This window comes from Lepidochelys kempii, chromosome 25 (genome assembly GCF_965140265.1).
Source record: "Lepidochelys kempii isolate rLepKem1 chromosome 25, rLepKem1.hap2, whole genome shotgun sequence".
NCBI lineage: Eukaryota > Metazoa > Chordata > Testudines > Cheloniidae > Lepidochelys > Lepidochelys kempii.
Window position 1 is genome coordinate 11,230,795 of NC_133280.1, and position 65,435 is coordinate 11,296,229.

The 65,435-nt window shown below is 52.7% G+C and overlaps 1 protein-coding gene across 2 annotated transcripts; it reads right to left on the bottom strand.

Moving 5' to 3' along the window:
- Positions 1-47,894: 47,894 nt before the first annotated feature.
- Positions 47,895-51,290, bottom strand: C2CD4C (C2 calcium dependent domain containing 4C). 2 transcript variants are annotated; one of them, XM_073324112.1, is made up of 2 exons: positions 51,008-51,290; positions 47,895-49,226 (listed from the first exon to the last, which is right to left on the bottom strand). In XM_073324112.1, exon 2 carries the CDS (start codon positions 49,209-49,211, stop codon positions 47,913-47,915), a length of 1,299 nt encoding a protein of 432 aa, XP_073180213.1. In that variant the 5' UTR covers positions 49,212-49,226; positions 51,008-51,290; the 3' UTR covers positions 47,895-47,912. The 2 variants fall into 2 exon arrangements, with proteins under 2 accessions (XP_073180213.1, XP_073180212.1); XM_073324111.1 differs by having other exon boundaries at positions 47,895-49,289.
- Positions 51,291-65,435: the final 14,145 nt, after the last annotated feature.

The following is a 65,435-nucleotide window of genomic DNA, read 5'->3' on the forward strand; positions in this document are numbered from 1 at the left end:
CAGAACGTGACCGACCTATGTGGTACATAGGCCTAGTTCTGGCTCTCTGCAAGGGGTGAATTCACAAGACCCAGATCACTACTGTGCACGTTGCACCACTGAAATTTAGGAGCATGGGGTAGCTCCTTTATTGACAGCTCCTCTTACCTTTCTACCGGCAATGGAGCAGGGTAATCCCAGGCCAGATTCTGCTCTGGATTACACCAGCATAAGTCAAGAGACACCTTCACTTGTTTCCAGGACATTAAATGACAAACTCTGGCCTCAGAGTTCGAGCTCTGGGTGGGAGATGTTTTTTCTGCGTGCGAATATTTGAGAGTGTCACAGGGTGCACCACTCCGCTAGCGTGGCACCTCCTGCTGGTCACTCTGGGGATTAGCTGTCAAGGCCGAGGCCCCGTCCGTGGCTTGCACGCCGAGACTCTGACGACATCCCATGAGGTGAGCTGTAGCTCACGAAAGCTCATGCTCAAATAAATGGGTTAGTCTCTCAGGTGCCACAAGTCCTCCTGTTCTTTTGGCGAATACAGATTAACACGGCTGCTACTCTGAAACCTGACTGGTCTGCAGCTCCTCTCACTCCGGGACCCACAGCGTCCACTTCATGACTCAGCCCTCGAGCCATGTCACTCAGCGTTCCCCCACTTCCGGATTAGCAAAATCCCTTCTCCCTAGCAGTCCTCCCTCACCGCCCCACGGTGACAATCCCCCAATGGCTGGTAGGTGAACCCAGGCCCACCCTCTACCCTGGGTTTCAGTCCAGGCAGGGACCCTCAGCTCAATCGTTCTGAGCTTTCCTCTCTTAGCCCTCACTGCTCCTTTCCGGGACTGGTCCTACCACACCTGGTTCCCATTCTCAGTGCCAGCTCCCAGAAACCTCCTCCCTTTTCCCAGGGAGTGACTGCTGCCGGTCTTTCTGCAGACTTCCCCAGCAGCATGGTCTGTAGCCGGCTACGGGGCTTTATAGGCCTCATCTGTTGCTGTACAGGTAAGCCTCTCTCTAATTAGGTGCCTCCAACCTAAAGCTTCTGTCTGCAGTCTAATTAGCTAATTGGGACCACCTGGGCCAATTCCACTCTTGCAGGCTCCTGTGGGGATCTCACTCCATCACAGAGAGTTTGACATTTCTCTCCCCCACCCCTGCTGCAGTGCATCAGGACGAAATGTCAAAATCTCAAATACATTTGTGAACCGAGAAACTGATCCACTGTGTGTGTGTGTGTTTGTTTCGGCGGAATCAAAAGGTTCTGTTTTGATTTCAATCTCTTTTTAGTATAATTAGCGTACATTTTGAGAAGTAATTTTGAACCAGGAAACTGGATTGTTTTGTTTTAAAACAAGGCACGTTTTAGTCATTTTAAAACATCTTTCCTTAATATTGGAGATGGAAAATTTGTCAAACCCACCACTAGTTCTCAACCAGTTTTGGTTTTGAGAAATTGTCTTGTTTTTTTTTAAATGACAAGTGATTCATAGAAAAATTCTGACAGCTGTACCTATTTTCTCTCTTTTCTTCTCCTTTGTCTTCTCTTTCCAACAGAGATGCACCCCCTTTCCCCTGCACACAATGATTTAAATTAACAAAGGCTGAAGTCTAGAAGTTTTTAATTAAATAAATGTGACAGAGAGGGATTCAGACCCATAATGACTACAGCTAATTTGCAGCAGTGCATCAACTAACTGTGAGGAGGTGAGCATAACACTCATCATAATTAGCCAGCGACTAAAATACATCCCCAAGACTAAATTCAACCCTTTCTCCATGGTTATTTTGTGCGTGGCTTTGTGCCACAGGCCCATCTGTCAGTGTAGGTGAGCATTTACACAATTGTGAGGGGTGCGCCCTAGCACATCGAGTGGGAGGTGCCCGTGTGTGGATCTGTTTGAATGCTAGCGGGGGGTGGCTACATGGGCGAGTCTGAATGTGTAAGTGTGAAGATGCCCATCGATGTGCGTGGAAAGGTGGCCAAGTGGCAGGGAGTTGAAGCAAGACCAGTTCAGGCTAGAAGCAAAGCAGACATTTGTAACACATCAGTGGTAATTCACCACTGGAATAATCCACCAAGCATGTCACAGCCTCCTGGAGGGCACCCCGCTTAGGTCTAAGGCCTGTAGCTGTCCCCTTTCTCAGGACAGAATCCTCCACTTCTCTCCTTCAGGACCAGGGATTTCACTGTGATCAGCCCAGCTGGTCTGAATTTTGTTCGGCATGGTGCAGTCCTGTTCTCTCAGCGGCCGTGACAGGATTAACCCCTGACCAGTCTGCCTGCAGGAATGGGTTCAGGGTCCTAAGTTGGGTGCATGGGTTTGCAGGTCAGGGTGCCTGTGTGCATAAGACAGGAAGTGAGAGAAGATCTTGTATGTGTCCTTGTTCCCTTTTAGAAGAGGGAGAGAGAAAGGGGCTGAGGGGGAGAGAGATTGTCTCAAGAAGAGGAGACAAGTAAAGAGGGGGGACCCACAGCAAAGCTGGGAAGAGTCAGGACTTGGAGGGAGCTGACGTGGATTTTAAGACCCAGGATTGAGATACATTGTGCTTTAAGCAGGCCTGTGACTGGAGATTACAGAGAGGAAGCTCTGTATGGATACTTCCCTCATAAGCTCCGATCACCTGCAGCTTTTAGTGAATATCCTGTCGCCATCCCATTTCAAACAGGGAACAGTGGCAGCTAGGGACAGTCAGGCCTGCAGCGACAGGGCTGTGCCCCACATGAAGAGGGGTTGTGCCGGGGCATGAAATACATTAACAGACAAGGTACTTTCAAAACTCGTTCTCCATTGCCCTGCTGGTGCTCTGTTCAGAGCAGTCAGGCAACAGGGGGCAAAGACATCTGAGCCCTCTCCACCATGGCTACCACCAGCAGTGACTTACTGCTAGTGTAGCTGTAATGGCCAACACCCAGGCATTGCAGTGGGGACTTACAGAGCTAGATGCATGAGCTGCAGCTCCCAAGGTAGGGCTGTAACAGGTGCACTGAGCACAGAGGGGGACCTGTAACCAGTGAGTTACATAGACAAGGCCCTTGAGAAATCTGAGCTCAACTCAACATGGTTGCTCTTTGGAGCTGAGGCACCCAAAGGAGAATCAGGCTCTGCCACTTGAAAGGGAGCGGAGTCTGGTCGGCCGTGGCCAAGTTGCACTTTGCTTCAGTTGAGTGGCAGAAGGTCAGGGAGCGAGTCACACACCCTGCACTCTCCCTTCCGCTGGGGAGGGTGGATTTTTGTTATTTTCCCTTTTTGGTTTTCCATCATGTGAAAGAGATCGTCCACCATCTCAGCGATACACAAAAGGCAAAGGAAAGCCGTCACTGCTACTGTTGGCACTTCACGCGTTCTCTGGCCAATCCCTCTGGGAAGCCGCCATCAGCAAAGCAGAAAAGTACCAGCATAAAAGCAAGATGAAGAAATCTCAGCCCACGTCTCCAGCACCAAGCAGGGTGGGGGGCCTGGCAGTGGCTCAGAGACAAGTGACTCTGATAAGCTCTTCTGATCAGCTCAAAGGCCCCCACTTCACAGGATTCAAATCCAACCTTTTCTCTCGGTATTCCTTAGATTCTGCATGTTGCCCTGTCTTCAGCAGCTGCCTGGGGACCTCAGGCAGCTCCTCGCCGCACGCAGGTGCCTCTAGCTTCCCCACTACCCGGCAAGTAGCATATGAGGTGGGAGGGCTTGGCAGGGGCTGGCTCCCAGTTCCCCGCAGCATTTCCCCAAAGCATTTCTTGAGGCCCTCGCTCTGGAAACAGCAGAGGAATCCTGCAGCGAGACCCTGGGGCCGATTCTACCCCCCACTGAAGCCCCTTCATGCTGTTCTGGCAACACAGGGATCATTAAAGGCAAATCCCACCTGTGGCGGGCCCTCTGCTTCCCCTCCCTGCCATAGGGGCAGGGCTGGGGAACGCGAGGGGGCCCGGCTATCGCACTGGGCTCTGGCTCTTCTCAAATGCAGAGTGACCTATAGGGAGTTGCCATGAGCAGCCCGTGCATCTGCTCTAAGTTACACCGCTGTCCATGCAGCTCAGAGCCACGGAGGCCCAAAGAGGCCTCAAAGTTACCGTATGCCCACTCTGCCTGGCCTCCAACTCCATGTGAGGTGAGGCCCAGAACCTGGCCACGGCCTCCGCCTCTTCTCTCGTCTTTTTCCTTTGCTTTCCTCCACTTCCTTCCTCTCTGACTTACTTTCTCTCCTTCCTCCCTCTTCCCCCTTGTTTTCTCTCTCCTGCCCTCCCAAACATTTACTCTCCATTGCCTCAGTCTCATCTCTTCCTGTTCAGCCCCGTCCCCCCTGCTTCAGAAATTCCCTCCTGCCCAGACCGCCTCACTCCACTGCCTCATCATCTCCATCCTTAGAGGTTTTTAAGGCCTGGCTTGACAAAGCCCTGGCTGGGATGATTTAGTTGGTGCTGGTCCTGCTTTGAGCAGGGGGTTGGACTAGATGACCTCCTGAGGTCCCTTCCAACCCTAATAGTCTATGATTCTATGATCATTCACAGGGGTCTTCTCTTTCTCTGAGGCTGCTCCCTTCTGCTCCAAGACCACCCCGCATCACACCAGAGACTGCACATCCCGGGGTCCTTTCTCCTTGGCCCGGCATGCAGGGATCCCCAGGCGGCCCTCAGGGAGCTGGGAGCTCCTTGCTCTCAGAGATGTTTCCCTGCCGGCCTAGCCTACTAGATGGCCCTTTCGCCCTGTCACCCCATAATGAATGGTGGATTCCAGTGGAAATCCAGGGGCTAATGCTGCTGGCAGCTGGGAGAGTACCAGCCTCCTTCACCTGGATTAAAGCCTGTGATGACCGTGAAATACCAGCGGATTTCAGTATAATTAGGCGGCCTTATAAAGTGCTTCTATCTGAGTCATTCGGGGCTGCGGAGAGAAGTGAAAGCTCAAGTTTCTTGGTGTTTCTTCCATACACCGTCGGGGGAGCCACTGAGTCAATGAGCAAGTACTTACAGCCAACACTGGGCTAGAAGGACCTGGGGGTTAAAGCCCTCTGCTAGGAGGCAGGCAAGCTGGGTTCAATTCCTAGCTCTGCCAGCTGCTTACTGGGTGACCTGGGGCAAGTTGCTTTATTGTCCCGGGCCTCAGTTTCCCTACCTGTAAAAGGGGAATAATAACCTACATCTTCAGACTGGTGTTCTTAGGAAGATTACGGTAATGGTTAGAGTGGCCTCCAAGTAAGAGGAGGCCCCCTTTGTGCCAGGCACTGTACATATATACACAACATGAAAGACTGCCCTAAAGAGCTTACAGTGTAAATAGACAAGATGGGGGAGAGGGCACAGAGGGATGAAGTGACTTGCCCAGGATCACACTGCCAGGCAGTGGCAGAGCCATGAATAGACTCTGGGTCTCCTGAGTCCCAGTCCAGGGCTCTATCTACTAGGATACACTGTCTCCAGCAGCTCAGTTCATCAGTGTCTGTGAGGCAGTCAGATGCTGCAGGTCCAAGAGTCTTCTAGACAACTGGAGATGGTAGAAATCATTACTCATGGACTCTTGGGAAATGGAGGGGGATTCTGACTCGGGGGGCCCGTGGCCACCACCGGGTAGGAGCTGCTGCGCCCATCCTGCGTCTGAGGGACATCCGCATTGACCTAGAAGGGATAGGAGCTTCCAGACACCACTCCCAACATGGGATCTGCTGCACAGGACAGGGCAGGGGGAGCAGAGAGAGAGAGAGAGAACTGCTGGAATGGGTCATGGGAACGGCACGAGGGGAGGTCCATGGCTATAGCCGTGTACAGGGTCTCCCGTTCTTCCATGGCAGCCTGGTCCTGTCCCCATGACAACCAACTGACTACAGAGGGGGGTATGTCACCTTGAATTAGGGCTCCCAAGCCTGCCTTCAGGGGCTCACTTAGGAGCCCAAATTAAAGATGGGGGGAAACCAGGGGTGTCAATCCACCCTAGCAGTCTGTCGTCTGAGCAGCGCTGACCCGCCCTCCTTTAGCTCCGTCCCCAGCTGAGGGAAAAGATGGAGAGAGTTTGATTCGGATGAATTTTAAACAGGAGGAGCCCAGTTCCCCACAGGCAACCCGCCCTGCCATGAGTGACAGCTGCCACTCCACCAGCCTCAGCTTCTCCGGGCTGGGAGGGATTCAGGCCCTGGACGGGCTGCAGATTTGCATAGCCCCGTCCCTCGTTCCTTTGGGTTGTTAATCGCTCACCAAGCCTGTCTCTGAAACTCAGGGGAGCTGCCTGCTGACGTGGTCCAGCCAGGGGATGCTGGAGTCTCACACCACCAGCAAAGCCATGCCCCACCCCCATGTTGCTTTGGACAGGGGCTTTGGGGTCCTATGTAAAGCTGTGGTGGCAGGGGGATGGGGCAGTTGGAGGAGGGGACTGGGCCAACAGCCTGCCACCCCCGCACCCCCAACTCTCTGCCTACTGGCCCCAGTCCCAGGTATCCCCTAGCCGAGCCCAGTACACAGGCCACGCTCCTCTTCATAAACCGGGGTAAACAAAGCACCAGATCTGCTGCTTTCCTGAAACGCCATAACCATGGAAATGCAGGCACTGGGTACACTGTCCCTGGGGGGGAGGGAGGGGATGCAAACCTGCCATTCCCAGCCCCCAGCTCTGGGCTGGCTCCCTGCACACACCATCAGAGGGGGTTGGGGAAGGGGCCAGGGAGTGGTGAAGGGGCCTGGGGAAAGAGACCCTCCCGGAGCAAGACATGCGCAGAGCAAAGGGGTGCACGGGACGGGAGACGGTGACAGAGTGACACAGAGAATGAAACAGAGTCACAAGGCAGAGAAGAGCAGAAGCAGGAGGGAAAGAGAGACGAGTGGAGAGGGGCTGCCCACATGTACAGCCCACACCCTTGGCTCTCCCTTTAAGATGATTTGTACCGAAGTGGCCCCCCTTGGAGAACCCCATTATGCTCGGTGCAGAAGAGACACCGAAGAAAAAGACGGCCCCTGCCCCAATAAGCTGACAGTCCCAATTTCACTGACCTCTCCATGTCCTCCTCTGCCCTGGCATGTTTCGGGCCATGCCCGCTCTGCACTAGCAGCAGGGGGAGCACTAGTGAAAACGGGGCATTTCTCGCCAGCCGGGCAGCTAGACCTTCCCCAGCCAGGGTGAGATGGCAGGTTATGCTGCCCCATTTACACTACTGACCCCCGCTGGTGGGACTGCTGGGTGGGGTGTGATGGGAAGGTTTCCTGAAAACAGCCCCAGACTCTTGGCCTCGCCCCACCCTGTGTGTGGTTTTCAGCAGCCCATGGTACAAAGCAGCGTCACCCCATCCGTGTTCCAAAATTGACCGGGCCAGGGAGCCCGCTGGCCGAGCTCCTCGGCGTCTCGGTGACTCCCTGCGGGAGGGTGGGGAGATCGGCGAGTCTGCAGGTGTGAAGCGCTCACGGGGAGCGGGGCTTGAAGGGCTTGGGGAGCGGGGCCCTACCCCATTCACAGGCAATGAGGGAGCAGGAGGGGGGCATGGCAAGCCCCAAAGGCTGGAGTCCTGGGCTGTTGGGTGGCTCAGGGAGGGGCTACAGAACTGACACGATCCCTTTGGGGGCTCCCAGGGGCATAGAGAGAGTCCAGCTGCCCCGCCCTTCAGAGGCGGAGCATACACCAGATGCCCCGCCCTTCAGAGGCGGAGCATACACCAGATGCCCCGCCCCTGAGGAGACTCCACCTTCTACAAGTCTTTCCCTGCCCTGTGCCCCAGGGGGTACTTGACAATGGCTAGGGAGCTGGTAGGCGGAGACCACACTGAAGAGCATTGAGTCCTCATCTCCTTGTGCTCCCCTGTCCGTCTGCATCCCCCTGCTGTCTCCGGGCTTAGACTGTAACCATCTTTTTGGTCAGTGCCTGGGCAGCACCTAACACAGTGGGGACCTGGGCCAGGCCCTGGGCTCCCAGCTGCTTCCATAGTACAAATAATAATAACGAACCGTTCCACATAGCTGCATGAGGGGACAAGAGGGCAAAAGTTCCTTGTGTCCACCCCAGCTCTCCCCCCGCCCCACACACACTCTTGTGCATCCATGCAAAGGCCAGCCAGAAATGGTCAGGGCGCGAAGAAGGCAAGGAATGGCTCCCGGGTATTCGCAGTGCCCAGCAGGTGGCGAAGTTTGATGCCCTGAATTCGGAACAAAAAGTTGTTTGTTTGCTTATTCATTTTAAACACGGGCAGCGTGACGGTGGGCCCCCTCTGCAGCAATCCCCCATCCCGGCCACTTCCCACCTGGCTTTGCCCAGATGGGGAGTGGGGTGCATGCATGCGGCAGCTGGTTTGCACAGCCTGCCAGTGCCTCCCGAGGAGGATCTGCTGCCCTTTCCTAGCTTGAGGTGTGAGATTTAGCACTTCTCCACCTGCGCCCCCAATGCCTCTCCACCCCGGTCCCCTGTGCCCTCCCCACCCCCACCCTCCTGCAGAAAAGACAGAGGCGAAAAACAATATATAGCTAGGTGTGAAAATGTCTCATCCTCCTGCTGGTGGGGGAAAAAAATGACTCAGCCCTGTGCAGAAAGAGCAGGTTGGTTTGGGGATCCGAGGGCTGGGATTTTTAGGGAGTGGAGGGTGGCGGGCTGTAGGAGGAGACAGCTGTCCCTGCCAGGAGAAAGGGAAAGGATGGACAGCGCTTACCAGGGCCTGCCTGGTTCTCAATTCTGAACAGCCTCGACCTTGGGACAGGGGGTGGGGGTAATAGGTGCCTATATAAGAAAAATTCCCAAATATCGGGACTGTCCCTATAAAACTGGGACAGCAGGTCACCCTAGTGATACCCTCTCTGCGCTGGCGGGGGGCTGGTGCGGCAAAGCAGCTCCGGATTCGCACCGGGCAGAGTCTGGCCCAGACCGGGGACTGGGAGCGAGGGGAGGCTGCCAACCATCTGTTAGAAACAGTGCCCCAGCTAGACTCCCCACCCAGCAAGAGTGCGAAGGGAGGGGAAGGAGGTGTGAATGGAGCAGGCTCTCCTTAGGGCTGACGGGGCAAACGCCTGTTGCTCCCATCAGCCACCACCGCACTGAGGCTAAGACACGCCTGTTGGGGGGTGGAGTGTATATGTGTGCACGTGTACAGTACGTAGCCGGGTGCGTAAGTGTCCCCGGGGCTGTGCTGAGGACACACGCCACACCCAGCCCTCCTGCCACAGGAAAGGGGGTGACCTCGGAGCCGCTGCTTGCCCTGTGTTTATCTCCCATGCACTAGCCAAGGCACCTGCTTTGCTTCAAGGCTCTGTCAGCTCCCGGTACCGCAGAGCAGCAAGTGGCCGTGGGCCCCATATCAGACACCCTGGCTGGCGCTGCAGTCTCATTTGCTCTGCAGCGGATGGCTGCAGGCTCTGCATTTATTACGGAGCGGGGGGAGTACGAGAGTCTCGGTGGTATTTGAGGCTCATTTGACATCGCTGGCACACGCCGGCAATCTCAGGGACCCCCTCCTCTCTCCCTGGTGTGCCGCCAAACCGGCCCCCCTCTCCCCCCACTCGCCCAGGGATCGGCTCCATGCCTCTGTTTACTGGGGGTTTTGTTTAATTACGGCTCCTTTGTATATTCAGATAGCAGGAGCCAGGAATGCTAATGTACAGGTGTCCCCTTCATCTGGTTACCATGGCTGCCACGGAGAGGTGGGGGCTAAAAAATTATCATTTTTATTATATGCCTTCAAACTGTTCATGAGGCGGGGGAATAAAAAATGAAAGACAAGGGGGGATGCCATTCCCATGGCTGGGTGGATTTGCTGTCATCCTTTTTGTCTTAGTAGCAAATGTGGTTTCCAAGACGCTCGAAGCCCAAGGGATTGGTAGCAGGAGCTGCTAACCTACCAATGTGACGGGCATTCCAACAGCAGTAAGGGGCCAGCAGTAGGGATCAGGCTGTCATCAGACTGGGTGCTGTATAAACATCTAGTGAGAGACAGTCCTTGCCCTGAAGAGCTGAGAAGCTAAATAGACAACAGGAAGCATTATGCTGCCCACTTTGCAGCTCAGGGGAAACTGAGGCACAATTAGAGTGAATTGGTCACAGAGGGAGGCTTTGGCAGAGCCAGGATGGGTCTGAATTAAAGAACCAGCTCCCAATCTGGATATTGTAGCTCTAATGGAAGGGACTGTCTCTGTCACAGACTGAGCCAAAAGCCTGAATCCAAAGTTTATGGGACAATTGTCATTGCATCCCCTGATAGCAGGAGAGCGCTGAGCACAGCGCTGAGTATCCACAGGACACAGCCCCAGGAGTTTCATTAACCGCATCAGCACTGCATGGGCCCCATACCCCACAGCTCTAAGGAAACCCTCAAAGTCCTGTCCGATCCTGAACAGAATTCAGGGTAATTCTCAGCAGATGCCCCACTCTGCACATCCTGATCTGATGTCTAGACACAGGGAACATTCAGGATCAAATGAGTTTTATGGCAGGCTGAGAAAAAACAAACAGCAGCAAGAAAGAACAAAAGTTAAGTCAGCAGGACCCATTTAACCCTTTCCCAACTGGACCCACCCCAGCTAACAGGCTGAGTTGTTCTCTGGCAAACAGCGCCAGCTTGTTCCAACGCTCTGAAGCATTTGGGGGCACTTGTCACTGTTTAAAGGTGAGGGAGACAATTAACAAAAACCGTCTGGATTACATGGCTGTACAGCCCCGTGCACACAGACACCGCGGTCCTAGGGAAGGTGGTTCTTGATCTCAGCTCTGACCCAGTTCTGAACATGTGCCACTCAGTCCTAAATTCCTGGCTGTGGTTCTGGAGGGGCGGCAGCTGCTCTAGGGTTTACCAGTTTTGGTAGGATGCATTCCTGGAGGTTTCATCACATAACATAATCTTCAATTAAAGTTTAATCTTTAACTCCTGGAGACTCCAGGACGATCCTGCAGAGTTGGCAACCCTCCTCTTGGCACTGTCCCTGCCTGAGGGGAGCTGTCAGGCCTGATGGCGAGCTGCCATGAGAGGCTGGCTTCTTTCCACCCTGTTCCAAGCTCACTGCTGTTCTGCTTCTTAACTCACAAAGGCGGAAGCAGATTCCCAGTCATCACTTGCCTGTGAAGGCTGGTGGTTAATTACCCAGCCCTCAGCCCAGGCTGCTGGACAAATACTCCATTTCCTCTTACATCCTGCCCCTCCATGCTAGCCGGACCTGGCTGGCTTCCCTCCTCCAGCTGCCTACCACCAGTGGCTGCCCTCCCCGAGCCATGGGATCCCCAGAGCCCAACCAGCTGCTTTCCTAGTCCAGCCGGAATCTGGCTTAGGCTGACTGCTGTTCTGGCACATTGGGAACACACTGTCTTTTACTGCCAGCAGCCCATTTCAGGACCAGTAACATGGGGCGGTTCAGTGTCACTGTGTGTCCTCAGTTACTGAAAGCGCCTTAAATCCAACCTGTGGGACTCGCAGGAAGGGACAGAAACTTAGCATTACTGATCACATCCCGGGCATCCCTCAGCCCAACTCCCATCGCAGCACGGGCGGGGCCCAGTGTAAAATCTGGGGTGGTGTTTCTGGGCACCGCTTTGGTCTTTCTTAGAGCCAAAGCCCCCATCAGGAGTTAGGAGGGGCTGTCCCCAAGGCAGGACAGTTGTTCAATTAGCCAACGAGGTCATAGCTACACAGTCCAGGTCAGAATCCAGGGCAGATTCGGGATCTCCGAGGAGTTTAAGGGTGTTACTTTCTCTCACCCTCCCTGCGCGCTGGTGTAAATCTCTCCAACCCTCTGGGCCCAATTCACCTCCCACTCAGCCCAGGAGTAACCCTAGTAGAGTGACCCCATGTAAGTGACAGGCGAAGCAGACGCATCCTCCCTGCTACACAGAGAGATTCCTGTCCCTGCATATCTATGTTCTTCCCACTGAGCTAGTCACTTGCCACCAGTGTCCCAGCAGCCTTGCCGGTGCATACTGCCTGCCGAGCTGGGGCATGAGGAGTCCCGTCCCAGGCCCCAGTGTGAGGTTATTTGCTGGAATCCCATCCTGCCCCAGCTTTGCAAAGGACAGACCCCAGCACTTAGGGGATGTTTTGGATCCTAAATCAGAACTTTGCAGCTGGGCTCCATCCTGCGAGGTTTTCAACACAGAGCGATTCCCCCGTGTGTGTCCCAGAGACTGCCTAACCTAGCAGTGCATTGGCGAAAGCCCAGCCTCTGGCTACAGCTGCATTTTTAATTCCGAGGCACTTTGATCGCAAGCTCCAACTGGACGGTGCCTTTCTGCCTCCCTTTCCTGGTGTCTTGGGAGATGTCAGCGTCCCAGATGAAGCTTTCCCAGGAAATACAGGCCGGCGTGTTCCACACCTGCCCACCAAGCCTGGGCACCCAACTTCAGACACAAGAATGTTGCGTCTCCTATTGACTGCAGTGGCTATGGCGGGTGGTCTGCAAAGCACCTCTGAAGTTGGACGCACTGAAACTGAGGCCACTTCCAAAAAGCCTGGCCTAAGGCTTTGGCCTCCTGCCTGTTTGACACAGAGATCAGAGGCTCCAGCCATCAGGAGGAGGCGCTTCTCCATCCTTCCTCCCCCACTCTCTCCGTGTCGTCGCTGGGCATCCTATCCAAGCAGAGCTGAACCGGCTCCTGGCTGCAACAGATTGCTCTAGACAGAAGCACCCAAGAAATCTGGGCTATTGTTCAACAATCTGGGCCACTGGGAATGTAGCCGCAAAAGCGCTCGCTGATCAGCCCTTGGTGCCATATGCAGATTTCTCCTCCCTTGACTGTGTGTTCACCCACTTAATTTTTTCCCATTTTAGCTGTAATTGGTAAAGGTCACAATTTGCTCTCCGGGTGTCTGTGGGTTTCACAGCATCAGCCGCCTTGAGAAATTCTCCTTCTTTAATCTGCCTTGAATTAGCCTTGATTTCCTCTGATGAGGCCAACGTGGTGCGTAAATCGCTCTGATTTTGCTATTTAGCCCCATTCCCAGGCAGGCAAACGATTTAAAGCCTCACTGTTGATTTGGAGGGAGGCTTTTGTGCTACACAATTCAATGCCGGGGATTAAAAATAGCCCAGGAAATAGACCAGGATCCATGACAGAAACCTCTCTGCTTTGTATCACGTTCCGTCATGCTCTGTGGCGAAAGGAGCCTGCAGAAAGTATCTCGACCCTCTCTTGCTTGTGCCTACGATGCTATGCCCCAGGGCAAGCACGCACACACATACAGGGTATTCCTGGGCGAAATGGAAAACCCTGGTTCAGGGAAACCCTGATTCAGGGAAACTGAGGCAGGGATGCTGCAATACCACCTCAGGCCACAAGGGGGAAGCATATCCTGAGACATACATCCTGATTCATAGTCAAAGCCCGGGCATAAGTCAGCGCCTGCTGTTCCAGAAGGACAGGCCCCTGCGGCTTGGGCTATACAAGAATCGCTGAGGGTAAGGCTTGTTGTGAGGAGTCAGCGACGGTGTACTCTGGAGCGGAAGGATGGCTAAGGCACAGGGTCTTGTCATGGGAAGAGTCAGGCAACCTTAACAACAACAAGCTCTCATATAGCTCTTGAATTTCAGAGCACTTCAGTCTCTCTCCTTACGGCACCTCTTGGGCTAGTGCTCTAAGTTCATAGTATCAGAGAATGCTTCCAATTTGACAGTGCCCTGGAGGCATCGTTCTCTCAGGTCTATGGCATGGAGCAGGAAGTCTGAGCTGCCCCGCCCCCGCAAGTTGAAGCCGGTCGTTATGAATGGAGGGCAGAACTAGCTGTAGCCCGGCTGGCAAAGCCCATTGTTTCTGAGGAAGGCCACACACCTCAGAGGGGCTGCGCACAATCGAGGGTGTGTGTGACTGACAGGAGCTGCTCCCTCCCGGGCAAGAAAACAAAGTCCCGGCTGAGCCTCCCGAATGTGCCCCCGCCGTCCGCGTCACGCAGCCGGAAATGTGGCCGTCAGGAGAGCCGCTGACGTGAGCTCGCTCGAGCGCGGCCCGCGACGCTTTACGGAACGTCTCGGTCGGGCGGACGAAGAGCCAGCATCAGCGCGGCCGGGGGGTGAAGCGGCAGGCAGGAGCTGTGTGTAATGCTGAGTGCGCCAGGCAGTGGCAGGGGGGCTGGAACCTGGGGTGGAAAACTTCCCAGAAGCTCTAGAGTTTAAATGTTTCTGGATTCCCTGGCAGGAGTTGGGCCAGGGTCTGAGGTGTTGGCATAGCGGCGATTCCATGGCGGGGGCCATTCCAGATGTGCCAGGGTCTGAGCGGTTGGCATGGCGACTGGATTCCACGGCAGGAGCCATTCCAGATGTGCCAGGGTCTGAGCGGTTGGCATGGCGACTGGATTCCATGGCAGGGGCAGTCCCAGAATCCTGAGTCTTGGCCACGTGATGGGACCTCGTTAGAGAGGCTTTTGAAGAAGCTTCAGGATGTGAATGGAATTGCCAAAGAGCCTTGACCTTCCTCCAGAAAGAGCCTCACCACCGGCAGATCTATCCCAGAACGTGCACCAAATCTGAAACCTACATTGGGATCTGGAAAAGTTTGCTTCACTGACAGGAACATCTGCCAGTCCAAATCGACCTAGGGATTTATTATGCGCCCCTCACTGGCCTTGTGGGTAGGGCATAGGCCTGGGAGTAAAGAACTCTGGGTTTTGTCCCTAGCTGTGCCAATAATGCACTGGGACATTGGTCAAGTCACATCCCCGTTTAGTGCCTCAGTTTCCCCCTCTGTACACCAGGGATAATGATATTTCCCTCCTTGTACAGAGGGACACAGAGCTAAGGCTTAATTCATGAAATGTGTATTGAAGCGCCTAAGAGGCTGCCACGCCACGTGTATTATTTATCCAGCGCGCTTTGCCCAGCCCACCTGTCACTCAATCAAGAAGGGACTCAGCAGCCGGCCTTAGCAGATGTAACGGAGTCTTTCGAAATATATAGTAACAAGTGAATTCATGCGGCAAAAGTGAGAAAACATATGGTAGGTGTTGGAGTTTATTCCTATCTGTGAGTGCAATCACTGACAGACGGCTGGGGGTGGATAAGTGAGGATTTTTGGAGGCGTCTGTGTTACATGTCGAAGATTAGAGAGTCCCTCCGCACGCCGTTAGATACGGCAACCACACCGAGCACACAGCTAAAGCCCCTGAGTCTATGGAATACTGAATGGGATGATGGCCCTGGGGCTGGGATGGGAGAGAGGCTGTTTTGTAACCAAGCTGCATTGGTTTTTAAGAGAAAAAGAAGGGATTTGTTAGGCTTGTGCCTTGGGTGGAAAGTTAACATCTGAATTGCCCGTGTGAAATATTAGCCCTGTCTCTTCTTTATCCCTTTCCATCCATGGACCTCCAAGCACTCTTGCAGACATTCCTGTATTAAGCCACCAAGTGGAGTAGGGAAATAGCATGATCTGTGTTGTACAGATAGGGAAACTGAGGCATGGAGTAATAATATGACTTGCGCAAGTTCACAGAGGGCAGTGGTTGCACTGTCAGCAATAAAACTCAGGACTTGCTGACTCCCAGCTCCTTCCAGCAGACCCCATGTCCTTGCCAGGAATAGCTTCTTCATTGCTTGGCAGAGGAAAAACCAAAGCTGGAGTGGGGGTGGGGAGCCGGTTAGGGTCACGGTGCCTGGGGACGGGTAGATTATTATATGACGGCATGTTCAGGGTGGTTGGGTGCTGGGGTGTGGGTGGCCCAGTGATGTGTGTGGAACCAGTTGTGTAGGGTGTTCAGGGGGCAGGGTGCCCCTGGGGATGGGGCACTGGAGGTGAGGTGCTGAGAGGGATGCATTGCCTGTGAGAGAGGGGGATGCCAGGGGACCTGAATTCTCCCCAAAGGCGCCTCCTGCCCCAGGGGCTATTCCCTGTGCTTTGGTGACAGAATCCTGGCACAGGGCACTATGTAAGCTAGCAGGGGCTATTCCAGGAGCTCCAGGACTCCGGCTGGGCTCTCCCATGAGAGCATCTTGAACAAGACTCTGGATTTCCTGCATGCTTGACTAGCCTGCTGAAGAAAGAGTTAAAGGTGGTGTACAGGCCTCAGTGGCTGTTGTCTAAGGAGACACACGAGCGAGCCAAGGACTGCCCAAAAACAGAGGAGGGCAGTGTCTCTGCCCCGGGGCACTGCCCATTGGAAAAAGAGCTGCAGAGGCCCCTAACATCAACAAGGATGGATCTGGAGAGCGTGAAACCTGGGGGGTGATCTTTAAATGGTGCAGCCCCGCAGACGACACCCCCTTCGGTTGCCAACTACCTCTCCGTGAAATGAACATAGATGCCCAGCCAAAAATGGGGGAAAGGCCAAAAGGATCCAATTGTCCTGCAAAGCCCAGGAGTTCGCACAGGAAACTGCCCGTGCAACTAGGTGCAGGTGCGAGCACTAGGTTCCCAGAGGCACCTGTGTATCTTGTGCAAACACAGCGAACTACGTGCTGGTATTTTGCGTGTGCAGTTTAGATGCCTAGGTTGTCAGCTCCTTGGGGCAGGGCCCAGCCTTTTGTTCTGTGTTTTGCAGCGCCTAGCGCAGAAGGTCACTGGCCCAGGACTGGCGCTCCCAGGCGCTGTAGTGAATACAAATAAATAACAACAAGAATTCAGCTCAGGACAGGAGTAACAGGGTGAAATCCTCTCTGGCCTGTGTTATTCAGGAGGTTAGACTGTAGGTGATGTAATGGTTCCTCCTGTCTGAAAATCTATTACATCTAATTCTGGAAATTTGGTCCAGAGTGACCCAAATTTGAACAAATTGCTCTGCTGCAACAGCGAGCGAGAGACAGCATGAGACGGAAATGGAGCCGGAGGAGAATTACTCAGGCTCTAGCACAAAGGGAGCCAGGAAATCCAGAATTAAGGCTGACACTTCATCTTTAACTCCTACTGTGTGACAAACAAAGGCGCAAACAACTCCGTTTAAGGACGCCTCGCCAATATCAACTTCAGATTTCTTGGCTTTCCACCGGCTGTGTCTCCAGTCTTAGCGCTTGTTTAATCATTGTTTTTGTTCTGCTCTTAGTGTCCCTGCTTGCTTTGTTTATCTCTACGGAGAAGGGATCCTGGCAAGACATGCCAGCCTCTGTCCTCTGTTCATCCGCAGATCAGGGCCGCGGCAGGGCAAAACTTTCCTCAGCTTGTGCACCTCAACTCTCCCCTGGAAAAGCCTCCTGTGGCAATGGGTAGGCAGAGGGGTGGGCCCTGGATTAGTCACTTCTTGGATTCTGCATTTGCTAACGGGGGGAAGCGTTGGCGGAGACCTGAGTTTAATTCCTGCATCTGGGAATGGACTCTCTGGCCCAGTGACAATAAACTGGGCCAATACCAGCAGGTGTCTAGGGGAGTTTTCAAAAGCACCTAGGTGCTTCCTGCCTGCGCCCCAACCCTCTGCCCCAGCCCTGAGCCCCTTCCTGCACCCTGAACCCCTCATCCCTGGCCCCACTCCAGAGCCTGCACCCACAGCCGGAGCCCTCACATCCCAACCCTCTGCCCCAGCCGTGAGCCCCCTCCCACACTCCGAGCCCCTCGGCCCCACCTCTGCCACACATCACCTCCATATTGGTGCACATAACAAAATTCATTCCACTCATGGATGGGAAAAATTAGAGGGAACACTGCCTCCCTCCCCTTGAAATTAAGGGGCTTTAGAAAATCTCATTAGGCATTTATCTAAAGTTTTAGGCACCTAAATATGTTTAAAATTCTGGCCTGGGGATGAGAAGGGTATTAAGAAATAAATTAATGACTGAAAAGCCCAAGTATTCCAATGCTCGGCACGACAGCCGGTACAAAGGAGCCACTTAGCACCAGTTGTAATTGTGTAAGTGAGCTGAGGCACTGGATTGAGACCTGCCAGACTCATGTCATGCTAACTACAGAACATCCCTCAGTTGACAGTCTTGACCAACCTGAGCTGCACTTAAATATACAGCCATGTCAGCTTCCCTACACGCTGCCCCACCCACATGCTTGCAGGGGCTCTGGAACAATTTGGATAGTGGGGGTGCTGAGAGCCATTGAACCAAACTGTAAACCCTGTATCTGATGGTCTTTGCCCGCCTGTGGGGCGTAATGAGAGCTGCACAGAGAGGACCTGGTGCATTACTCCGGCTTTATGGCACCCATGCACAGAAACCACTCCCCACCCCCCTGCCCGGGTGCAATAAATATTTGCCAAGCAGCTCCTTGCCTGCTAATACACAGGTCTGTGTTCCTGTTATTGCTAATTGCAGCATTCTCACTTCACGCTGATATGCTTGATAAGAGGTGAGATTACAGAAATCTCATACCGCAGTTGGCTTGAGTTGGAAGCTGTGTGAGGGAAATTGGACTGAGCTGCAAATAGAAATTAATTATAATCCGGTGGCGAGTGGGGGAGGAGGCAGCTGGGTGATCTTTATGACGGCAGCCCCAGATTTCCTGCCGGTGTAACCAACTCCGCAGAATTCAGCTGAGCTAGGCTGGGGGGGTGGGGGGGGGCGGGGAAGGCTCCTCTGGGCAGAGGCATAACACAAAGCATGCACATCACTTCCAGGGTGGGCTGTAGGGGCAGGTGTCCAGAGCAGTCACTGTGGGCACCAAATCAAATTCTGTGGGGCACCAAATTGGGGGGGGGGGGAGTTGCTCACCCTTTAGAGAGGTGCCAGGAGTGGCAGAAGCACCCTAAAAGTGGGGTGGGCCACAAGCACCCAAACCATGGCCCTTTCCCCTGCCCCGTGCCTTCAGGCCGCCCATGACCCCCAAGGCCCTGCTCCCATGCTGCCTCTTCCCCCACCGCCAAGACCCTGCCCCTGCTCATTCCTCTCTGCCCCTTCCCCCCACAATCACTCACTCTTACAGTCCATAAAAGGCGGCGGGAGGTGGGGGACAGGATGGATCTTGGCCCCCCTGTTCCGGCCTCCTGGTGACAGAACACCTAGGACCAGCCCTGTGCATAGGTCACAGATTTGCTTCAGCTGTAAGGACTGGCTTTGTTTCATGCATATACAGCACCTTGCACAGCGGGGCCGGGGTCCACACCTGGGGCTACCGTGATACAAATAAATAATAACGCTAATCCGATCATCGCTTCTCCAGTGCCACGGACATGAGTAGCTATTATTTTTGCATATATTACGGTAGTGCTTTGAGACCCCATTGTGCTGGACGCTCTACACAAGGGAAGAGGCAGAGCTGCCCGAGCGTTTACAGTCTAACTAGACAGAAGGTGGAGGATTTTCCTCATTTGCAGATCGGGAACCAAAGCCCAGAGAAATGAAGCGATTTGCCCAAGGTCAAAAATGGAGTTTGTGAAGGAGCTGGGAAAAGTCCCAGGCTACTGCTATAACTAACTGCCAGCACATGCTTCCTCTTTGTGTCTAATGCTGGGTCCTTCCAGGAATCTGTCACCTTCCCAGTGTGGGATCGGTTGGGAACTGGAGTTGCTCACTGCTGTACATTGCTCCCTCCGTGCTTCCTTTAAAGTTCCCATCTGGATTAATTCAGCAGAAGGCTGACATGGATTGTAGAACAAATTCTTCTTGGTGCTTGGTCCAAAGACAGATTTCAGAGGAGATCAGCTGTGGCCACAAACGGCTCTTATTGACTAGAACCTGTCTGCGCCGACACTAAAGCATTTGCCAGGGGCTTCTGGTGTTGAACAAATGCCTCTGTCTGTTTCTTTCATTCCCCCCCCCCCCTCGCCCGCCCCGTACTTGAGTCTATGTGCTGTTTTGGGTGCTGTGCAGACATTTTAAAGGCAGTGTTTGAAACACAGGCAGGGAGGGAGCTCGGGGCTTCCCCACACGTCACCTCTAGCTTCTGCCCAGCAGGGAGGGGGGTCTCAGGGCTTCAGCCGTGCAGGCTGTACCTGCCAGGGCTCAGGGCTTCAGCCGGAGCAAAGCTGAAGCCTTGAACCCCATTAGGCACTTGCCATGGTGCTGAAGCCCTGACACCCCCATCCTCGCGGGGCTGAAGCCCTGAGCCCCAGCAGACATGCCCTGATTCTCAAACTTCTGAAGACTGTCACATGCGGCTCGGAGGGTCAGTAAGTTTGGCCATCCCACCCTATACCTATCGATCTATTTACCTCCAGACATACCCCTCTATCTATCCTAGACATTTAGGATGGAATTCATAGGGCAGCCTAAGTTCTATGCACCACTTAAGTCCCTCTTAAGCCCCGATTTCAGCGAGGCTGTGTTTTGGTTTCCTGCACATGTGTTATTTCACGCTAACTGCAGACTTGGAGCAGCGTGAAGCATTAGGAACGTGCAGTCTGACTCTGAGGCTCAGGGGATGTAAGGCCCCCAGCCTCTGCTTGCCCTGTGATCTGCTTCCCTCCCAGGCCTCTCCTGATGGACCAAACTCTCCTCTTGGGGTACGTCTGGACAGCAAAACTAGACTCACGGCAGAGAGTCTCAGAGCCCCGTCGACAGATCATGCTCATGCTTGTACCCACTCAGGCTGGAGCCTGGGCTCTGAAACCCAGCCAAGGAGGGGGATGGTCTCCAAGCCCAGGCTCCAGCCTGTGTCCGAACATCTACACGTCAGTTTTTAGCCCCGGAGCTCGAACCTGAGTCAGCTGACCTGGGCTCCAAGACTCGGCCAAGCGGGGTGTTTTGTTGCTGTGTGGACGTCCCCTTAGTTACACTGGCTTTCTGCGGGGTCGCAGGGGCCTACCCGCAGGCAGGATTTGGCCGCCCGACGCCTTTGCTGGATTCACTTAAGGAAAGCGGAAAAGCAAATAAGAGAAGATTCAAAATAAGCCCAGCGGAGCTGTCCTCTTAGCCACAGAATGAGCCTTGATCCTCCTCTCCAAGTGAGAACTCGAGAAAGAGCAGCTCCAGGGAGTCCCCACTGCTCCCCGCCTGTCAGACACCCCGTCCTCTGAGTCACCCAGAGGAAGGAGCGACCCAGAGGAGGAGATCCTATGATATCAAACCGGGGGTGGGGGTGTTGAGCAGATCAATGCCGGGACCCAGGCTGGATGCTGACCCGTTACTGGGGTCAGCCTTGGATCTTGGCTGGACCACGGATCCAGACCACAGCCCAAACGATGCCCAAGGGCCCCCATTGAACCAGGCAGCTGGACTAAGCGCTGCCTTGCTGGGTGTGCCAATGACCCCCCCCCCCCGGTGCCTCGCCACGGCAAAGGCGCCGCCAGCCTCCCGGTGACATGGCCCAAAATCACAGGGGAGAGGGCAGCCTCCTGGCATGGTGCCCGCTCGCCAGTTGGCATCTGCCCTATCCCCTGCTGTTGGCGGGAGACAGTCAGGCCTGCGGAGCGTATTGCAGGTCCCTCGGTCACTTGCCGGGCTAGTGCTCTCCCTTCGCTCCTAGCCTGCCTATTGAGAGCTCGTTTCTGGCAGACGAGCTGATGGTCAGAAAGCCCCCAGACGTGGCCAGTCCCCCAGGAAAGGGGCGTGGGGGGGAGAGGGAAGAGGAATTCACCTCTCCCCCCCACCCCCGGCACTGACAGGCATGCTGAGCCACCGTTCCACTTGATTAGCGCTTGCCAAGGCTGCCAGCCGCTGGCATTTGCAGCAGATAGTTTAGAGATGAAAGAAAATTGAAGTAGGAGTGAGGGAAAGTGGAGGATCTAATCAAGGCACCCGTGAGAAACACCAGGCCCTGACAGGCTAATATGTTCCCATAGCAACATGGGGCCTTTGCTGGGGGGGGCCGCCGTGGGGGGGAGACACTGGCTGGCGAGCTGAGGAAGGAATGAGCAGGCCCGGCAGGATCACTTGGACCAGAGCGGAGGAGGGGCGGGGTGCAGGCGAACTTGGAGCTGGGGTGGGGGGGCCGGGCTGTGCTAGGAGACAGCCAGAGACAAGGCAACAGCTGGTGGCTCTTGTTGCCACACGGGGGCAAAGCCCTGAGTGACATCCCTGGGTTGGGCCCCCGGGCCTCGTGCTGACCCCTCTGCACCAGCATGAATTGCGCCCGCCGAGAGCGAGGCCCTTGGGGTCTGGTCTGGGATCCCAGCTGCCCGGCATCCTGGGACCCAGAACCAGACCCAGAGGAGCCGGAACCCATGATGCTGCTCCCGAGACTCAGCATGGCAGTGGTTTGGTTTCCTTGGGGACACCTAAGCTGCCATCCGCCAGAGCCGATCCCAGGGAAATCTAGCACCTGCTGCTTTAGACACCAGGCTGGAAACAGACATGTGTGCTCCTCCGTCCCAGGGCTGCTAAGTCCATCTGGATCTCCTCCCTCCTGAGCGTAGCCAGGGCAATATCTAGCTGGAGCCCAGCTATCTTGGCGGGGCATTATTCCCAGTGGCTTTCACACTCAGCAGGAGCATCTCTCATCTAGTGCATTGCTCAGAAAAGATGCTGAACAGGCTGATGGGAAGGAGACCTGCCTGTCTTCCCAAGGCCTTCCGCTCGGTGTGTGGTCCTTTTAACAGGCCTGGTGACAACCCACAGGTAGGGAGCTAGGCTATGGACAACAGGACAGTCTAGATCAATGGGTCTCAGACTGTCATTCTGGGGACCAGTCCATGGGAACCTAGGACAACCACCAGATCAGACCATCTTGTCCAGTATCCTGCAGGAGACACGAAGGCATCTTTGTCCCACCCTCTTCTGGGCTCTGCCCCTCTGGCCCCTGCCCCAGAACTATGGGGCAAATGCAGCAACCAAAATGTCCACATTTGCTGCAAGCCCTGAAGCAACTAGCGCCTGAGTGGGCGAGCATGGATTGTAGCACATCGCCTCCATCACAACGCTGGAGCCTTCATACCTCCTGCCGCCTGCCTGTGATCACACCACCCTGGCTGCCGTTTAGACAACCCAAGGCTTTTGTAAAACCTACTCCAGGCTCTTGTATGTAAATCCTCTTCCGCTTCACTAATATCACCCCCTGGCCACCCCACATTGGGTAGGGCCAGGGCGAGTGGGGTTTTTGATCCAATGAACCCACACCCAGAGGGGCTGTTAATTCATTAATAATGGACTGCTTGCAGGGGGGCTGGAACAATTTATATAGTGGGGGTGCTGAGAGCCATTGACCCAAACTGTAAACCCTGCATATGATGGAAACCACTTCAAGCCAGGGGGCTCCCAGCACCCCTAGTTCCAGCAGCTGTGGCTGCTTGTCTTCTCACTATGAAGATGGAAATGGACAGAGGAGCTACCCCTGAATCCCTCCTCCACAGGCTGAATCCCACCCCAGAACCAGCAGTTCAGTGGGTTCCCGCTAGTTAAACGCAGCAATGTCAGGATGCAAAGGCCCCACAGACAGCAACCTGCAGTGAGGAAACACACTCGCCTGATGGGACTACAAGGAATTGTGGGATTCAATTAACTTCTGTTTTCCTCCCAGTAACACAGTGGGAGTCTCTTCTTGTTCTCTGTTATAACAGACACTCTGCCACGGAAGACAAATGATTGCAATAAAAAGCGGGAAGTGTTGGGTACTGGACAGCCTGTGTGCGGACACGTTCACAAATCCGAGCACATACCGAATTGCACACGCAAACACATGCTCATGTATGCACCCTGGCGCACACACAATCATACATGCAGACATACATGTACACAACTGCATATGGATGCACATGGAAACAGGCCTGCACGCATTTATCTATATGCACACAATCATACACACATGCACATGCATACACACAATTGCACACATAAGCATGTGCCCACACACACTTGTGTGCATGCATGCACAGAATCATACACGCACAGACCCTGACATACAAACGAATGAGCGCGCACACACACAGTGTAACAGGCTGCCAGTGTTGCTCTAGAATTCCCCACCCTGTTAGCAGGTCCTGAGCCTGCTAGGAAAGGGTTCAGTGGGCTCTGCTGACTCACTGAGGCAGGTGACTTGTTACTCCATCTGGAGCTAAAGGGCATGGAAGGGGCAGTTCAGGGAGGGAGGATCTAGGGTGTGGGCTGAGCAATGATGAAGGAGGAACCCTGTGAGCACTCCAGCCTGGGGAAAATATCTTAGTGTTGTTTTGTTTGTAAATAAAGCCAGTCCCCTGGACGGGAGTGAATTCGGACTCTATGTATGGTGCTACACACCATACAACTCCATGCGCACGCACACCCTTGCACACAAAATAACCACCCCCTCATATGCACACACACCTTCAGACACACAGATACAACCTCACACACAACACCATATGTTGCACAAAAACCACACATCCCCTTATATGCACACACAAACACACCCTCCGCCTTTCTGAAAATCTGTAGGACAAAGAATTGTAACTGAAGGTTTTACAGCGACTGGGAAGCTGCCCAGGCCCTCATTACCACAAGGATTTTAGATGACGTCTGAGCATTTCATGTGATTGTCTTTTTCCTGTCCTGGTGAATCATGTATTGGTCCCTCAAGGAATGCAGGGCTGGCGTTCGTAGATTAGGAGACAGGTGATAAACACCTACAGGCACCCTCACATTCCCTTTGGTTTTGTGCTGTGTGTGTGTGGGGGTGACAAACTACCCACCCGCCCCCAACACAAAACCAGGTGAAGTGAAACACAGCTGGCAATGTCTCTTTTGTATGCATCTTCACACATGCTTTCATGCGTGCACATACCGATGAAGTGAGCTGTAGCTCACGAAAGCTTATGCTCAAATAAATTGGTTAGTCTCTAAGGTGCCACAAGTCCTCCTTTTCTTTTGCGGATACAGACTAACACGGCTGCTACTCTGAAGCCAGTGAACAGAAGAAAACCCACACTCTTCCAGGAAACCGTTTTCCAATCTTAGTAGAATATTAGTCATTCTAAAAACTATTCCCATGCCGAATTGGGGCAAAAAGCCAAAGTCTCAAAAAAAAATTTTGCAAACCAATGCATCAAAAAAATTTCATCTTGGGTTGTTTGAAACATTTCATTTTGAGCATTTTCACAATGGTTTGTTTCAACGTCAGTCATTTTTTAAATTTAAACAAGTTTGGTTTTGTTTTTTAACTACAATTAGCTCAAATTCCAACTGGGAAACCGGATCTTTTTGGTTTCAAAAATGTTGAAATGGGCCATTTTTACAATTTTGAAACTTTTTTTTTTCTCTCCAAAATATGCTCGAGTTGAGAAAGTCATCAAAACCAACCCTTTACCCTCAACAGTTTTGATTTAAAGGAACTGCTGGGAAAACAATTTGCCCAAAACTTCTTGACCACTTCTACTCACTGCATATAACACAAAGACCCAGATACAAAGGAGGTCTCTATACTTGGAGCTGGCAGTGCAATTCTGAGCTCGAGGAGACATACCCAGCCTAGCTCTGATGGAGCTAGCGTGCTAAAAGTAGACCTGTACCGACAGCGTGGTGAGCAGCGGGAAGGGCTAGCTATCCATTTGAAATGCTCGGCATGTACTCAGAGTGGCTAGACCCTCCTGCTGTACATGGACCTGTGCCCACAGCCTGATCAGAGCTAGCCCAGGTATGTCTTCTGGAGCTGGGATTCACACTCCCAGCTCAATGTGCAGATAAACCCAGAGAGAGTTGAAATTCCTGTGTCTTTAGCCCACAGATGCATGCACACAGATGAACAGAGAGAGAGAGAAATTACAGATGTGCACCTTTCCCAGGGTACGAGGGAAATACAGCCTGCAGTCTCAGGTTTTCCAAGCCAGTTTATTTCACAGCCCCTGCCTAAAGGGACCCCCTCCCCTGGGGTGAAAGAGGAATCTGATCTCCATGGAAACAGGCATCAGTTTATTTAAAAAAAAATCCCCAAACTTTGCTTTTCACATTGCGTGTGCCCCTTGACTCCTGTGTTCTACACTCACAGCTGCCTCATTAATTTTGGCTCAGCCTGTCCCAGCCTCCTCCCACCTGGCCAGCCTTTTACAAAGTGCTGACAATAGCCAGGATGGGGAGCGAGCACCAGAATCCAGAAACAGGGGCTGTGGGGGTAGCAAAGGGACAGGAACGCACTGATGCAGCAGGATGGATGGAGCCGAGAATTTGGAGGACTCAGGCAGGGGAACTTGGTCAAAGGGCAGTGGAGGAGTAGCAGGTCTAGCCAACTGCGGCAACATGAGATCCGCTACAGAATGCCTTCCAAGATGGCAAAGGGGGCAATTGCCCAGGGCCCCGGGTGATTTTAAATCGCCCAGGTAGGCCACATGGCTCCTAAGCACGCGTGGGGGGGGGGTGGTACCAGCGGTGGTGAAGGCAGCCAGGCAGACATATGGAAGCCCTGGCCGTGCCAGAAGAGTGCACCGAGCAGCACAGTTGTCAGCTCTCTGGGCACCAGCCAGTGCAGCCGGCAGCACCGCCCAAATGTCAGGCGGACCACGGCCGCATGGGCACAGTGCGTGCGTGCACCAGCCGCCGCACGTGGTCCAGCTCCGCACCCATGAGGCGACACCCACCGGGCCAGCAGCAGCGTGGGGCCCGGCTCCAGCGAGCCCAGTAAGAATCAAACCTCAGCCATCCCTTTCTAGGGGGCCCATTGACTGTTCTGCCCTGGGGCCTGTCAACGGGCCTGTGCTTGGATGAGAGACAGCCCAGGGACACCTGTAGATTGATCCAGTAGGTGTCATTAGCATAAGGATCTGGGGACTAGGACCTGGAGCAGCGGATGTTCCCGCATTGCTACCAGGAGGCCACACAAAGCCTTATCCAAGGAGCACTGTAGAGATTCGGTGCTGTGGGATGTACCACCCAAAGGGTCCAGAGCGACAGCACCTGGTGGCCATCTGATTGGCTCATGCTCACTATTTAACCCTGGAGGGTACCCCAGGAAGTTGTGACTCCAGACCCCACCTCGCGGTCTGATCTCCAGTCTCCAACCCCAGCCTGACCCTTGCCTGTCAATCCCAGGTCTAAGGATTACTCTGATCCGTGCTCACTGGCTGCTGCCCATGGCCATCTTTGACTTGTGGACATCAGCCCAGCTGTGACTGCTAGACCAGATTGCCTGCACCCCAGTCCCTTACAGCTGAGGCCAAAGAGACAGCGTTGTGAATGTTGTGTGCAGGAGGTGCCCCCTTTCTGATGAGATGCAAACCTGAAGTCCTGACCAGTTAAAGATCTGGGGATGTTTTCCCTTCGAGGAGGCGTGACCCCAGCATGCTGGCTTCCGTGTTTGTCTTCAGTAAATACTTGGCAACCCACCTCACTGGTTTCCTGCCCTGTTCTGAAGCTGACTGCAAACAGTCAGTGACATTCCTGAATAGGGTTTTTCCTTTGAAAGTGTTTGTGAGCAAATCATTCAGTCTCTAAGGTGCCACAAGTCCTCCTTTTCTTTTTGCAAATACAGACTAACACGGCTGCTACTCTGAATCTTGTTCTACAGTTGACCTCTGAAAATCAAGTATGTCATTTGCAGTGTAAGAGGGAGACAAGATGGGGGAGATGATATTTTTTACTGGACCAAATTCTGTCAGTGAAACAGACAGATCTTCAAGACCTGAAAGAGACCTTTGAGGAGCTCAAAAGCTTTTCTCTCTCATCAACAGAAGTTTATCCAATAAAATATTACCTCACCTACCTTATCTCTCTCACATCACAAATGTACTCTCCTATCCTGGGACCCGCACAGCTACACCACAGCAAACATCTGACAGTGTAACTAATTTAGCCAATCAAGGCCCTCATCAAAGATGCAGATTAATAACTTCACCCTTATGAGTAACTCAGTTAATTTTAAACAGAGAAACAAGTGTATGCAAAGTTACTGAATCCCATCTCTCTCACCCTATACACTTCTATCCATGGTCTCCCTACACACCCAGCTTTTTAGACCCTCACCTCAGCCATGAGCACTGTTCAAGCACAGACATGGGTGCCTGACTGGATCCCAACACAGGGAACATTTCCAGCTCGCTCTCTGCGGTGTGTAATTCAAAGCATTGCAAGGTGGCTAGCAAGCGAGACAAATGGCATCTCTCACAATGAATGCAAGATACGTTTTGGAATTGGCTATTCACAAATCTCCAGGCTACAGATGCACCTCTGACCAGAATTTGCTCTGGTCAAGGTAGCGCACGCAAGCGGTCATGGGAAGCCAACAGGATAGAGTGATGAGTGTTAAGAGTTCTATGTAGACAAGAAGAAGCCAACTGGAGCCATGAGCAGGCTCAACAAGAAGCATCACTGTTCCTACCCTGCATAATTTTGAGTACAACCCACAGGCACCTTCATTATTCACTATTTATATACTGTATATACACCCTTCTCTCTCAGAGACCAGTCTCATAACAGCCAGCACAATTGAATCCAGATTTGCTTCTGAAGCCGAACAGATAATTTCAGGCAGTGTTTCCCTCTTCCCTTGGCTCTAGGGGTTTCTGCCCAGTCTCCCTGTATTCCCCTGCCGGTTTCAGATGGAGAAGGGATTCTTCTGGTCTCCCTGCTCTAAACTCTTCCATGTTGCCACTCTGGGCTGTCAAACAGCTGCTGGATTCCAACCCAGTGCTTTGTGAAGCACCCATGCTTTGCATATAGATAGCATTGTACTGGTTTTAATTCTCGCCCGCACTACGGTGGGTTAAGAGAGTCAACAGCATCATCGCCAGAGCCCAAGAGGTTAGTGTCAAAACCAGGCACCTCAGATCACTGGCTGAGTGTTTGAATTGCCAACCTGAGATGCTGTTGGCCTGATTTTCAGAGACCCCCTTAAGGGGATCTGTAGGTACTTAGGGCTGCTAAAAATCAGGTCTCCCACTAAGCACCCAAAAAAATGACACGTCCAAAACGAGCAGCCGCTTTTGAAAAAACATCAGGGCTTGAGCGTCTTCCTGAAAGCCACAGAGGGAACCACTATCAGAGTCAGGGTGAGAACCCAGGAGGCCCTGCTCCCTGTCCTGTGCTCACACCACGGGAGCAGGGGCTTTCAACCTTTCCAGACGACTGCACCCAAATCAGACTCCTGAAAGGTCTTGCCTACCCCCAAGAGTCACCTCACTTAAGGCCTACTTGCTCACCAAATCAGACATAAAAATGTCACAGCACACTAGTACTGAGCAGTGGCTCACTTTTAACCATATAATTATAAAATAAATCCAGTGGAATATAAATATTGTACTTACATTTCAGTGCACAGAGCAGTATAAACAACTCATTGTCTGTATGAAATTTTAGTTTGTCCTGACTTCCCTGGTGCTTTTTATATAGCTTGTTGTAAAACTAGGCAAATAAATGAGTTCATGTACCCCCACAAGACTTCTGCATGTCCTGAGGGGTACACAAACCCCTGGTTGAGCACCACTGCATTAGAGCATGATTTCTTTCCAAGCACTCCTTTATCTAGCCCTGCCTCCCCTTGCCTCACCTGGGGGCTGGGAGTCTTAATTGCTGCCTGATTGTAAAGTAATCTGAGCTCCTCAGAGGGAGGGTGCTGCAGGATGGGATTCTCTGGCAGCTCTCAGGCCTGTGGTGCTGTAGGCAGCCATGCCCCCAAAGATCTGTTCTTTCCTTACCAATCTCTGGACTATTTCAATGCAGCATTTGGGCTGGCAAGAGACAGGGAGCTGCTGGATCCCCCCCATGACAGGAGCTGTAGCGGAGAAGGCCCTTGCACCAGCCGCAACAGGATTGTGTAGGAGGGGAGCAGCGAGGCACAAGCTCCAGGTGGAGGAAGTGCCTGGTGGGTTTTGGAGGCGAGGCGGTGAGTTTGGGGGTGCTCAGTGGAGCTGAGAGAGGAGGGAGTTGGTTTCTTGGGGCCGGTGACAGGCTGGGGTTGGGAAGCTGCAGAGAAGGGCAGAGGCAGCCCCGTTACTTTTTATCTTCCTGTGCGCATCACGTTCCTCCCGACAGTCCCTTCCCCACATACCCCCCGCCCCGTCCCTAAAACCCCCCACCAATGAGCCAACAGAACCAGTGAACCAGGTCTCCAATCTCCATGCCCCAGGGGGGGTTGCTAGGCAACAGGATGACGCTTCACTTGACCCAAGTAAAAGGCATCCTTTTATTTGGGCGGGGGGAGCGGGGGGGGCTAAGCTTGGCTGACAATTGATGGTGGAGGATGGGTGCTGCTACGGCATCGTTTCCTGGACTCCACTTCACAGAGCATCCACTGCTGGTCCGGGGATTTCTCTCCTCCTTTGCTTCTGGCCTGGAGGCCTGTGAAAGCAGCTGGCTATTCAGGCAGGGCTAGCCTGGCTACCCGGACTGGGAGCCACTTAGCTGCCTTCAGGAGACGGAGCTGCCACCTACAGTGTTGCCAGCTCTTGCTGTTTGTTTGCAAGTCTTTTGGTGCTTTTTGTAAAGCCCCAGCTCCTGGAGTCATGTTATTTCACAAAACATCTCAGCTTTCATTCTACATAGGCCAGTTAGGTTTCTTGCTGTCTGGTTGAGGAGATAAGCCTGAAAATGTGCCCCACATGACTCCTAAAGGCTGAGAAACCAGAAGACAAAGAACCCCCCTCATCATTTACAACAACAATAAAATTTCTTGATTTTCAAGCCAATCTTGTGATTTTTGCAGGGGCCGACTCATGGTCATTGAATGTTTGGGGTTGGTGACGTTCTGGTCACTGGTGGGAGAGGAATCCTGGGAAGAAGGGAACAAAAAGCTGTCCAGGGTTCAAGGGAGGAGAGAACCAATCACCTGAGAGGAGTGGGTGGGGGCAGAGGAGCAGGGAGGTGCGTGCAGGGGAGGGCAGCAGGGAGGAGATCGGAACCCCAGGGCATGGGGATGCACCAAGGAGCAGGGGAGGCTGTGACTAAGTGGCTCACAAGGGACAGATCGTTTCCATGAGCCGTTGGCTAAGAGACATAGGTGCTGGAACTCGGAGTGCGGGGGCTGCTGCAGCACCCCCTGGCTTGAAGTGGTTTCCATTATATACAGGGTTTACAGTTTGGTTCAATGGCTCTCAGCACCCCCCCATTATACAAGTTGTTCCAGCACCTGTGCTAAGAGACCTTCCGGCAGGTGGCTCTGTGGTGCCTGGCCTCTCTCATGCGGTGTGGCCGGAGCAGGTGGGGACCAGAGACCAGGCGGCAGGTGGGGGCCCAGAGCCTGAGCGGGCCAGGCCAGAAGGCGGGTCGGGGGGTCCAGAGCCCCAGGGGGCCAAGCCGGTGGGCAGCCAGCCTGTCAGGCAGTGCAGCAGTGGGTGGTCTTGGGTAAGTCACTTCCCTGCTCTGTGCCTCAGTTTCCCCACCTGTAAAACAAAGATCATTGTATTTCACACAAACTTATTTCCTGTTTCTATTACCGTAGAGCTTTGGGGCCCTAATCAGAGACCAGACCTCCATTGTGCAAGGGGCTGTACAAATGCAATCCGTCCCTGCCCTAAGGGGCTTACACTCTAAGTATAAGACAAAAGACAACAGGTGGATGCAGACAGACGGGGCAGTATAAGGAAACAGTGAGACTGATAGGCAGTGGTCTCTGCACACTAGCAGACTAACCATTGCTGTGCATTGTGCCTTTTCTCTTGAAGGAGCCAAGTGCTTAACAAATTATATGACTCTGCAATCCTGCCAGGCAGCCAGCTCTAGGGTGAAGGAAGCAGCCAGTGCTTAGCACAACGGAGAGGGGAAACTCCCAGCCAAGGATGCAAGCCAAATCCTTCCTCCTAAGAACAGCGCTGTGAGATTGTGAACGTCCACCTGGAGCAGAAAGGGCCTTGGTTTGCTGGATGTCATCCGAAAGACCGGCACAGAGTAAATCTGCGTGAGATAGGAGTGATCCCTCTCCGGAGACTGCATTTGATTTGCTGTCGAATGAATTATGACATTAGCACCCAGTGGTCCCGTTGTGCTGCGTGCTGCACAGACAGGTACTAAGGGGCAGTCCCTGCCTCCAAAGAGCTTACAAACTAAACAGACAAAGGGCATTGTCACGGGGAAGAGGGCCACCCCGGGGGAGGTGGGTCTCAGCCTCATTTGAGGCACAATGAACTTGCCTCCACAGGTGGAGAGAATGAGCGAGGTCATGTGACAGCAGGTGGGCCATGTGGCTGCATCTGGCCTCTGGGGCGAAGATAAGAGAGGACTGTGGCCAGCCAAGATGACAGGGGATCTCTAGGAGTTGCTACCTGGTAGAGAGCAGGGAGTGACCCAAAGTAACCCAGGTGGGGTGAGGAAAGCTGAACTCAAGGTGGGCTGAAGAATGCTTGAAACTTGAAGACAGACTGAGCCTCAGGAAACGGGGGCTGGGCCCAGCTTGGGACTGGGGTAGAATATCCAACTGGGTTTGTTTTGGACTTGGAGACCCTGGCAGGAGTGGACTCTTTTTTGGGGAGCGGGGGTGAGGAGGGTGGTAAATCTACACTGCAATCAGGAGATGCGAGGTGGCAGGGCTAAAATTGGAGTGAGGGGAAACCGAGGCAGCAGGCAGCTAGTGGAAAGCCAGACTGGGCAGGTGGTACTGTGACAGGCAGGAGGAAGGGGATGTTATTGTGAAGCAGAGAGAGAGGAAGAGCCAGATTTATATTGTCAAAAGCACCTAAGCAGGTTAGGTGCCTAACTCCTACTGAGGCCAAGGGGAGTTAGGTGCTGAACTCCCTTAGCACTCTTGTATCTCCCTCTCAGTGCCTAAATACCTCGGAGGATCCAGGCTCAAATTCCTCTGCTTCAGCCCTGTCCTCCCCTGAGGCTGAGTGGGAGAGGGGAGTGTTTGTTTAATACTCTCATGCTTTCCTTCTCCCGGGGATGACAAATTACTAGGTTGGTGGGAATTAGAAACTGACATTTAGATAACAGACAAAACTCCCTCTTTTCTTTAGCAGCTTCTGGGTAGAACTCAAAACCGGAGTTAGAAGAGAAAAAAGAAACCTGATGAACCAAAACAAAAATTACGGGCTAGATTCTCAGCTGGTGTGAATCAGCTCCGGTGCAGACATGTACATTAATAAAGGAGGAAACCGCATTGGATTGACAAGGGTGCTGGGCTCTCTATTCTCAATTAAATAATCAGGAGTCCGATACTGCTGCCTGCGGCTCCCACTGGCTTCTAGAGATGGGGATAGACCTGCTTGAATGGAACAATTTTCCATCAGAAAACACTGGTTTGTCAGCACCTTGTGGGCGTGTGTCAGTTTTAACACAATTTTGGGTGGAAGAATTCTGAAACGATTTGCGAAGGGAAGGGAGTGTTGTGTTCTGACTTGCTCATTAAATTTCATTCTGGCTTTTTTTTTTTTAATTTCATTTAGGCTTTTATATTACAATTGATTGTAACCGTATATATTTGGGATCTATGAGATTTCATATTGGGATGTGCTCAGCACTTCTTTGCATCAGGTCCATTTGCATCAGCAACACTGGGACATAGGACCCCAAGAATCAACCACGGCCCATCTACCCCAGGATCCTATCTCCACAGCTGGCCAGCACTAGTTGCTCCAAAGGAAGATGCCAGAAACCTGCCGTAGGCAACTGTGGGAAAACCTGCCCTTAGGGAAAGTTCCCTCCTGGCCCCATTAGTTAGAGGCTGGCACAAGGCCTGCAGCTGGAGGGTTTATCTCCCTTCCAAAGCTCTTGTTTAGTCTTTAATATTTACTATTATAACTCTGGATATTCTTGATATCTTCTGGCAATGAGTTCCACAGGCCATTCATGCATCAGGTTCCGCTTTCCAGTAGGGTGTTCAAGCATACAGGATCCAACGTGGCCTACAAGGAGAGCAAACCTTACCCGAGGCAGGGAAGAGACAGGAAATCCTTATTTACCACTTGTGATGGAGAGTCAAAACAGCTGCCACATTCCACCCCAGAAGTGGTTGCATGTAAATAGTGGGTGAAAGGATGCCTGTATAGACCTATGAAGTAGGTTCTAGAGCGCTTTGCAATCCTTCCAGATGAAAGGATAAATGTTGACTTCAGTGGGACTTAAGAGCCTAAATACCTTTTAGCATCTGGGCCCAGGAATGCAGCCCAATCCAGCCATTTGCGTGGGGTTGAGAGCCAGAAACTCCTAGGCTCTAATCTCAGCTCTTCCATTGACTCCTGCTGATTTAATCTGGATCACTCACTCACCTTCTCTGTGCCTCAGCTTTCTGATCTGTTAACTGGGGATAATGATAATGTATTGACCTCCCAGGGTGTTGAGAATGAGATAGCATCACCAGGGGGCTGGCCCCTTTAAGACTTGGGGCCACTCTACCTTAAGGAGAAAGCCCGTCTCAACCCATCTGTCAGGAAGAACCAGCTAGTTGGCCACTAATTGGCTAACGAGCACCTGGACATGATAACAGGCTACCTTTTATCATGAAGGAGGGGGCTGTCAAAAAGAGGAGCCTTCAGCCCAAGGAGGATGCTGACTTCACAGGACAGGGCAGGGCAGGGCAGGGCAGGGGTGAATTAATGGCACAGCCCCAGTCGAAGGGGGGTGTGGACTCGACTACAAGGCGGGTGGGCCTGTCTGAATTAACATGCAGGCTTCTAGGAGGAGGGTGGACCTGAGGGGCTACAGAGAGTTAATAGAATCATAGAATATCAGGGTTGAAAGGGACCCCAGAAGGTCATCTAGTCCAACCCCCTGCTCAAAGCAGGACCAATTCCCAGTTAAATCATCCCAGCCAGGGCTTTGTCAAGCCTGACCTTAAAAACCTCTAAGGAAGGAGATTCTACCACCTCCCTAGGTAACGCATTCCAGTGTTTCACCACCCTCTTAGTGAAAAAGTTTTTCCTAATATCCAATCTAAACCTCCCCCACTGTAATAAGCAAGCCCCCTCAAGGGGGAAGCTTGGTCTAAGTCCTCTGGTCTGGGAGTAAGTCATTGCAGGACCTGCAGGCACACCTGGTGTGCGCAGCGTCTAGCACCATGCAGCCCCTAACTGGCTGAGGCTTCCCGGGGTATGTCTACACTGCAGCTAGGGGCATGCTTGCCCGCCTGGGTAGACCGACGGGTGCTACTTCTGCTCAGGCGAGCAAGCTGAAAATAGCACTGAATGTTGCGGCATAGGCCAGCCACCCCTGCGTGGAACCGGGCGGGTTTGTACTCAGGCAGCTAGCCCATGCCAGGGCCCATGCCGCAACACCCACGCTGTTATTTTTGGCACCGCTACCCTGAGCGGAGCTAGCCTGTGTCTTCCTACCTGGGCTGGGAGGCAGGCAGCCACCCGCAATGCGGACACCCCTCTAGGTGCTGCTGCAAAACCCATAGGGCTTTGCAGATGCTGAGAATCCCCCTAAAAGAAGATGCCGTGAGGAAAGCGAGAGGCATGGGTCTGTTTTAGAAATAACTTTTATTGCACTAAAAATGTAAAGTTGTTTGTAAACAAACATTCCATTAATTCCCCCCCCCCCTCCAAAAATGCGTCATTTTCAATCCAAACACAGCAAGAGATCAAAGCAGGCACAGTAGAAACGAGCGAGAGTGGGCGGTTACGTGAAACAAGCGCGTGCCATCCTCTTTGCTTGCAACACGGCTCGAAACCCACACCAATCATGCTGGAACAGGTTTCGCTGTGGGATGGCAATCCGCCAGGCGATGGGGCTTGCACGAGCAGGTGACGGTGAGTTACTGGCAAAGAGGAATATCTGGGCTTCGGCCGCAGTGATCCCCAGCAGGCTTGTCCCACAATGCCCTGTGGTAGCCTACAGTGACTTGCGGCACTATGAGCTGGGGGATACGGGCTTAGGGATCCCTGGATCTCTCACAACTGGATGCAGTGGTGCTGAAAGAGGTCTGAAAACGGGGGAGCGGGGCGGAGAGGGAATCTATGTAAATTGAGAGCCGCCGCCTTTGTCAGTTCTTAAAGTGCCCCTGCTGGATTTAAAAAACAAAAGTTTGCTGCATCTGTGACCCCTTGGGATTCTCACTCACACTAAACACTGGACAAGGGGCACGGCGGCCCATAGGTGTGCAAAACTCCACCACTGTTCTGCAGCGTTCTGTGAAGTTAGGTTGAAGGGTGATGACTAAGGCCTAGTCTGCACTAGAAAATTAAATCGACCCAGGTGTGTGGCTCAGGGATGAGCATTTTTCAGGGGTGATGTAATTAAGCTGCTTTAAGGCCCTGTGTAGACAGCTGGAAGACTTCTTTCTTCAGTCTAGCTACTGCCTCTCGGGGAGCTGGATTAACTACAGAGACAGGAGAACCCCTCCTGTCAGCATAGGTAGTGTCTACACTGAAGCTAGAAACAACTAGAGTGGTTCAAAAATGCCACATTTCAAGGGGGGGGGGGGAAATTATTTTTTTTTTTAAGTTTCCTGCAAAAATGTTTGATCTGGGGATGGGGGAAGGAATACTGACAATGTTTAGGGTCTGGAAGCCATTGTTTGTTTAAAGGTTTAATTTTCAGATTTTGGAAATCAACTGCAAAGTTTTGACTTTTTTTTTTAAAATCCAAAATGGAAAGGCTAATCTGCTTCTATGGCTGCTGTTAACACTTTTTGTTTTGATCAATAAGGTGTTTTTCCTTTTGGGGGGGGGGAAAACGTTTAGGTGAAAATCTAACCCCCCACTTCTAGAAATAACTCCTAGAGACTTCACTAGACCCTTAAGAACTAAGAATTTCGACTGCATTTCTCAGGCCTCCAAGATGATTTGGACTGGGTGAGGGGGGGTGTTGGTCCCTTGTGCAACAATAAAGCCTGTAGAAAAGAGAACCCCAGACCCAGCTTTTTTGGAGGGTGAAAGCTTCAGAAACACCTACAAAAGGGAACAGAATTAGTGAATCAAACACAGGAGGCAGACTAGACATTGGCTGTCTGTAGCCATTCTTCTCGGGTGGTGAAATTCATCCCTGTGTAGAGGGGTCTAGCACAACCCCCTAGGTACCATTTTAGGTCTTTAAAATGGGCTTTAGTGGGACCTAAGTGGTGCATGGATCCCTTTGGAGAGGGTGAGCAAGTTTCTAATCCTTGCAGTGCTACAGAATTCCTGTATGACCTTGGACAAGTCACTTCATCTGTGCCTCAGTTTCCCATCTGTACAATGGGAATAGTAGCCCTGCCCTGCCCTACCTCCCAGGAGTGTTCTGCTCAGATATAGGGGGGTGGGCTGAAAAGTATCTTAGTTAGACCCTGCCCAGGGGTGAATTTCATCCAACATAAAACAATCTAGATGAAATGTATCAAGAGTTGGGACGTGCAGGTTTAATGCTAGAGCCAGAGATGGGCCTGAACAGCCAGCCACATCCCTAGTGAAGGAGACTCAGAGTGGGGCTATATTGAATCCCTTCAGTGCTGCATTAATATACCAAGCACGGGGAAAAAAGTGCCTCTAAGGCTTTCCAGCATGTCTTGTACCATGTGCTCTCGGCTATGCCAGTGGAGCTCCCCAAGGAAAAGCTGGGGCCTGGAGACGGTTTTTGGTGGTGGCAAATGGGAAGCGTTATCTGTGCATTCAAACCCCTGGGTGATTTAAAATGCTTTGAGGGGGCTGCCAGGGACCCAGCGTAAGTGCTGGAGCTACTGAGACCAGAAAGTCAAAAGCAGAGCTGACTGGAGACTGGTTTCCCATCACATGAAAATGTTCACAATTTAAAAAAAAAAAATTCCAGTTCCAAATTGGGACAAAGTCAAAATCTCAAACATGAACTGAAAATCTGGGGGGTGGGGGGAAATCAATCTGGGTTAATTGAAACATTTTTTTTTTAATTTACTAGCTTAAATTTCAAAACCAAAACTGGTTTCAAACCAGAAAAAACAGAATTTTTTCCCCTTCAACAAATGTAGAAAGGGGACATTTTGACAACTTCTAAACTTGGTCCCAAGTTGAGGAATTTTGTCTAAAAACGACCCTTTCCCAGGGATGTCAAACGTGTTTCACTGAAAAGCCACTGACAAAAGTGCCCAACCAGATGGGGTCAAAAAGGCCCAACTGAGAAGATCTACAGAGCAAGCATCTAAAACGCCATTATTGAGAGCAGGAGGAGCCTGGCAGTGCAGGGGTAGACAGTTTCTTTGGCACAGCAGGGGCATAAAGGGGCAGGAAGGGCCCCAAGTTTGGAAGCATTTCAGAAGCCACGACCAAGACAGCAGCAAGAGAGAGCCTCAGTGGCTGTAGTGTAGCAGATGCACCTGTGCCCAAATTGGAAGAGCCAGAAGCTCCCAGCAGGCCCCGACCAAAGCCTGAAATCCTCCTAGTTCCACTGCAAGGCGAAGACTGCCTGCAGGTCTTGCTGCAGCCCTTGCAAACAGCTTGGGACGCTGCACGAGGTGAATCAGTACATGATTCAAGTGTCACAACATGGAGCAAAGGGAGCAATTAAAAATAATGTCCCATGGCGAGCCGTTGCTTGGAGATCAGCCCCGCGACGGCCCCGCTGCCAGGCTCCTGCCAAGCCAGGCCTGGCTGCTTTGTCGGCAGACACCACTTGCTGCTTCCCCAAATAGAACAGCTCAGCCGTTGTCTTGATGTAAAGAGGAGGGATCCGGGGACACGGCCCCTCAGTGGGAATTAACAGCCCTCGGAGGGACAGAGGAAAACAGTGGGGGCGTTTTAAAGGTGAATCGTTTAGATGTAAAGCCTATGTTTTTTTTCCTCTGCCCACTTGTAACATTGGGGCCAAGTATTCACATGGTCCATATTGCAGGCAGGTTTTTCAACAAATCCATGCAAATGCAAAGGCCTTTGCATGTCTGTTCCCCTTCCCAGCCCTACATGATACCTGGGAGTTTCAGTTCCTTGGGGCTGGTATTTACTTTCTTCCCCCAGGTCCTCAGGCCAAGCTTGCAAATTTCAGTGCCCTAGCTCAAGTGTGGGGTTAGTTTCAATAGGTGCAATTAAAAGAACCAGCTGAAAGGTGCACCTTTGAATGACTTACTCTGCAGATCTTTTACTGTGACTTCCTAGAAGGACTTTCATGTACAGCTCAGTTCTGCAAGGTGCAGAGGACAAATGAGTTTTGGGGCACGCACTGCTCCCATTGACTTGAGCAGAAGCTGAAGCCCCTCTGTCCTGGAGGTGGGTGGGAGACAGTTTTCTTGTCCTGGGCAAATCAGATTTAAAAAAAAAAATCCCCTCCCAAATCAGGACAAAAAGTCAATCTAAAATTTTTGCAAACAATCGGGGGGGAAATAGATCAGGTCTAACAAACATTGTTTTGATTGTCCTTTTTTAAATGTTTTACTTTACCTTAAATTTTGAAACAAAAAAATTGCTTTGAACCAAAAAAAGAGTGGAAACTTTCATTTAGAAAACATTGAACTGACCCATTTCACCAATTTCAAAAAAGTTTCCCCAAAGAAAATCATTGGGAGAATTGTTGAAACGGTATCTTTCCTGTGAACAGTTTTGACAGAACAAAAATTCCCAGCCTGCCCCACTCCCTGCACCTGGCAAGATCAAACCCCTACTCTGGTAGGTTTCATGGTGAGTAAACATACCAGAGTGAACTATAAAACCCTCCTGAATGAGGTTGTGAATGGGGATGCAGAGCAGCAGTTTGTACAGTTTCACACACCTGGAAAACAGGCAACCCAGCTGTGATCAAAGGCAGAACGGACCTGAATCTTTGCTCCAAAAAACTCAGACGAAATTGTCTGGCAGTTTCCAAAGAGCTGGCTAACTTGCATGCTCTGGGCACTGCTGCCTTTCCAGCTCCTGAAACATGCCACAAAATGGTTTTCCTTGTTAGCTGTGGCTGAAGCATTCACATTTTGGACCCTGTCAAGCCTAGGAATGTTTTTTCTAAAAATTTCCATTTGCTAAGAGCAGCTCAGCGACCTGGGTGTCGGCAGCATTGGGAGGAGAGCTAGCTGGAGACTGACAACTCCATTTCATGAGGTTTTGACATTTGGTTTTGTTCAGCATTGGAACAAAACCCAAACCCCTTGGAATGTTCTCACCAAACGAAGTTGTCAAAGTGTCCGCTTTGAAACTGAGAAGGTCAGGTTTTTAATTTGGGGGTCTATCTCCTGCTTTTCTGAAAGTCACTGGCAAGTCCACCCTGCAGCTCAGAAAGCCATGTCAAAATTGCTACTGGTCTACAACACACCTTGGCTTTGAAACAGCAAATTTTGATGAAAAACCCTTGAATAGAAAATGTTCTGGCTAGCTGTAATGGGGAGCCCCAAAACACAGGACACCCTATTTTCAGCACCATGTTCACTAACAATCCTCTCATCTTTCCCAGCCCCCATTATATAGTACTTGAGCATCTCAACTTTTCATGTATTTATCCTCACCACCCCTACTATTCTGCTCCTGTAACTGAGGAACAAAGAGGTTAAATGACTTGGCCAAGGTCATGCAGAGAATCTGTGTCAAAGGAGGGACTTAAATTCACTTTGCCTTAGGCTAGTGATCTAACCACTGAGCAGAACATGATGCTGAGTACAATGGCAGAAGCACTGGAACCCCAGGTCACAATGTGCAAAGCAAGGAGGCAGACTCAGCCCTGGGGCGCCGGGATCTGCCTCTGCAGGGTAGGCTTATTCTCTCAACTCTCTCCGCCCACCCCCCTTCCATGCATACACAGTAGTAATTTTGGGCACCTCTGTTACAGATTTTTCCCCGTGTCCCCATACACCTCTGTGCAGCCCTGCTGTAGGCGCCAGAGAATGAAATGACAACATTCGAAGCTTGGGGCACTGTGTCAATCTCTCCCTTTCAGCTAAACTGCCCCAGGTTATTTCTCTACCCAGGAAGCAGGGGAACTGAGCCCATTTCCCTGCCTGAAACCTGTCCGGAATGAAAGGCACTGTCAAAACCCCAGGGTCACCTTTTCAGTTGCAAAATTGCCATTTGGCTGAATTCTGCTGGGAAAAGGGGCGCAGGCATGCAAACACAGAAAATTTCTGTGCTCCCCCAGCTCTGATGCCTCATGCATGGAACCAGAAAGTGCTGGAAACGGCACAAGGACGCGTTCTCCCACAGACCCAGTCCATAGCCTATTGAGCCACTAGGCGCCTTTCACCGATTTCAGGGGGCTCCGGTTCACGCCCCACCACCCCGCCCAAGGAAGCTGTGCTATGTTTGGAGAAGCATCCTCGCCTGATCCCCTTCGTGAGGGGCACGGATGGGAGGGATGTCCCGGGGTAGGGCTGGTGCTCAGTAGATGTATCTCGGCATTAACCTCCCTCGCTGGAACACCACAGCAGCGTGTGCTTCAGCATGGGGTGGCCCTGCGAGCAGTTACCTGGGGTCCCGGCAGGGTCCAGTCTGTGCTACTGCGGCCTCCCTGCTCCAGGACCCAAGTTAGGCAGGGTGAAGGTAACTTGTGGGTGTCCACACGAGCTGCAATCACACCCCCTGTCCCAGAGTGGGAAGTTACAGTCCAGGCCTATAGCCAAACCCAGACACCTGATGGGAAGGGGAGGGATCCCTCAGAGTAGGGCACTGGTCATTGTTCTTTGTGGCTATGGGCAGAAGGAGATATTGGTCTTCCAAGCTTCAGGTTTAATAAATCTCCAGCTGCTGGAGTAATTAAAAAAAACAACAAAAAAAACCCGGTGCAAACCCTTGGTGCATCGTGTTCAAATCTAAATGGGGTAGTGACCGGCTCAGAACAGTCAGAGGCCTTTATAAAAAGCCACTTCTTCACGGCCTAGACCCACCAGTCATTGCTAATCGCCTGCTCACTAAAAGCACCACGGGCAAAGGCGTGAGAACTAATTAATGCCCTCCCACAATCAGGGTGTTCTATCAACCCTGCTTGCTTCCTAATTAGCCTGGTGGGAAGAGGGATGAAACCTGCCCTCCTTAGTGACGAATTTTACTTGGGTTACCCCTAAAACTTCTTCGCACCATCTCTCCTGGGGCCTGATCCTGAGGTCAGGGGACATCTTTCCATGGACGTCAACATCCACTGGCTTGGACTCACCGGGATCGTATTCGGAGACGGCCTCAGACTCTGTTCTCCACCCCCCAGAGCTAACTACTGCTGGCTTCAGGGGGAATTAGATCAAGCCCATTCAGCTAGCGTAAATAGGAACACAAGTGACTATTGGCCACATGCTGGGGTCAGAGGGGAAGAAAATCCACTCACTATCTCTTCCAAGGCCAGCAGCACCAGTAGGTAGGCCTGGTCTTCCTGCAGAAGGAACAGAACAGGAAAAGACTCCCAGTGCAATTTCCCCTCCAGTCTCTTGGGGCCTGGTTCCTGCTCAGTGTCCACAAGTCCTGGGCAGAGCAGGCCCATTGAAAGAAAGGGTCATCTTGCTGACCCTTCCAGAGCCCAGTGGCGTTCCAGGTGTAGAGCCCCTCACAGATGGCACCACCTCTGAGAGATGCTAGCAGGCTTCACCCGGGATAAAGAGTCTCCATTAATGCCAATAATGGGAGGTTTCCATGGTGTAATTTCACCTGGACCAGATCATACATTCCCATGAACCAGGCTCCTGAGCAGGAAGGAGACTCAACTGTCCCCCACTGCCACCTTAGAAACTCACCTCCCTCCACCCCTGAAAAAACAAACTGAGGCAAGCTTCATCTCAGTGACTGAGATTCTACTCATCCTGCTGCCAGGTGGAGGAGAATGATTTGCACAGGGGTCTGATGGAATTTGACCCAAAACTCTCCCCATCCACCTGCAATGGATCCCCATGAGAAATTGCCCTGCACCCATGTGCTTCTTTCATTGGGGGCTGTCCCTAAACTATGTAACACATGGTGGGGCGAGTGGGTTCTTCAGTTTGCATGTTTGTTTCCGAGTTACAAGGGCCACGTCTTGAAAATCACCAACCGCGCTATGTAATTTATGGACAGCCCCTTGGGAGAATTCCTTCAGGAACTAAGAGTGGAGAGGGATCTTAATTTCCATCAGGGAGCTGCCCATGCTTCCTTCATGGGTATCATATAGAGAGTGTGGGCCCAACCCTGCAGATTTCCCACTGGCTCACTTACACTCTATGACTAATATTAGCATCCCCAGCCTTGCAGATCAGTCCCAGCATGGTTCTCGCACTACACATTGTCTAGATGGTCCCATTCCATCCCATCCCCATTGAGTCCTGCACAGGGACGCATTAGATGGTGGTCTATGAACAAAGGATGCTCCTAACTCACGAAACACCAGCTCCCCTCGGAAGATGCCACACATCTAAAAGCTGAACTGAAATGGCAAGCCAACACATAGGTACGCACAACCTCCAGACAATGAATTATAAGCAACCCGATCTCCTAGCACTCCCCTCCTTCAGCCCCACTAAGGAAGAGAGACCAAGAGCCAGCACTACCCAAAGCCCACAGGTCTCATTCCTTCGGAGGGGCAGATTACTTCTCTGCAGCAGCAGCTGGATGCCAAACTCCAATCATGGGTCCATTCTTCTGTGTTTCAACCCAGACCTGCTCAAGTGGCCCAACTCCTAACCAGGTCAGCACGTCAGTTTGAAAGTTAGTGGTCTAATGGGGCCAACAAAAGGCAGCTTTCTGGTAGCCTGCAGGTTTAATTGAACTTGAATATTCAGCAATTCACCAACTCCCTGTTGGACTCAAAAGCTCTTGATATGCAGCCTCCCTTCTAATTCCTATCAATATCCCCAAGAGTTTTGCAGACTGCTCCAAAGGGGAATGCACATGGCTGTGCTCGGGGTGGGGGTAGGGTGATTTCTGAATCCTATTACAAAGCAAAAAACAATGACTTGTTAAATGATTTGTGTTTGTTGCAAATTATTTGAAAAATGAATAAATATGCCAGGAAGTCTCCTAGCCACCCTCATTAAAAATTATTCTAAGTAAAGAGAACGCACATCAATAAAGTCAGTGCATTAGTCTGTAAATGAATTAATTAGCATTTGATTACTAGGCATTACTCTCACTTAAAGGTTGGAGTGGCTGAGCAGTGAGTTACGCTGGCCATGGCAAGCGCTGGCTGACCCTCTGGATCTGTTCACTCTGATCCCAGGGATTCTGCGATCTGCTGTTAAACCGGGCTGGGGATTAGTGGAGTCACGCACTGCTCTCAATAATGTGGCGGATTTAGTTTTATGGAGAGGTAATTTCTCCCCTCCCCCACCCCCAAACACACACACACTTTTGTGCCTTTAAGCCGCTAGCTGCAAACCAAGAACCTTCTCATGAGATGACCCACAACGGACCCCCCAGCAACCCTACTCTAGGTGCATCACAGTTCACCCTGTCCTCGCACACTGCAATGAACGGGAATCTTCCCACTGATGTGAATGGAGTTTGGATTGGGCCCTGCGCAGCAGTTATCAAAGAGGGGCTAGGATAGTCTCCCCCAGATAAGGGCACCGTCCTGCATTCACCAAATTAGATGGGCCAGTCCTTACAAAGGGCCTGATCCTGAAGTGCACTTACTCATGCAAGTTAAGTAATAATAATGCCTCTTAAATGATGCTTTCATCCATACCTCTCAAAGTGCTTCACGTTGTACTGACAGGGAAATGGAGACAAAGCAGGGAAGTGACTGGCCCCTGGCCACTCAGCAGATCCGTGGTAGAGCTGGGAACAGAGCACTAGACCTGGGTTCTCTTGAGTAGCTGTCCCACTGGGCCAAACCCTGAAGTTTGCACATAGGCAAAGCTCCCACGGACTTCATTGTAACCTCCGCCTAAGTAAGGGCTCCAGCAATCAGCACCAACGGAAGCTTTACCGAAGTAAAGCATCAGAATCCAGCCTTCCTCTATTCCCTCCACAAGCTTAGAAGCAGTTCACAGTCCCAGCTCAATGTCCCGCAGACAGACGGGGACATCTACTAAAAGAGGGAGACTTGCAACAAATCATCCAAAAGGAGAGGAGGCAGCCTGCATGGGGTGATTCTGCGCCACTGAAGTCAATGGGAATTTTCTCATTGATTTCTAGGAGCATCAAGCCCCTACCGTGCTTAGCTCTTTCTGAAATGGATCACAAGAGGCAGCAGCTGCGCAAATTAACCCCCCTAAAGGTCTCAAGGCTGGGGTTGGGTTTTAGTTTTCTGGCAAGGGCGTCTTTGTTTTATTCCTTGGTTTTGTTTAAAAAAAAAATCACAAGCTTGAAAGTCAGTAACAATCATATCAGTATAACGGGGGGCGGGCGGGGAGGGAAAAACATGCAAATATTGAACTATTCAAAACCATGCCTTGGGTAGATCCAAACTCATATTTACATACAGAAATAAAATACAGTGGGAACGATCAGCTTGGAATATAAATAGCTTACACTGAAATTTCTGCAGCTGCCATCTGCTGCGTAGTATCGGAAAGTAACATCGAACGCAGCCAAGGAAGGTTAATTTTAAAAAAAAAAAAAAAAAAAGAGAAAAAGGAACAATGATCAGCGTGTGTGCGTGCACATGTGGGTACCCACATGTGCACGTGTGTGTGAGCAGGGTGGTGGGGATATTGGCTCATACAATCCCCACACACACACACAAAAACTACACACATGCAGAGAACCTGATGCAACCTTCATATCACATAAAAGGACAAATAAGAAAGGTCTCTGTGTGGGGGAGGGGTTGTTTGGGCTAGGGGAAAACACACACACTCTCTCTCTGCCTTCCTAGTTTTGCTGAATTCTAGTTCCAGAACCACAGGGAAAGGGAGGGAAGCAACAGGAGGTGGCAAAAGAAAACAGTTTGCTCCCCAATTTAAAAAAATAAATAAATAAATAAAATAAAGAAACCAGGGACCCAGACTAGCACCCTTGTCTGGAGCCGGTGTCTGATTTCCCGGCACGCCAGCCCAGGGGAAAGGTGTTTGAGAAACACTGCAATAGCTTCCAGAGTCACAGATTGCAGATTTCCCTGGACAAGACTGGCGAGATGCACAACCCCCCCCCTCCCCAGACCACTGTCTGATGCACAACCCTCCCCCCCCCACCCCCAACCACTGACTTGATTATTCTAATCAGTCTGCAGCGACAGAGAAACAGAATCATAATGGGGTTGGGGGAATTCCCACCGCTCTGGCTGTTTGTCAGGCCAGATTCTCGGTGCGTATCACATAATAAGCGGAGAGGGCTTGGTCCCGGTTTATCTATGGCCAAGTGAGCCGTCCCCACCAGTGGGTTTCTCCCCCATGCTTCTCTTCTGTGGATCTTAATGGTGTAACCCTGGTTGTCTCTGCTCCAGCAAAGCCGTCTCCTACGCACTAGGAATCCGCCTGTGCTGAGGCCACTAACGAACCCAGAGGCCGTTCATGCAGCATCTTAACAAGCACAGCTCCTGCGCGAAGGTTGCTGCCCTCCAGACACAGGTTATAAGCCATGAGGGAAAGGATGAGCCACACAAACACGGTGTGTTGTTCTCCCCTTCTGCACCTCCGGCCCTGCTGCATAGGGCGCTCAGAGACAAGGTCAGGCCAGGACCCAGTCGTTGCCTTTGATTTTGCACACTTCATTTCCCACCTCCTCCCGACAGTGGTCAGACCAGTTTGTGCAATGCTCAGAACCAGGTTCCCACCTCCCTGTGCGAGCCACTGTGGTGGTTACTGGCCCTGCTGCTCCCTGCAGTGGCTTGCTGCTGCTCTGGATAATCCCAAATGGTTATTAACACACCACAGTGTCCTTGCCACAAGGGAGAAGCCGGCTTGATGCTGAGAAAAGGACTGTTCTCCTGTGGGTGCATTCCTGCTAAGCGATGTGGAGGCAGCCTGGCAGGGGTTAAATACTGTTGCAGCTTTTAAACAAAGTAGATCAGACTGTCCCCCCTCCCACTTCTGCAGAGCGCAGAGATGAAGGAAGTGTGTGTGGGTGGGGCGGGGGGGTTTGGACAGTGCATCTTCTGGATGCCATAGCTACTTCTGGGAAGCCTCAAGTCAGCAGCCAGAGGCAAAAATCTTCTGGATCAGAGGGAAGCGTCTCCCATCTGTGATGGAAGCAACCACTGCTCCAAGCTAGCCCCTTCCAGAGCTATAGAAGCCCCTTCCCCAGAGGAAGGAGAGCCCCCAGGGGCAGATCTATCTAAACTGCACTCTGGGGCTGGGGGAAGTAAAGCAGCCTCTCTAGCGCAAGAGCCTAATCCGAAGGCCATTGGGAAGATCCCCATGGACTTCGGAGCGGTCGCAGAGGGAGCTTTTCACATTGATTGGGCATTAAAAGCTGCCCCGGTAACCTCAGAGGGACCGAGTGATATTTTCATGCCTGGCACGCTGGGTCAGGCCGAAGGTCCATCTAGCCCAGTGTCCTGTCTTCTGACAGTGGCCAATGCCAGGTGCTTCAGAGGGAATGAACAGAACAGGTCATCATCAAGTGATCCATTCTGTCACCTATTCCCAGCCTCTGGCAAACAAAAAAGAATTTTTTAAATGATAAATTTGAGGCTCATTTTATTGGTCTTCTGAGCCACTAGAGTCACAGCTGGGTCACGTCGTCAAGCTTTACTCTTCAACCACTAGGGCTAGAAACGTCTTTAAAAGCAAGCCAGCAAGCTGAAATTCTGATGCAATCCCCAGACTCCAGGAGCTGGAGCTTTAAGAGAGATCAACGTTGCGAAACTTGGCAGAGCCCTATCCAACAATCCCTGCCCTCTCTCTGCCTGTCAGCCAGTCAAGGAGGAGAGAAATTAGAGATCAAAGAGGCCAGTGGGGTCATCTTTTCCCGCCCCACCAGATAGCGCAGGGTTGTTCCCTAAAGCGTCCCTTCTCCTCATTACTGAGGAGGCTGCGCCCTGCTCATGCCTCAGAACCGGTCCTGACACAGCAGGGATTCAGCCTTGCCGCATCGTTCTCCCAGCTCTACATGCCATCAGCTGTGCCCACCACTTCCACCCCTGCCCCCGTTCGGTAGGGCAGAGGGGGTCTTTGTGCTGCACTGCATCAGCCGGACCAACCCGCACACCTCACATCAAGCCTGAGCCTGACAGGAACGGCCTGCGAGGGGCCCCCCACAGCTCACTCAAAGGCAGCTGGGTCTTGGGACCCAGCGTGGAGATGAGAAACCGACTGGCAAGTGCTCCCAGGCAAGCAGGGGGGAGGGGAGGGGGAAGAAGGGATGGGTGCACAGGGATAACCCACCTCCCAGCAATGCCTTCAGCAGGGCCCCGGAGATGCCACCGGCATGCCTCATCCCCACCACTTCTCTGAAGAACATACAACTTGCCAGTCACTCACAGCCTCCTGAGGGGACGCACGGCAGCCACCACCTCCAGGCACGTCCATGCAGGGAACGATCAGCAAATGAGACCCATCCTGGGGGAGTCGGATGAGTCTTGTCCCTCCGCCACACACACACACACACAAAAAGCCTGGGATGGACATGCCGTTACCCCAGGGGAGCATCCCACGCCCCTCATGGTGGCCTCTGATCCCCCCCCCACCCCTCCCTGCCCACCCCCTCCCAGCAGGGCAGGGGAGCGGCAGATGGGCTTATAAGAAGGGCAGCAGAGAGGTGAGCGGGAGCTCCCTCTCGCCCAGCAGCGTGTCCCGCTTGAGGCTGCTGCCCTTGTTGACCACCTTGACCTTGAGGGCCATCTTCTTGACGCTGCCAGCTCCCAGGCAGTCGAAGAAGAAGTCCTCATTGAAGACAGGGCTGCGGCTGTTCTTGATGATGGTGCTGCGTTGCTTCTGCACCTTGCCCGGGTTGAGGCAGAGGGAGACGCAGCAGTTGATGGCCCGGGCGTCGCACAGCTTGTCGAACAGCTCCTCGGCCGCGATGACCCGCACCCGCAGCCGGGCGTTGGCGGCGTCGTACTCGGCCGTGAGCCGCACGCTGCCCCCTTTGCTCAGCCGGACGGTGTGCTCCCTGGGCAGGCGGTCCGGCGAGTCCAAAGGCAGGAGGGACGGGGGCGGGGCGCCCCCCGCCGGGGGCGTGGGGCACCGAGCGCGCCGCTGCAAGCTGGGGCTGGTGTCGGCCGAGCTGTCGTCGGTGGAGAGGGAGCTGTTCCGGGCCACCGGGTGCTTGAGCTTGATGACCTTGGCCTGGCTGTCCTGGCTGAAGATTTTGAGCAGGGAGACGGAGCGGGACAGCAGCGGTGAGCTGAAGGGCGAAGACTCAGCCGAGGAGCAGGTGTCGCTCTCCCCGCCGCTGAAGTAGCGGTAGGGGTTCCTCAGGGACATGCCGATGTCGGAGGGGGTCAGGCGGGCGCTCTCCCCGTTCACCTTGCCCCCGGCTGCCCCCTTGCGTGGGGAGCTGGGCGAGGACGCCTGTGACTGGCACAGGCTGCCGTGCTCGCTGTGGAAGAGGGACTCCTTGCGCCGGGTGTGGGGGCTCTCCATGAGGGTGGCGAAGCCGTAGGAGGTCTGGGCCTTGGGCACGTAGGGGAGGGACATGGCCGTCTGGGCCTGGGGGTCGGCATTGGTGCTGAAGTCCTCCTCCGAGGCCCACTCGTCGGCGCTCTCGATCTGGATGATGTGCCGGCTGGCGGCCTTCAGCAAGTTCTTGCTCTCCGAGGCAGCCTTGACCGGCAGGCGGGGGCTGCGCTGGGGCTTGCGGGCTGACAGGTTCTGCTCCGAGGCCGAGGTGCCAAGGTTGGGCTTGGCTTTCCCCTCTGCCCCCTCGGCTTCGGGCGGCACCGTTGTGAGCTTGGGCGGGATGAAGAAATCTGGGATCTTATCAGGGGTCAGCACGTTGCTGTACAGGGGGCCCTTGGACTGCTTATCCCCCGAGTCGCTGGCCCGGGCAGCACCGTTCTCCACTGAGCCACGGATCCTCTCCAAGAGCCACATGCTGCTTCTCCTGGGCTGGGGGGAGGGAAGAAGCCAAGGAGGGTGGAGTGGGGTTTAGACCCCCCTGTCACTCACCCTCTGTAAGATAAACAAGCAAAGCCCAAGGGGCTCATCACGCCCAGGGTCAGAAACAGAGTTTAGGGTCACAGGGGGTGGGAGGGTCTGGAATGGCAAATAATTGGGGCCCCCCTTCTGTGGGGCTCAGGGGGGATTGGAGCCTTACTATGGGGCTCTGGGGGGGGGTTGGGCCCCCACCCTTCTGTTGGGTTCAGGGGGATTGGAGCCCTTACTATGGGCCTCAGGGGGAATTGGGGCCCCCATCCCTCTGTGGGGCTGGGGAGAATTTGGGTCCTTATAATGGGGCTCAGGGGTGATTTCCCCCCCCCCACTCTTCCACAGGGTTATGGGGGGTTGGAGCCTTACTATGGGGCTTGAGTAGGGGGGATTGGCACAGCCCCTTTTGTGGGGCTCCTGGGGGGATTGGGGGCCCGTATCTGTGAGGTGCGGGGGAAGGGGATTGCCCCCTCCCTGGGAGGTGTGGGAAGGTCGGTGTATCTGCCAGCCCTACCTTGCTGCAGGGGGCTGGAATTCAGAGCGGGTTTGGGGCGCCCCCACCCCATCTCCTCCCAATCACCCCGATCCAACCTGCTGCTTCACCACCACCCCGCCCCCCGCTCCGAGCAAACCTGCCACGACTCGCCCGAGCCGCGGTATTTCCCCGGCCAACTTCTGGGCCCGGCCGGCCGAGCGGAGCCGTCTGGAGCCAGTGGCTCCCGGCCGCCCTGAGTCACTCGCCCAGCCCTGGCTGCAGCCCGCGGGGTCTATCAACCAACCCTCCCCCGAGCTCTGCAAACACTTCGCTGGCTGCAGAGTCCGCTCGGGGGTGGGGCGGGGGTGTCCAGCCCCCCTTGGCCACTGGGTCCCCCCCACATCTGACCTGGATTTGAAATCCATCCCCCCACCCCCAGCCCCAGCGCATTAGCGCTCCCGGCGCCACCTGCCAGCCCCGGGGCCACCAGCACCCATAGGACCGACAGACGCAGTTAACTTCTCTCCGCTGCAGAGCCCCGGCTCCCGGGAATGTCTCGCGTCGCCTCCCCCCGGCCGGGCTGGGCCGGGCCGGGCCGGGCCGAGCCGAGCCAGCCGCCGAAAATCGATGCCCCCCGGCGGAGGGAAACAAGCAGCATCCGCAGCGCCCAGCCCCCCGGGGAGGGAGGCCGGGCCCGGCCGCGCTTCTGCTCTGCCCTCGGGGCCACTCGCCAGCCGCTGGCCCCCTCCAGGGGCGCCCGGGCTCGCCCCCGCGTCCCACCCGCCTGCCTGGCCCCGCCGCGGGCAGCCAGCGAGGGCGCACCGGGCTCGCCTCGTGGCCGGTGATCTCCTGGCGGAGACGGGGCATTTGAGCGCACGCCGGTCAGTTGCGGAGGGGCCAGCCTGGGATTAGGGGTCCCCGCTCCCCCACCTCGCAGCCGTGCCCCCGGCTCCACCACGGGCGTGACGTTTTCAGGCGGGCACCTGTGGCTGGCGTCCCGCGGGCGGCCCCTGGCCGGCCTCCAACTAACTTCTTTGGGTGCGGGGGGGAGAAGAGCAGGACGGCTCCCCTGTAACCCTCCTGTTCCGGATGCTACGAAGGAAAGATACCCCGCGCAGTTACGCCATCTGGGTTTTGCTCAGGGCTGGTTCGCGTTGAGGGGCCCCCAGGCGCGCCCCCCCCCCAGACCTGCGAGCAATGAACCCCAGCTGCGGGGGGGGGGGGCGCCCCCCAGACCGGCACGCAGCGCACACCCCCGGCTGCCTACCTGCCGGCGGGGGATCCGCAAGCCGAGCCAGAGGTGGGGGGCAGGCAGCCGGTCCGCGGCTGGCTCGGGGCTAGGAATGAGGTGCCCGAGCCCCGCCGCTCCCTTTTATACCCGCTCTCCTGCCACAATTCATTCATTACGGGCGCCAGAAACCTCCCCAACACAGACCTCAGCAACCGAGCCGTATTCCTCCTAACACAGCTGCCCCCGGCTTTTTCGGCTGCTCCTGCGCCTCGCCACGCGCTCCGGAGCGCACAGAGCTCCTCGCTCCCGCTGGCTGCGCGCAATGGCCCGGCTGAGGGGGCTAGAGGAGAGACACCGCCTGCAACCGGGGCCGCTGCTGCCTCGCCTGCTTTTCCTTCTCCTCCCAGGCAATTGCAGCTTTCCCCAGGGCCTGGGAGGTGGGCAGAGTCCTTTCCTAAGGGCCAGGCGAGGTCCTGGGGCTAAGCAGATCTCCTGCTGCGGGAAGAATTTGGTGGGACCCTTCTCCTCTGTGTGTGGACAGCATTGTGCAGAGGGCCAGGTGCCTGAAGGGAGTCTCATCTTCCCCTGATGCACCGGCTGTTGGCCACTGTCTGAGGTCAGGCACAGAACTTGTCAGCCCAAGGATCCTGCCCAAGCCTAGCTCATCTCAGCCCCTGTGCCCCACTCTCTCTCTCAGGCTGGTAGGACAGCTCGGGGCTGGGATGGATTCGCAGCAGTGCAAATCAGACAAGAGCCAGGCCCCCGCGATCTAGCAGCGCTCTGAAGAAGAGAGCAGAAGGATGACCGCATGGGTTTAGGAGTCGGGGACTCTGAAGTTCCATTCCCAGCTCTGCTACTGGCTCCCTGTGTGGCCTCGGCCAAGTCACTTACCTTCCCTGTGCTTCAGTTTCCCCATCTGCAACGTGGAGCTAATGAATCTTGTCTTCCTCATTGCCAGTCTTGGAGGCTTTTGCACAGTTCTCCTCCCTCCCATCCCGAATTCCTAGTAAGGCCGGGACACCCAGGTCCTTTAGACACGTGGAATAGACAGACGAGACAGGATTCGCCTTCCTGGGTTTCAATAAAGGAGTCGTAGGAGCAGATTTGGAGACAGGCATTCTGGGCCCAGGGCCCTGGAATCTGCAATCTGTGTCTACTGAATTCAATGGTTTCAGAGTGGTAGCTAGCTCAGTAAGTACTAATTAACGTAAGGGCTTTGTTAAAGCCTCACCTGAAAACCCCCCCTTCCCCCTGCTTGCCATGCACCGAAACCAAGACACATCCAAAGCGGCTCTGGCACGGGTACCTAAGGGTGCTCCATGGGAGGGAAGTGTAATATCCCCCACCAAGCACTTCAGCTCACCAGAGTGCTTCACAAAAGTCAATAGTCCTCCAAGGACCAGGCATCAAAGCTCAAGTACTTGCAGAGTGTAAGTGGTTTGATATTGTAGATGGCAGAACGGGGTGGGGAAGAGGACGGTGCTGCATGTGATACATTTCGCTAATGTCCAGCAAGAATCACCCTGGGAGGGGACAGGTGTCAGGAGGGCGGGGGGGGGGGTCTTGATAGGTTTGCTGGGGTAAATACCACACGGATCCTTTGTGTTTCAAGATGGAATAAGGGGACAAAGAGCAGGGCTTTGCATGTCTTTTTAAATCAAGATAATCGATGTAACGCTGATAAAAATGGACCAAATCTACCATCCTGGAGAGGGAAGGTCTTGGTACAGCTGGGGCAGTACCAGAGCAAGATGCCCTGCCCACACTGCAGGGCAGAGAGCCTCCCGAGGGCTGCAAGAAGCATGCCACTCACTCCTTAGCCTCACCACTGAGGCTGCCAGTTGTAGGCAGGGCTGGGTGATGTCCATCAGCAAATGGATCAAGGCCCAGCAAACTCATTTCACGTAGGCCATCCACCAGCCAACTCGCATCACTCACTGGCTGCAAACTGGGCTAACCCGGATAGTGCAGACAGGGCCTAGGCTGCATTATGGAAGATTTCGTCTTCTTCTGGCATATGTGGCCTCTTTGGCAGACAGGCTGCTGGGTGAGATGGCCCGTGGGTAACATCAATTTTCAAAACAGGCTCCAAAAGTGAGCCTAGCTATTTGTCACGACTAGGAGTGGGTAGTCTGACCTAGTGGTCAGAGCAGAAGTCAGCTACCAGGAGGTCAGAGTCCAAGATAGGCCAGAGGGCAAACTGCAAGTGGGGTGTCAGGAGTTAGGCAGGGTCAGGTTACCAGGAGAACAGAAGCAGGAGACAACTTGAGAGCAGAACCACGGCTTGATAACCAGAGTCAGGCCTGCTCAGGATACCAGGAAGTCAAGCCGCAGGAGCGGGAAGCGCAAGGCACACGGCCCTGAGCAAGGTGGATCCCAGTTGCATGTACAATCTCCTCTTCATATGCTGGGTCTAAAGAGGGGCTGTGAGCCAATCAGGGCCCCCAGTGTTCGGCCAATCAGCTCCCAGGACTGGGGTCCACTGTCGGAGTTCAGCTCCTATTGAGACAACAGTTAGCAGGTCTCTGGGTGCCCCGATGGAGCCTGCTAATGCCAAAGCACCCTGTGGACCAGCATTCGAGACCTATGGTTCCTGACCCAATCACAGGCCAATGAGCCTAACTTCAGTACCAAGCAAACTGGCAGAAACTTTAGTAAAGATCAGACCCTGAGATGAAGAGTCAACAGGGCTTTTGTAAAGGGAAATCATGCCTCACCTATACAGGAGAATTCTTTGAGGGTGACAAGCATGTGAACAAAGGTGACTCACTGGATGTAGTGTACTTGGACTTTGAGAAAGCCTTTGACAAGGTCCCACACCAAAGGCAAGATCTTAAGCAAAGTGAGCAGTCATGGGGTAAGAGGGAAGGTCTTTCATGATCAGTAACTGTTTAAAAGGCAGAAAACAAAGGGGAGGAATAAATGATCAGTTTTCACAATGGAAAGTGGTAACTAGTGGCATCTCCCAAGGATCTGTGCTGTTCAAGTCAACATATTCATAAATGATCTGGAAAAGCAGGTGAACAGTGAGGTGGCAAAATTTGCAGATGATACTAAATCACTCAAAAATAGTTACGTCCAAAGCTGATTGCAAAGAGTACTAAAGGGACCTCATGAAACTGGGTGACTGGGCAACAAAATGGCAGATGAAATTCATTATGGATAAATGCAAAGTAATGCACACTGGAAAAACATAATCCCAACTATACATGTACAATGATGCGGTTTAAATTGGTTGTTTCCACTCAAGAAAGAGATCTTGGAGTCATCGTGGATAGCTCTCTGAAAACATCTTTTCAGTGTGCAGTGGCAGTCAAAAACACTAACAGAAGGAATCGATAATAAGACAGGAAATATCACAATGCCACTATATAAATCCATGGTGTGCCCACAGCTTGAATACTGTGTGCAGATCTGATCACCCCATTTTAAAAAGGGAAAGGTACAGAGAAGGGCAACAAAAATGAGTAGAGGAATGGAACAACTTCCGTTCGAGGAGAGATTAAAAAGATTTGGACTGTTCATCTTAGAAAAAAGTTGACTAGAGGGGGATATGCTAAAGATGTGTAAAATGATGAATGGCTGGAGAAAGTCAGTAGAGAAGTGTTATTTACCCCTTCACCTAACACAAGAACCAGGGGTCATGCAATGAAATTAATAGGCAGCAGGTTTAAAACAAACATCAGGAAGTATTTCTTCACACAACGCACAGTCAACCTGTGGAACTCCTTGCCAAGGGATGTGGTGAAGGCCAAAAATATGACTGGATTCAAAAAAGAACTAGGTAAGTTATTGGAGGATAGGTCCATCAATGGTTATTAGCCAAGATGGTCAGGGACACAGCCCCATGCTTTGGGTGTCACTAAACCTCTGACGGCCAGAAGCTGGGAGTGGATGACAGGGGATTGCCCTGTTCTGTTCATTCTCTGTGAAGCACTGACAGGACACTGGGCTAGATAGACCATTGGCCTGACCCAGTATGGGCGTTCTTATGTCTAATACAGAAGGGAAAGTTCTGTGTTCTTGTGCTGAATCAGCCAGGAGTTGTTCTCTGCTTCCTCCAGGCTCTTCAATATATTGCATTAGGTCAGGGATACCGTAATTACTCCTCTCCTTGCAGCAGCATGGCTGAACGGTGCATTTTATCATCCACGCCTTGGGTATAGGTAGATTAAGGCTAAACATGGGCTGGATGAGTCAACAGAACCCTCCACATAAATCTCTCGGAGCTACCAGACCAGCCTTCCATTCTCCCTTCTAGCCTGCCAGCAGCAAGATGGACGGAACCAGGGACCCAAGCCTGTGAGGCGCTGGGCACTCCTGCAATGTTCAGAGCACCCTGCCCTCCCCTTGAAGCCTCCGAAAATTGAAGGCACCCAGCACCTTGCAGATCTGGGCTCCAAATCAGCCCATATGTGTCTGTGGGTCAGGGTGAACCAAGGCTGTTCACATCCCTGAGGGACCCATGGGCCTTAGACCACACCCACCCCTCAGGAAAGCAGTTTCCCCTCCTCTTTTCTTCCCTGCACAAGTTATTTAGATCGGTGAACAGCTCCCATGCCCCCCTGCCCCCAACATCTCCTGAAAGCGAGCTGCTCGCTCTATAGAAGAGCAAACTTGGGTGATGATTTATGAGGTGTCTTAGCACATTGTGCCGCATGACGGCGGAACAAGACTTAACGAGCCGCAGACCTTTAACACAAACAACAAGACGGGATTTGTGCTCTTTCCCCGGTGTATGTGAAGATCCTTTGCCACCTAATTGGCAGCCAGCAGCCAGGAGACGTCTCTGGGAGAAGGATTCAGCTGAGAGCCAGGTGCCATTATTTTGGCAAATAGTAAATTTGCTGAAAAATACCTGTTGGGGGCATTTAAACCGATCTGCGAGGCTTCCGCTGGAAATAAACAGAAATGGTTTCCTGGAAAAGTAGAAACGGTTCATTTCAGCCATTTCAAAATGTCCGTTTGTTTAGGATTGTAGCTAATTTTCGATAGCAAGAAAGGGTGAAAACACCTCAAAAGACCCAAAACTAATTGAACCGTTTCATTTTAGGCCTTGTGCCCCTGTCATGCAGACAGTCAGTGCTTCATTCCTGACACCCCCCCACCCCTGATCTGTGGCTCAGTGCTTGTGCCACAAATCCTCCTTTTCTTTTTGCGGATACAGACTAACACGGCTGCTACTCTGAAACCACACAGTCTGGTTTCCCAGCTCCCACAGACCTCAGAGTTACGAACACCAGAGTGAAGAATTGACCGGCCAACCACACACCTCATTTGGAACCGGAAGTACACAAGCAAGCAGCAGCCGAGACACTCCCCCGCCCCCCCCCGAAAAAGCAAATACCATGTTAAACATAACCTAGTAAAGGAAAAGAGCATTTTTCTTCTGCATAGTAAAGTTTCAAAGCTGTGTTCAGTCACTGTTCAGCTGTAAACTTTTTAAAGAACAACCATAAAGTTTTGTTCAGAGTTACAAACAACCTCCGGTCCGGAGGGGTTCATAACGCTGAGGTTCTGCCACTGTGTGTTCAGGACTGCTTTGCAGGTGTGTGTGACTGGTGGGGTGACCACACAGTGCGGAGTCCAACCTGGTGCGGGAGGGTATGAGGGGAGGGGTTGCTGTGGCCAGATGGGAGGGGTCTCAGGCGGGCAAGCTGGGGATATCATGGAGATGCTGTGTCAGGGCCGGGGGAAAGAGAGAGAATCCCCTAAAACCTACTGCAGAGCCAGCCTTGGACTCTGCTGCAGGCAGTACGGTAGCGCGTGGCTGGAGGGGAGAGAGAGAGGGGCGGATCAGGAGGGGAGGGGAGGCCAAAGGAAAGGAGGGCAATTAACAAAAGGCTGCTGTTTGCCTTTTCTCAGCCTGTGCAGGGAAGAAGGCAAATAAAGCACAGAAATGGTTGAGTTCCCCTGAGATAAACAAAGAGCATTGGACATGGTCCAACCCTACCCATCTCCACAGCCGGTGCAGAGCCAGCAGTTAATGGGGCACACAGAGGGGGCAGAGCTCCCACAGAAACTGACCTCCAGCTCTCTGGGTGATGAGCGTGCCAGGTCTCAGCTCCTCGCTCAGGAAAGGGGGATCAAGTAAAAGGGGGTGGCCATGAGGCAGGAGGCTGGCTACAGATTCTGAGTTAAAGTGAAAACCAGACTAGTGGGTGGGGACTGGGGAACCCCGGGAACTGAGTGTGCCAGTTCTCAGCAAGGGAAGCTGCAGGCAGGTATCCACACAGTCAACTCTGGGAGCGTTGGGGAGATGTGTTTATAGACAGAGATTCACAACCAGAGATGGGAGCAGGAAGGTTCTTGGAAGCCCCACTGACTGCATGCACCGAGTGTGTCAATTCTCAGCCAGGGGGAGGGACTCAGAACCAGCTGCACACCAGATTCCATTTCTTTCTCTCCTAGCCTACCTGTGCCTGGTGCATTGCTAGGAAACACAGGTTTGAAGAGGGATCCTTTCTCTCCTGCCTCTTAACATCTCTCAGACCTCTAGAGAACCTCTCCTGAGTGGAATTAAAAAGAACAATTGCCCGAGGGTCTCTTTCTTTCACTCACAGTTCTGGTGCCTTTTCTTCACACTGATCCGTGCGCCGCCTTCTTAGGCTCCGGTATTACTAGAGGGGAAGCTATTTCTGTGCCTAGGAAATGGCAAATTCTATTTAACTTGCCATTGTTCCCAGCACAATAACAAAGGCAAGGTGTGCGAGAACAAAGTAGCAGGGTAAATAGAAACAGGGAAACGCAGCTCAGCAGCAGAACCTTGCCATCACTGCTCGGCACAGGCGTGGGAGCTGGGGAGCTCTGGCGTGCGGGGGTGGGGGGGTGTTACCACGTCCGAGCTCTGCTCAGCTTTTCCACCAGCTTGCTAAGCTCTCTGGACGGTCGCACAGGACATTTACTGAGGATGGCTGACCCCTGGGAGGCCTGTCAGTGGTTTGGAGACATGGGCCTGGCACTCCCGTTTACGTGCCCATGGGATGCAGATATCTAAGGGGCAAATCAAGCACTGCAGCCACAGATGCATGGGCAAGGATCGGGGCCACCAAAATCTGAGCACCCCACTCGGCTGGCAGCGGGTGAGGAGCAGGGCCACCGAGATCTGAGCACCCCACTAGGCTGGCAGCGGGCAAGGGCAGTGGCTATTGGCCCAAGACGCATCCTGTGGATGCAGGGGGAGGAGAAACTGCATTGATAACTGGGTTGGGCTGCATACCCCTCACAGGTAATGAAAGAGTTAACTAGAGACAGAGCAATCAGGGCCCCTGGCTGCACTGGCAGGTGGGGCAGGCCCCTCTGAAGGTGAAGCCCAGCTGGGTGGTGAGCCTAAGGAGAGGGAGCCCAGATCAGGAGGCTGGAGGGAGAGAGAAGAATGCTGGATCCTTCTCTGCTTGCTAAGGACAGGAGGAAAGGCCTGGAGAGAGGCAGATGTGCAGCATGTCTGGGAAAGGCCCTGAAGGAAGGCCAAGGTAAGATGAAATCCAGGGAGCAGTGAGGAGTCAAGGGAGCAGACCTTAGCTGCTCACAGCAGGGTCCCTGGACTGGAACCCAGGTGAGAGGAAGGATCTGGGTTTCCCTGCTGAGTTTGGAGCTGGGCCTTCAGAGAGAAAGCCCTAGGAATGAGACCTCGCACAAGAGCAGGGGGACGTCCTGCAGAGCCTGAGAAGGGGGGAAGAGTCCGGGGGAGGGAGCCTGGGTAGCGGGTGCAGAATTATGTTTATCTGAGTTTAGTTTCATGGACTCTTTGTTTGCCCAGGAAGGGGCAGGAGAGCATGTGAATTGGCTGGAGAGCAAGGTCATCATGAGAAGAGGCTGGGCTGGAGGGGCTGTTGCTCCTCACCAGGGAGGAGATCCTGCTACCCCACAGCCCGCCATGAGGGGGGCGCCTCAGCAAGTAACTCCACTCCAGTAACACTCCAGAACGGATCAGAATTTGGTGTCGCGCAGTCTGGCTGATGTAATGCTCTGAGCCACTAAGGGAGTTGGGTCTGGTACACCTAGATGACAAAGCTGTGATTGGCTATTCTTTGCATTCACGGATAAGGCGCCGTCTTTGGACCAGTGCAGAGTGCTGGTGTTGTAACCCACACACCGCCCAAGTGTGGCGCTCTGTTCCATCTAGCGGCACCGAGACCACTTAGAGATTAATGAGTCTGCTACAGCCTTAGCTAAGAGCCATGTGACCTTCAACTCATACACTAAGCTCCAGAGATCCCAGGTTCAATCCTACCTAGTGGGTTCTGTCAGACCGATAGCTGGAACATGTGAAACTACTTGCCCCCCAAACGACTCCTCGTCCGGGGAAGCTGGGGGAAAATGCAGGCGTCACAAGGTCTCGCAGACTCAAGGCGGACACGCCAGCACTGGCGGGTGGTTGTGGAGTGATTCTCAAAGAGGGAGAAGCTGTTGGATGCCTGGGGCCTGGCAGGCGTTAGGACCAGCGAGGCTGAGAGTCTGTTTTACAACCGCTAAATCCATGGATTAGGAAAGGGAACCCAGCAATACCCTCAGTTAGTATCAGAGCCCTGAATTTAGCCCTGTGATAATGGTTGGGGGTACTTGTTCATTAACCAGCCAAGTAGCAGAAGACAGAATAGGAGACTCAGTTGCTGGTAATTTGAGTTTTACCAGTTCTTTCATGTAACTGAAAAATTCCCAGGTTTTACAAAAGCAATTATTTGTTTTTTACTGATTCCCCCCCCCCCCCCCCCGCACCTGAATTCTGGACCACACAAGTACATGACACTACTCGGTATGTTAAATTAATCCAATCCGTTCCACTGGGTAAACCAGCAGGTCGCAAACTTTGGGCCGGGACCCCAAAGTGGGCCGGGACCCTGTTTTAGTAGGGTTGCCTGGCCTGGCTTAGACTTGCTGAGGCCCAGGGCCGAAGCTGAAGACCTGAGCCCCACCACCTAGGGCTGAAGCCTGAGGGCTTCCGCTCTGGGTGGCGGGGCTTAGGTTACAGGCCCCCTGCCTGGGTCTGAAGGTGGGCTTCAGTTTTGCCCCTCCCATATTTGTTGCACAGGGTGGTGGGGTTTGGGCTTTGGCCCCTCATCCTAGACTGCGGGGCTTGGGCGGACTCAGGCTTCCACCGCCGCCCCCCATTCGGACTGCTGGGGTCATGTAGTAATTTTTGTTGTCAGAAGGGGGTCGCAGTGCGATGAAGTTTGAAAATCCCTGGGCTAGCCTAATTGATTATTAATTTAATAACGCTAAGTGCGAACGTTACTCTGTTAAAGTAAGGCCGTGTAGTACGAGATATGCATGTACAAGCACATGCATATGGGTATGTACCATTATGAGCAATGCATGAAATAAACCACAGCCATAAGCCACTTTGACTGTCAGTGCTCTGACTTTTCTCCATTTGCTGCTTTTCTCTGTTCTTCCGTCCCGCCGTATTAACCCCAGTATTTACCCAGAAAACGTTGACGTTATTTTTTTTGCACTGATTCTCACCCATCTTTTAATATTTATACTAAGCCCAATAATTTCCTGGGAAACATTCAACAAAATAACAACGGACAATGAAGGGCCTGGCTTACTGGGAACTCCGTTTGCCGGTTCCTTGCCTTCCCCAACAGTGCGGGAGTCGTGAGCAGGCAGCGTTCTGATACCATCTGCTGGTAGCAAGGCAGCAATGAGATCTACCACCGATCCCACAAGTCGCGGCCTGATCACCCTCCCTCAGTTAGAACAACTTCAGAGCTCCAGACGAAGGCTAGCAAGAGAAATACTAAAGCTCATGCTCAAATAAATTTGTTAGTCTCTAAGGTGCCACAAGTCCTCCTGTTCTTTTTACTAAACAAGCAGCCGCTCATGACACGGAGGGGAGGAGGGCAGGATGGAGAATGGGACACTAGGACCAACAGATTTATCAGTAAGTAATATTCCCTTGTGCCTCTCTTCTCCCATCCCACAACATCAGCTTCTTGGATAGACTGCTGATGTAGCTAGCAGTATCTGCCCAGGGGCAGTGCTATGTTACTGGCCACTAGCAGGGTCCTACAGCCAAAGGGGCAACCTGAGAAGCAGAACAGCCCTAGCTGACAATGTCATATGACTCGCAGTGTTGCCAGTTCATGGTTTAATTCTTGCGATATTTGGTGCTTTTCTTCAAGCCTCAGCTCCTGGAGTCCTGGGATGAGGTGAGACTCTCAGGCATTTTCTTTTTTAACGAAGAAGATACTAGGCCTTGTTTTCAAGCTTTTCTTGGATGCCACATCAACCGGAAAGGCTACGACACTGGCAGACAAATTCAAAGAACCCCAAAGTTGCCATTTTGAAATTTCATGATTTTTCAGCCAATCCCATGATTTGGGGGGGGGGGGACTCATGATTTCGAAACGTTTGGGGTTGACGATACTAGGAGGGGGTGACGACCATGTCACCACCACCTTACATACCTTGGGCATGAAGAGGTGATTTCTGTCACAAGTGACAAGATGAGAAGAAGGCAACTGGCCTGCTCATGAGCTGTGCTAATGCAGTGGAAGACCCAGCTAGCCAGGGTGACTTTAGCTGTAGCTTTGGCCTTGTATCCCTCAAAAAAGAGAGTTGCTTTGACTTTCTAAATTCTTGAGAAAGACAGAACTTGAGAACGTGCCTTGCCTCCATCCCCCCAACGCAGCCTCTTGTCCTAGGAGGGATACCAGGTAACAGTTCAGAGAGAGAGGAAGAACAATGGGTTAATTCAGATGGAATTTGGAATTCAAAGATTGTCAGGTGCTCAGATACTACGGTGATGGGCACCAAGATATGTACCAAAGATAGATGGTTGTGTTGGGGGATAAATAGATGGGTAACAAAACTGAAGAGGAAGCTGGGGAGGGTGGCGTGGGAAACGGGACTCTGGCCCAACTCGGTGCTAGTCAGCCTCTACCAACTCTCTGCTAAGTGTCATGAATGCAATGTTGTCAGCCCAAGTCTGCAGCCAGCTTGAGATAATAGCTCTGAGAGGTGTGAACTGTCCCAGTCATCTCAGTGGGGTGTTAACTCTGAGATGACTCTATTTTACAATTAGTGTTATTAACCATTTAACTGCTGATAATTCTAGCAAAATTATACAGCTAATGTGCTTAGTCCATCATCCCAGATGGACTCTCATGCCTCCCCAGCTGTCAAAGACCCCAACATCCCTTGTATCCAGCATCAAAAACCTCTAGCTTCACCCCTTCCCCCTCCCTCCACAAGTACTTCTACCATGCATCTATGGCCTGTCAGTAAAAAAACCTCTGGCAGATCAAAAATGAAGATGTGCAGAGAGCATAAAATAAATTGAATTGAATAGCAAAGTACTCCCGAGGCTGCTGCCTCGATTGCATTATTCAGGTCCATGTTTAACTCCATAAAAGCCCCCATTTTTTTAATTGAATTAGGGCTGCCACAGGATTTCCTGTCTGTCTCATCAGGGGTGCTGCCGTATCCAGGGATGCTGCTGAAGAATTTAAGTACATCTTTCCCTGGAACCTGGCTAAGTGATTCATAGATGGTGACGATCATTATGATTCTCTAGTCTGACCTGCCGCACAACACAAGACTAAATATGCCATGGCCTCAGTCGGGAGTCAAACCTGGGTTAACGTCTCGGAGGTAGTTAGAAGCCTCCCTGAGGATCAGACCCTTAGGGCTTAAGGTCCAGTGCTGGATCCTCATTGATGACCTAGGTGTCTGTATATAACCTGCACACTCTCACATGGGAACTACAGGGGCAGAAAAACATAGAGCCAGTTAGTCCGTTTCTGTAAATAAAAAGCACCGTCATAAATCCCCAAATCCCTTCTTGGGACAAATAAAGAAATCAGCTTTATTTTGAGCAGATCCTTAGTTCTCAGCTTCTCTGTCAGTTTCACAATAGAGCAGCAAAACCCTGGAGAGCATGTGTCAGGGTATCATGGCCCCAGGCTTCAAACACACAGGCCACGCAACTTCAGTATTGGCCCCCGCAAAAAAACCCCAAAAGGATGAGACAGACCAAACCAGGATTGGACACTGGATTATTGAAACGCTACAAGTAAGAGGCTCTCTCTCCTGAGGTTTGAAGCCTGGCTTGGCAGAGCTGAGAGATGCATCTAAGCGACCACACTTTTAGGTGCTTATTCATCTCCAACATATCCCACTAACTCTCTTCGTTACTCCTTCCCAAACTGATTTGGGTTACACAGATGGAGGCAGAATAACCCTGGCAGAGGCAGGCCTATTGTGAAGCAATTAATCCCTTTAAAAAAAAAAAAAAAAAACCTCTCTCAAGCATCAGATCACAGCATCCCTAGAAGTTGAAAGGTCCATGCTGCTCAGACCCAGCAGTAATGGGTGTAAGACAGAGGCTTTCTTTCCAGCGGTGACAGAAGAAAGTGCGTCTCTAGCAGCCTTTTCATGCCTCTGCTATAGAGGGACGATGCAATTATCTCTGCAGACGCATTACGATACTGCAAAAAATAGAACCCGAGATGGAAACGGCTCGTCCCCGCTTGTATTCAGCGATCGATGGAAAATGACCTGTTCGTTAGTTTATTCATCGACTCTTATAACGTCTAGCTCTGCTGAGCACCGGATGCTTCCTCAAAGGGTGTTTTATTGACTCAGCGCCCCTGGCCTGGGGGAGTCCGTCCTCTCCCCACCCATGGTAAAACAAAGCGAGGGATTTCTTCAGCAGCAGCTTGCGATTCTGCATTCAGGTAGCTATTGTTATTATTTTATTTTTTTTGTTAAAGGGAGTATTATTAACCCCCTTTGATCACTGAGGCACAGAGAGAGAAAGTGGCATGGCCAAGGCCTTAAAGGGGGTCAGTAGCAGAGCCAAGCATAGAACTCAGCTCTCCTGAGCCTTCACTACATCCATCCTTCCTCTCATCAGCTGATTGGCCTGGTGCTCCAAATGCTGCCTGCAGTTTGCAATGAACTAGACTCATGAGACTGGGAGCCGGATCAAAACCTTTGAAAATCAGGGCCTAAAAGTTCATCTGGAAGGTGCAACAGATGAGGTGGAGTGGAGGGAGGGGGATTCAGACATACTCACGTGGCTTTGGAAGCACACACACGCACCCCTCCCAATTTCCCTGAACAACAGCCACCTGGCACTACCCGCTTTTAGGAGCGTCGGGCTGTGCAAGATCCACTGGGCTTTTTCTGCCTCTGTTCCTTTGAGCGACGCTCCTTTTGTGGGGTCATTCTGCTTAGCAAAAAGCCTCAAGTCGGGCACACCTGCTGGTTTTTCGTTCCCATTTGAATGTGAGTGTTCGTTAACTAGTGATGAATGGTAGCTCGGAGCCTGCAAAAACAGCACATGGCTGCTCAGACGCCAGGCGCAACACAATGAGAGGGAGAGAGACCCGGTCTAGGAAGCACCATTCACTTGTGTCCAAGCCCCACCTTTGGGCTACACCCGGGTGGCAGATCTTGAACCCAGATCCTGGTAGTTCTCCCCTCTCCCGTCCCCCCCCGCAAGAAGGCAGCAGGAATAAAAATAAAGGAGCCGTAACATGCTGGAGGAGGAAGAAAGTAATCAGCCGACACGGCTTAGTGAGGGAACATCCAGACTTCCCCCACCCCCACCCCCACCCAGCCAGGGGCTGTGCCAGCAACTGGCAAAGAACAGCTGCAGACAACAGGTGAAACCCAGCTAATTGGAGTCACCTCCCATTGGCTTTGGATCAGGTCCTTAATTTCCAACGATTCAGTCAATGTCAGGGAAGTGCAACCCTGGAGGAGGTGAGGGCAGCCCCTTGAGAGGCTCCACCTCGATCCCTCTGAGATCAACAGGATGGGCACAGTACATGCAGTGGTAATGCAATCTTCCCCTTCCTGCCCGTGGATCCCCCCCCAGTCCTGGGGCAAGAGGGTGGATTGCTCTCTGTGGCTTAGCCAATCTCTGGGTGCCTCGCCGAGGCTGCCCTGGCACCCCAGGAGTGCCAGTAGCAATGTGGGGCGTGGGCAGGTGGGCGCAGCTGTAACAATGGTGCTGTGTGTTCGGCAGCAGAGGCATCTCCCAAGGGGAGGAGTAGAAGCCCCAGGAACTGAGTCATTTAAATCTAGACCAGCTCTAGAGACTGGATAATATATAGCAGGGACCAATCCTGCCTGCAAGCTCTGTGGGGCAGGAATTGTCTTGTTGTTTGTACAGCGCCTAGCGCAATGGGATCCCGCTCCAGGCCCGGGGCTACCACAATACAAAGATTAGCAAATGCATGTGACGTGACCAAGCTCCCATGTCCCTGAGCTAACTCCCTCCACCTTGGATCCAAACACTCCTACGTTGTCAATGGGGGTGTGTGTCTGAGAATCTGAGCCCGGGTTGGGGTCTGAAATCCACAGCGCCCCCCCATTCTCTGTCCTGGGCTGAGCTCAAACCCTGGCTCCAGCTGCAGATGTCACAGCTGAGCTCTCTCTAATGGGTCCGAACCCCCTCCGTAGGTCTAGGCAACCCCAGCTCCAGTGAGAATCCAGAATCCAAACCTGG

Excerpts from the sequence above, each read along its gene's own strand:
- C2CD4C (XM_073324112.1), bottom strand. The coding sequence starts at position 49,211 with ATGTGGCTCTTGGAGAGGATCCGTGGCTCAGTGGAGAACGGTGCTGCC.